This window comes from Lytechinus variegatus, chromosome 1 (assembly GCF_018143015.1).
Source record: "Lytechinus variegatus isolate NC3 chromosome 1, Lvar_3.0, whole genome shotgun sequence".
NCBI lineage: Eukaryota > Metazoa > Echinodermata > Echinoidea > Temnopleuroida > Toxopneustidae > Lytechinus > Lytechinus variegatus.
Window position 1 is genome coordinate 79,914,520 of NC_054740.1, and position 65,895 is coordinate 79,980,414.

Consider the following 65,895-nt stretch of genomic DNA (forward strand, 5'->3'; position numbering starts at 1 on the left):
AAAATGTCTCTCTTTCTGATCTAAATATCACAGATGTTCGGCTCGCGCTTTGCGCTTGCATCATGGTTAGTGAAATACGTATGGTCTTGGTCAATTCCTACATAAAAACTTAGAATGTCCCTCTTCATGTCTGAATTTCCTAAATTTTCAGCTCGCGCTCGCAATAGTTGATTAGTGAGATGCATATGATAATCATGATAACAATGACTACAAAAAGTGCTTCATGTGTTTCTTGATGTAATTCTAGCAAAATAAGCTTGCGCTTGGTACTCGCAATAGATGACTCTGGTGAGATATGTATATTCCTAATGGATTCCTTGAAAAATAGTCCTAAAAATGTCCCTGTTTGCTATCAATATATACATATATATACATATATATTTGGTTAGTGAAATACGTATGGTCTTCGTAAATTTCTACAAACAAGCCTTACAATGCTCCTCTTCAGGTCTAAATTTTCAGCTCGCGCTTCGCGCTCGAAATATTTGATTGGTGAGATTCGTATGATTACAATGACTACAAAAAGTGTTTCGTGTGTTTAGATGTAATTATAATAAAGCTTGGCAGGCTCGCATTGTTTGTTTGGCGAGACAGGTAGGTATCATGATTTTTTTTAAATGCTTATAATGCCCCTTTTAATGGTCTAAATATAAGAAACAATGAGCTCGCGCTTCGCGCTTGCCTTATTTGATCAGTGAGATGCTTACCCGTCTAATAGCACAGTCCTTAAAATGTCTCTATTTAAGGTCAGTATACCTGGTAATTGAGAGCGCTTCGTGCCCTCACTAAGTGACTCAAAATTTTGCTGGTGCCCCCTCCCCCATGTCGTGACTCACGGTACGCCACTGTTAAGCCTGTGTAACATAGGGGCGCCTTGAGCACCTAGCAAGGTGGATACGTGCGCTATACAAATCCTTTGTTATTTATTATACAGTAGTTATTTTCTTTAAATCTAAATGGAAACAATCAGATCTAAGTTTAATCTGTTTGCTATTTCTTGATTTCATTAGAAGAAAATCTTAGATCTGGCATTAATTCGAGCATGAAGGAATGTATTAAAACATAAAAGTTGGTATTCGTGTTTGGGCGTTTCGAATCTCCAAAGCAGATCCAATTAAAGGCCGATTAGAACTAATCGCCTCACGTGAAGCAATCGAACAAAGAATATTTTCTCTAAGTTTTAATCAGCCGTGAATTAACATGAATATCTGAGATATCGCACAAAGGTTGTCGTAAACATGGTTTCTCGTTTGAATTGAAAAGAGTATAGGATGGAATCAAATTCTGTAAATCTATACATGCATGCTTCTTGCTTCGTTTATCATTTACTCTTATTTTTCACCAAATGACTGCATTTATTAAATTCTTGACCATTTTTTATGTTGAAAAACATGTTATTTCTTACATCGACTGTATCCGTTTGTATATTTTAATGTAAATTTATTTATTTGTTACCTAGGAATAAAAAGGAATGACATTTTTTCCTCTTGAATTTACATCAGTTATTGATTACTGGAGATGTTGTTTTATTGCATGATTTATAATCGATACATGAATCATTATATTCACTATGGTTTTACATTTATACCTGAAAATGCGCAAGTTTCATTCGTTCTACGTATTCTCATCGCAAGTTTATCGGCCTACCGTAAAATCAAGCGGGGCTGGTGATTAATAACCCTTATATTAATGAAAAGAAAATAAATGGTAGCCATCTATAGATAACTTTATTTTTGCTATAGAAGAAGTCTTGATTCTTTATTTTGGCAAATGATCATGATTGTTATGACTTCCTTCATTTTATTTTACTATTTAATGGTCAAGCGTCCGTTATTTTGTGGCTTGCACATTTTCTTGTTTTTAATTTCTGGCAAAGTAATATTAATCACAGCATACGAGGCACAACATAATAGGAGAAACTGAAGAATTAACATAACATTCAAAAGTTAAAGATTTGTCTGCTTGTTTTGTCGTCTCATTACCAGCAATTTGATTGAAAAGAAATCGATTGATATCCACATGGCTGGGATGAAGGTGCCTTTGCCGAAAATACTTATTTACTTCTATTTCTATTAATGATTTCTGCATGGCTCAGCTGCGATTTCACCAACCGTCACCTTTCTGACGTCTTTTGCATCGAACCTTAATTTAATCACAGCTTCCCGCCTTTTCTAACCATCTGAGCACGACATACTTAGTTCTCCTCTTATTACGTGGACAATCATAAATCAATCAAAGAGCACAAAGAGGGTAGTTTAAAGTGTTTACTTTGATTAAAAACTTAAAAGGTCAACTGTTCAGGATCTGCAAAGTATACGAAGGGATTGCTTTTCAACGGGTGTAATAAAAGTCCGTCTGTCGTCTTGTAATTCTTTCACACAAATTTATGTACACCATCAATGAAAGCTCTACCATACACCGATTGAAAAATAAAACTCTTGAAAGGAAATGGACAGGGTTGTCATTGTAATTCTTGAATCTTAAAATATAGGGTTACATTTCGGGGTGTGTGAAAACGCCAACAAAACTTGCTTCATATATCGCAGAGCAGAAGACCCCCCCCCCCCAAAAAAAAAAAAACCTGAAATATTGTTTTTGCTACACGGTGCCGCTTCTGGAGTATACTACTTTTTTAATGGTATAAGATTAAAAACTTCTTTCAGGTTTGCCCTGAAATGTATCATGATGTCGTATTCGAATTGTGCAGGTTTTAGAAAGCTGAATGTTTGTAATTCTGAACAAAGTCACAAATGTTTGTATATTATTTCCGATATGGATGGTGGCGCCTCCGTTTTATGCTTTATAGGCGTTTCTTTCCTTTTTAAGATGGTAATTTTCAAAATTATTTTCGGCGTTTTAATTGCAAATATTCGGACTATCCACTAAATGTATTACATCAATAATTGTATAATTTGCTTTGTTTAATCAAACTTGAAATAAAAAATTTAAAAAAATGATTTCATATAAACTGACGATAACTTTAAAGTTTGTTCGTTGCTTTCTCGCTATCTGTAATTATATCCTAAATCTCTCTCCATATTATTACCCCCCCCCTCCGTATATCTTTTTCTCACTTTTCTCTCCAATAAATTATGAAAACTATTTGTGGTCTTTTTTTCCTGTTTTCTTTTTTTTCCGCCTCAAATGTATGTTATTGTTAGGTCCTACTTTCAACAATTTGCACAAATAGTTTTCAACAATGAAAATGCATTCTTTAACTTGTAGAACCCTAATAAACATTTACATCTTTTCATTTAACTTGTTTTCATCTTGTTTTGAGTAAGTTTATTTCTTTACTAATAGCCTTGTTTTCAAGGTAAAATGTTATTTTATACCACATTGTTGCCGGATGTCATGGATCGATCGGATATCAATCAGTGAGACGACCCTCAAACTGAGAGGTATAGAACTCCTTCATCCTGATTTGATGTATCTCGGATATCCGATATGAGGTGCGGGCGGGAGGGAGGGTGATTGTAACAACGGATAACAAAAAGTAAGTCACTGACACCGATCCCATTTTGACACTATATACCAGTGGCGTTTCGAGGGTCACGGCATGGGGGGGGTGCATCGATTAATACGGTAATGATGAATAAAAATGAAGGGATGTGTTCGGATGAGATTCAACTGCGGAAGCGAACAGCTATAGGAAGCTCCCTTTCTATTATTCTTGACAAAGATCTAGCTTGTAAAAAGTAATTCAACCATAATATGTAAAAAATAATAACAATAAATGAATAGATAAAAAAAATTATAAAATATAAGGAATGATGAAAAGTGAAATTTAGTCGTTTATACAAAAATTTTGTTTAAAACTCTGAAGAGAGTACTCCATTTACCGTGTAAAATTGTGAAAATCGAATTTCAGCGCGCGAAGCGCATACCTATCATGGAAGGTTGACATATTATCAAATAATGAAGAGAAAGCTGACCTCTCAAAGTACCTACACCTACAACATGTACAAAACAATAACTTTTCTAAACGGACTGAACCTTTGAAAATATTCAATTTGACAACTTTATGCAAGATATATTTTTTATAACCGGAAGTGTTAATAATTATTGATCACGATTCATTCATCATTAATTTAGAGCGGTGGCATTTTAAGCTAAATATTTGGGGGAAGTTAGTTTTTATACAACTCTTTTCAATAAATATGTCAGCAAGTGAAGCAAGCAAGTCAAACATATTCATTCTGACATAGACATGGTATGTGGTAAAAAAAATCGATTGCATATTAAATGTAATTTTGTGGAAAAAATAATCATGCTGAAAAATTGTAACAGTGCGATGATTCTGATAAAAAATAATATACATTTTTAATAGAAAAAATGCTTGATAAAGCCAGAATAGTACACGAAAGATCTGAAGTAACTACATTGATGGAAACCAAATATTAGTAGAGATCTGTATAATCTTTGAATGTAAGAATAGATTGTTTATCTCGACAGACCAAAATACTTCAATAATTTGAAGAGACAGACGTGATATCGATAGCTAATGGCGCATAATGAAGATAACAGGAAGCCATGCGTCGATTGTTATCTGTGGGACTACATGTCTTCCTTTAGATATCCGCTCATTATACTGATTAAAAGTCAACAAAACTGTCTCGATTGCATTTCTTCACTTTCTCATCGATTTCTGGACTTTCTAACAATCAAATACATGTATTAAGATTGTTTCATAATTTTGTTCAAAATTTAACCCTGATCAATGGTTTATATCTCGACATTGTTGATCTATAAACAATATAAATTTAGTTTGTGATTTTTTACTTTGACATTAAAGTCATAGCACAATATCGAGGATATCTGTGAAGATAGAAGTTGTTAATGACTCTCTTTAAATATAATAACTTCTTTGTAATCTTTTATTGCAAATTATGATAATGAGTTTGGTTTTGTGCATCTTACATGCCCTGCTAATTATGTCAAATTGCTTTAAATATAGGCAAGTGGAACCGTGTATAATAAGGTTTGATGATGCAGTCTCCCTTGTCAGATGCATGCCTCTCCTTTGAGATCTGGTTTATTTGCACATTGTCTACTCACTGAGGAGCAATTCGATCCATTCAAAACTTTATATAGACGCCTTAAACACCCATTTACGAAATTATTTAAATTAATCATAGATGTAGAAGAACCTGATATTAGAAACAACATTATAATTCATGCAACAAATATTGGTTTCAAAAAGATAATTAATTATTAAATAGGTGGTTAAAAGGAACGAACAGAACAAAGATATGGACTGGCTTCACCGTAACGTTGTCGATCAGAAGATAAAATAAATTATTTTAAATGTGTTAGCGGTTCATTAATTGGTGGTGATAGTTTCATCTGGTCAATGGTACAGGAAGGTGAACAATAAAGTGAATGCCCGGCTACCTTGGTCAGGTATGCTAAACTAATAATATGACCATCACAGGACGAATCCAGGACCACAAGCGCGGATCCAGGATTTAAAAAAAAAGGGGGGCACATTTTGCCGAGGAAAAATATGACAAGCAGAATAAAAAGATTTTTAACTCCATATCAAGGATATTTTGTCGCAGAAAAAATTGACAAGCAAAAAAAAAAGAAAAAAAGGCCTTCACTTTCAAGGGGGGGGGCTCACTTTAACGGCATGATTACGAAATTTAATTTTGCTTCTCTCATAGCCCGTGCCCCCCCCCCCCCCCGATCCACTGCAATGGTACCAAATATGTAATGTGTCTGTCGTAATCAGATAATTTCTCTCTCCAGAGGAAAAAAATGTATGTCAGATTTTTTAAAGGTCAAGTCCACCCCAGAAAAAATGTTGATTTGAATCAATAGAGAAAAATCCAACAAGCGTAACGCTTAAATTACGTCAAAATCGGATGTAAAGTAAGAAAGTTATGACATTTCAAAGTTTCGCTTATTTTTCACAAAACAGCTATATGCACAACTCAGTGACATGTAAATGAAAGACTCGATGATGCCCCTCACTTACTATTTCTTTTGTGTTTTTTATTGTTTAATCATTTCACTTTATTTCACTTTTTACAGATTTGACAATAAGGACCAACTTGATTGAACCATAAAATGATAAAACTATGGTAATTTATAATGTTCAAATAAACTTTTTGATAAGGTGGATCTCTGAGATACATTACTATAGTAGGTCATTTCTGGATGTGAGAATAACTCCCTTGTTTCGCTTGTTGTGATATCTGCAAAGAGATTCAAACTTTCTGTGCCCCTTATTAATGAAAATTGAACCGCTCCTGGACTACCATTGCCATCAAATTCAGTTTCAGTCTATAGTAACCGTATATCTAGTTTAATCATTCCTCGGTGTTCGTTTATGAATTCATAACATTTTGAAAATTCATACCAAAATCATATCTCTCTTCATTTGTAATATATTGTATTTTTTAATGTCTTGCTTGTAGAATTATAAACTTAAGTGTCACTTGATTATTTTAATCCTAATTTACTTCTTCATGATTACTTATTAATTCAATTGTAAAATTTTACGGAGATGATTTATTTTTTGTTAATTTATTCGTTCATTAATAGTTAGTTTCATCTCCTCTTTATTCCTTTGCTCGTTTGATATCTGTATAATATTACAGCTACAATGTCTCCCATCAGTCTCACAAAATATATATTCTTTAATCTACCTAGACTTCCTTCCAATTAATCCTGAACACCCATGATACCCAGTCTAATTGTTTTAGAGCTTAATTGGGTTTTAATTCTGAGCAACAAGCGAAAAATTGCTTAACGCATCGTTGACAGACTCACTAGGATAATAGATTAAACATAGCAACCCACGCTGAAATTATGTTACATTCATGAATGTGACTGAGTCGGCTTGTAAATTGACATGCATGGAATTGAAGTGATTGTCTTGCGAAGTATTTATATATATATATATATATATATATGCAAATAAAGTATAAAATTTGTTGCAATTTACATACATTTAAAAACGTTGTTTTTACATCCAGCAATGAAACGTGTTCTTTGCAGGGGAGGGTGCCACAATATTTTAGGCGGGGGGGGGGGGCAAAAAAAGTCATATTATTTCTCAAATGAAGCATTTGTATTAAGGGGTATTACACGGCTAAGATCCTCATTCTTACGTTCTTCTTCCTGTTTTTTTCTCTTCCTCTTCCCCCTCTTCTCCTGTACGGTGGGGTGGTCGCCCCAGTCCTGCCCTACTGCCGCTCCTGATTACCGGGGAAGAATTCGACAAAAGTTTCCATTTAGTCTGCCATTAGAAATAATAATGTCAGTTTTGACTGCGAGGATAGTGCCTGTGCCGTTTGGGCATTAATGTGATGATAAAAACTTTTATACAGTTTCTTTCTTCTTAAAACTATGCTTGCGTGGTGTCCCTTGAACCAATCACATTCAATTAAACCAAGAATACCGTACATGAACTTTTTTGTTAACAAAATATCTACAATTGTGTTCCAACATCGTTATACAATTTAATTAAACTTGATTGATTATACTAGTACCCTGCATTTCCCCTATATATTTGTTATCTTCCTAAGTTATACCCGTGTTTGTTTCGTTTTACATATTTACGTACATAATGTTTGTTTATGTGTATATTTATGTTTAATATATATGAATGTATGATCACAGCAAAATAGTTAATATAACTTAATTACCATGAGATGGGCATAATACATCCAAACCCCAATCATGGCTTTTGTCTTGCTCACTTTTTTTCTTTCAATTTATCATGCTGTGTAGTCTACATGGTCTAAATTATTTTCTTTCTTCTTATGATCTAGATCCTCATGCTACTGCTTTATAGATGTACTGTTTATTATGTTTGTAATTGGAAATAAAGATTGAAAATGAAATTGATATTTCACTGTAAAAAAATATTGAGTTAAATTTTAACCAGCAAGAGGGTATTTATGTATCCAACCAATTTGGGGCAGTATGGAAGCGTATTGTCCAGTAAGGTTAAGCAAAAAGCAGCAATTACTTAAGAATGGACAAAATTTTCATTACACTGGATAAATTAAAATGCCCGAAATAAATGCCCATTGTTGGTTGGACACACAATTACCCTTACGGAGCATTTTTACCCAATATTTTTTTAGAGTGTTGTCTATTATTAATAAGTGTGTCCCTGCATGGTCAAAAATATTTCACGACATGGTTAGCAATAAATAATAATGACAATAAACATGTTTCAACTGGATGTACGTTCACTCGACCCTTTTAACAAGATTATTGCATTCTACTATTAGCATGATCAGGGGGGCGTTTCATCAATATTTTCGTCCGACAAGTTGTCAGTTCTGACAACTTTCCTGGATTCTGATTGGTTGAGAAGCACTGTTACTATAGTAAATGTCGGATAACATAGGACTTGTCGGATAAAACGTCTGACAAGTCGTTTCATGAAACGCTCCCCAGATACCCCACCTCTCTGTTTACGTGATTTACTTTGGCTTTTGTCTGTTTTGGTGGGCCATGCGGACTGCCCCCCCCCCCGTTTTTTCTTGCTTGATATTCGTAAATTGGTAATGCAATGAGAAATAAAGTAATGCTCATGTACTTTCTCAGTATTACTTCCATGCAGTCCGCATGGCCCACCAAAACAGTCAAAAGCCAAAGTAAATCACGTAAACATCCGACAAGTATTACTTCTCTTTTTATACCAACAAAATCAGGATATTCAAGTGGCTAAGTGGGGCTCTTAATTCGTGGCCAAGTTGTTGTCATAATTGTTTTAGGGCTTAAAATCGCTAATTACTATACAATGAGCACGATGAGTATGTTGGTGATTGCCTGTTGAATCTATCAAAAGATATGGCTTTAGTGTAAAACTGTATAACAAATAATCAAACATGTAAAAGCCCCTACATCCCCGCGTAGATAATAGAAGCAACGTGTGAGCGTATCGATTTTAGTGTTTAAGTATGCAAGCTTTTATTATTCTGTTAACACGCCCCAGTCTTAATGTGAGGAAAGTAAAAGCATGAAAGGATTACCGATCGATATCAGACACTTAAGGGGGTATATACTTAGAACATAGGGGCTCTCTCTGTGTTAGTTTTCCTCCGGCTTTTTAGCACGTTTAGATCCAGGATTAGAATTTATTATGGTCTAGACAAAGATCAGAGTAAGAAAGGTGAACCCGAGGCCCTCCTTGAAAAACAAAGTTTCTTTATAAAGAAACGACAGCGTAAAAAAATAGTGTCCGTATATTTACGTGGAGACGGATTTCAGTCTCTTGGATCAAACGAGTCAAATCAGTGCTTAGTAATGTATCTTAGAATTTAACTTAACAAGGGTACTCCAAATTTAAAAGTAAGGGTCTGTAATCTGAATTGTTTTAGAGTAAAGTTAAACAAATTAAAAACAAATAGAAAAATTATCAAAATGGGATGAAAAAGGCGAACTTATGGCATTTATATTTCTAGCATTGGTTATGATGTTAACTCTCCACCATTTTATTTGCATTTTGTTATCGAAATCATAGACATTAAAATAAGCTTTTTCACGAATTGAACATGTTTAATGGGACTTTGTGATATTTGCAGTGAAATGGATAATAAGAGTATTTGCTCAATTTCGTTTATTAAGATCATATACTGATAATCCATTTCCGATCTTGTAAAAATACAATTCAATATGTAATTTCTAATCAACACGAAAATGCTACACCCGCTCAAATCTCGAATTCCTTCGAACAAAAAAATATGTTATATTAACTAATACTAGTAATCAGCTTCCAACGAACATAATCTATGATGATTATATCATGTATACAAGATAGTATGAAAGATTGCTCTTGAAAAAAGGAGGTAAACATTACAAACCCGGGGACGTTAATATGCAACTCAAAACTGTATGCTCGTACGTTCGATATTTTTTAAGGCATAAGGGCACGTTTCTCTACGGGACATTTCTAGGTTACAGTAGAAATAGGAAAACTTAAAACGGGCATAAAATATTCAAGGCCAAGGAGAGGGACGTTTAGGCAAATGAAAAGGGCACACAGGGCTATGGCCTTGGTGGCCTTGAATTAATTTTAGCCAAGATAGAGGTGCAACCAAAACTTATAGGCAGATGGTAGTAGAGGGCGCAATAGGAATTGAGCTGAAATAATAGATTTCACAGTTATGCATGCATACAGGAGAGCCCATTCATTCGGTGATCGCACAGCGACGTGAGAAGACGCACCGACTATTATCCCATGAAGCCTGTATCGGGAAATTATCTATTTCATTTCTATCTTTGGAATAATAATAATTATACCAGCTGTTCTGCATATAAGGTAAGTTTAATTTTCTTCTTGATTTTGTCATCTGTCCTTTTATATGATTATCGAGAAGGTTTTCATTAATTTTCATCATACCTTTTGATGGAGTTGGCGTCGATGCATGTCTCTTTATACGGATAGTAATCACTCTTCGATTTTAGATTATAACCTTTATCAATATATCAGCAGAAAGCATTCGAAATGGCCATTAAGTTATATCCCATGAATAATTGACAAAATGGCAGTGTGTTCAGTTTAATCAATATTGATTCTATTAATCTTGTATCTTGCATTTTTATTATAAAGAACAAAGTTGTTTTCAGATCCACTTTTAACTGACTATTGATTTTATGACGTGCTGTGTGAGAGACTTATATAGATTGCAGTTCGACGCCTGTTTTTTTTTTCATTTATAGTGGTTAAAGAAATAAGTCACTAAGTATGCATCCTAAACATTTTTATACTGTGCTGCAAAATGTTTTGCAGTAAACCAGACTCTCATGAAGCACGAAATGCTTCTTTTGTTAGTTCAGTACTTTATGGTCGCTACTTATTATCGCTGATATTAACCAAAATGATTCTCACTTTCTCAAGCTTCAAAGGTTAGGTCGGTTGTCTAAATGATTGATCAGAGTTTTCAAACTCTCTTTGCCTCGGATCTGTGTCTTCCCTACTTTAGATCCATGCTCTAATCATATTTATCCAGTCAAATAAAACACAACGTCAAGTGGAAAAATAAAAAAAAAATATAAAATCTTATTTCTCATTATAGTGCTTGATTCTATGGGGGCGTCATATGGTCCTTCTGTTAAAATCGTTTTCATAACGACAAAAATGCATTTTAACTGTATCGTTCTGTGGACCACAGCTGCAAAGCTATAATTCACAAAACATATATTTATTTCCATTATCTTAAACAAAGTTTGAAGGGACAAGCCAATACTGATATAAATCAAAACAGTACATCTTGAATCGGATCCATGAGCATTGTTTTGTGGGGGGGTGCGTTCTTTAAAGAATTGGCCCAGTCAACTTGGGGCATGGATTCGATTGATGAGATTAAGCATCCATTTAACAAAAAGAATCGGAAATTTCTCTTGAGAAATTCAGAAAGTGAGCCCAGGGCTCCGAGTCTCTGTTTTCAACGTATCTTGAGGTGGTGAGGTCGGAGAGTGACAGGTACACAATTGTTCGAATTGGAATCCATACGATTGAAGATAGACTCAATTTAAGATCTGGTTCATCTTACTACCGTAGGGGGTGTGTAGGGATAGAAGTCCCAAAGCTCCGAGGCCTCGATGTCCCTCACCTTTCTAACTTTTCAGTGACGTTTAAGATTTTTTTTTGGGGGGGGGTGTTCTCCGCATAGAACATTTTATTCTTAATTGAAATGAAGTTATTTTGCTAATTACCATGCGCTTTTATTTAACTCTCATCACATTGAAATGGAGTAGGGAGTTAAATATAACTATAGGCCTATCATTATTGCATTCTCTCACCTTATTGTGCCATGCCCGGGAATTATGCCAGCAATGAGCACGCACAGTCGCTATAGGTGATAGGATAGCTAAGTTAGGAACTCTTAAATTCTATTTTCATTAATGAGCGAAAATATGGGTGGAGAACGATCATGAAATTTATTTTCCATTCTCTCTTTACCATTTTGTGACGTACATGAAATACCATAAATCAGGGAGCATAAATGGAATAGTGCATGAACATGGTGAATATTAATTGAACCATGTCAGGACTTGGTGGTATCCCTTTTTTCTTTCTTGGGGGTAGATATTGTTCGTCAAGTTCACGTCATCTTTCAAAATTTGTAAATAACGCACTCACGCAAGGGTCCCATTATAATTCACCGATCAATCTCTGTCACATCCGTGAGGGAATGGTCTTTGAATGAAATTAATACGGACTTCTACCAGCATTTTTTTTTTACAGTATACTGTCTTCAACTGATTTTTTTTTATGGAGTTAACTTTCGATCAAATATTCATATTCGCGCATTCTGATTGTTCAATCATTTTGAATAGTAGTACATTTTGTATACAGTAAACCCCCCCTTGGTTCGCCATAACATTTGTCTTCTTCATTTCGCCCTTAAAATGTATTTATTCAAATACATTTGACTGGCTGATGTTAATAGTTAAAGAGAGAAGAAATGTACAGTGCATGTATATAGGTTTAAGGCATGGGAGCTCAATGGGAGTAGGAGGATCTTGGGTAGCTTTCGCGAATAGGTGTGTGTAAGGGGGGGGGGGGCTAACTTCGTATGATTGTTGATGAACACCCCGTCCATGATTAGGTCTTGAATGCAGTGTTTCCACAATGATATTGAAGCATACGGTTCCTTTACATCTCTCACACAGTTCCTTGTTTTCGGAAAAAAATATTTTAATTATAAGTTACATTTCTGTTGTGTTTTTGTACGGGACATTCAAAATGTGTCGTACGGGACATGTCTAAATTGAAGCCAAACTTCCTTACTTTATGTCACTTTGACTTCTTCAATCATCACATTATTTGGCTGATGATAATGATAATCCTATCAAACTAAGACATTCATTAAGTTAGAAACCGCTATTATGTGAATATTTCTGTCAATATATCATAAACAAAATAATGTGTCGTACGGGACAATCGTGTGTCGTACAGGACCCTTGTGTGTCGTACGGGACACTTGTGTGTTGTACAGGCACTTGCGTGTTGTACTGGGCAGCCTGAATAAATAAACATGAATTTTTTATCAATCAGAAGGAGCATTGCCCCTAAATTCTTGCAATTTGCAAATTGCTATTTAACTCTATCTAAGCAAATTGATTTGTTCATGATTACTGTACAGTGATTTACAGAGTCCTTTTTCATTTTTTGCGATGCACTAGCATTCTAGGTACATGTAAGATGGTAATCAAGAAGAGGAAAATTAAAAATAGGCATATTATTGGTGATTATGTACGGATAAATAAGGAAAATATTTGGCCCCATCACCTGAAGCACATCTTTTAAAAAAATAATAACCATGTAAATTCCCTAATTTTGTAGAAGAAATGGAAGTAGATTGTCTGTGGATGCTTTGTGAGTTGTATGTTTTCCCTCTCTTCGAGATCTAGTATGTACAAATCCTCTTAACCAGACTAAAAAAATAGGGTAGGAACATTGGCAAGCGAAGATAAATCCTAGGATAAGTATGTGTAGGAAACATTAACAACCGGGGAAACCTTCAAAATGGCAGCAACAAAAAAGGGGGACAATGCACGATCCTTACATGTAAATACATTTTAAGGTGATATTTATCTGAAGAAAACTGAAAAAAAAAATGTCAATGAAGACAGAGGTGGAAGCGGAGCTAAGATATGTTGAAGTTGGCGTCATGACACGTTTGAATAAAAAAAAAGTTGGAGGTAAAATCTTCCGTGTCGGTAAAATTGCTAAGCACGCTATCCGGTTCACAAATAATCTAGTTCTCTATAAACAATGTATTTAATCTTAAGTGTCTTGTCTATTTTATGCCAGAAAGTCCAGAAGCTTGATTTACAGCCTAAAAATACGATACGTTATTGTAAATAGATCTACATGATCTAACAATGCCAATATTGAAAATCAATTCGAATTCAGATTTACAAGTCGATATAAATCATCGAATTGTACGCTGACTGTTATTTTATAGCAATGGGATGCAGAAAAGAAAATAGTTTTTTTTTTATGCCAACCAATTCGAGAAACAAACTACACCTAAAGTGAATAAGAAAGACCAATTGTCAGTTTATTGTTATTGACCATGAAACTTCATTTTCAAATTTGTGACAAATGTGTGAAGTAGTGGTAGTGTATCGTGAGAATAGAACACCCATCAAATGGAATATGACGTCGGAATTCATTGTCCATTGTTATTCTACGCCCTTATTTTTCATGGATAATACTTTATTTTGTTTTGAGCGTCGTTTTGATGACGATGCAATATGGAAGAAAAAAGTTTTTCTAGTTTAGATTGCTATTTTGTTTTGATCGTGGTATTATAGAGGTGAGTAAAAGTCTTGTCCAGGGAATGATATAAACAAAAATTGACAGAGTGGCCGTCGTAGTTCAGCAAAGCAACTGATAGTACAGATACAGAATCCTTCATTTGGTCCGCCTCATTATCAGCTCGCTAGTTTCGCTCGCTCTCTTATGTTCTCAATAATGTTTGTGTTCGGCGATGGCCTTGGGGATGATGTTCTCCTTCAGTGCCGTGTTGTTGTTGATTCCAATAGTAGTTCGTTCACATTTATTTATTAACCAGTAAGGACATTTATAGATATATGATAATGCTGTCATTAATGTACACAAGGTCAGATATCTTTTTACACAATGTTTACAAACAGTTGGAACCTCGAAGTATAGACGCACTACTATAAGCACATCGCTAACGGGAAACCAGTGTTTTTTTTTCAACAATTTAACGTTTTCTTGATATTTTTCTCCCCATTTAAAATGTCTGTACCACACCAAACGCTTCCTTGTGTATTTTGATTGAATCATAAACAGGATGAATACATTTTTTCCAGGGTAGTTCCTTGTGGTCTAGTTTACTCTAGTCTTTTTTTCTAAACTTCGTTTCCTCTTACCCTAAATTGACAAATGAATGATTTATGTGATTTGAAAACAAAACAATTTTCATGGTGGTTTGATTTTATTACACTAAAATTTAAAAAAAGCGTATTTAACAAAAATCCCCTTTCTGAATTTTTTGAATTATAATTCATACTTCATGTTTGATTGGTTTTAAGTAAACTATTCTCTGGTTTGTTTTGTTTGTACCGATTCAGAATCATTCATTTAAATCTTTGTTAGTTTGTTTAGTGCTTACTACTTTGTATGCTTTCTGTACACCACCACACCCGCGCTTCCGAAACACGCGTATCAATTGGAAGAACATTCAACAAACTGCATACACAGTACAAAAAAAAAATTGCACATTGTTTAAGCCTGTCACTCTAACAACAAGTTGTTAAAACTTTCTAGTAATTGTTTAAACTTTTTGAAAAAAAACTTGTTTAAAAGCTTTAACAATAGTTGTCAGGGTGATGGGCTTAAACACCGTGCTTAAAATTTTAAACAGCGTTTTTACAGTGTATCCACCACAAAAACGAAGAGAGATCTGGCGTCTCTTCACTTTAAAAACTGTGTTGTTAAAACTAACACCAATTGGTGTTAATAGAGGACCACACCCTGATGTGTTAAAATTACACCCTATAGATTGAACGTAACACCAAAGAGTGTAAATGTATCAACCAAAGGTGTTGTAATAACACCTATATGTGTAAAACTAACACCACCAATTTAACACTGGTGTAAAATAACTGGTGTGGTCCTCTATATACACCGGTTAACACCACAGTTTTTGCTGTGTTGGTGACATCAGAAGACGTCAAGTCACGTTGGTTAGTCTTATGATTTAAAATTTTTTTTATTATAGGCTATATTATCCATTATTCTCCATAATTTAAAATTTTCACTCTTATACATTTCATTTTTCAGGAGTGAAGATACGACGCATACTGTTTAAACAAAAGTAACCGGATGAAGTAATCTTTGATCAAAGATAAAAAAAAGAAGATGGGATACTTAAACCGGATATTAATCTAGGAATCGGGATATATCGCAACCAAATGAGAAGACAGATAAAAAAAATCTATATGTAATTGTGTAATACGATTTGTAGAACTGTTTTTTTTTTAATTGGTCTTATTACTGAGGTTATCATTTCCCCTGTAATCGATGCGCTGACCAAATATGATTTCAAACACTTCTGTCACCTTATAGTAACATTTACTGAAAAGTTGCTTTTCTTTTCAGTTACTTTTAAATGACAGAAGTGTTTGGAGTACAAATTTACTAGTCCTTTATTCAGTTATTACTTTTCAAACGGGATGAAAAAAAAACGGTACAGTGTCCCAGTTTATGAACCTCGCAAAAAAAAACACGTGGCTATCAAATGACGAAATTTAAACGGTCTGTCCTTGATTGGAGAGAAAGTCGACTCGACGATTCATTAACCGGGATTGAACTTTGACCTCGAACGTTGAACTTTGAACTTCCATTTAAGATTTGCAATGATATTGAGAGCTTTCATTGGATCTTACATAAGGGGTATATAACCGACTTTTGTTTTATTGTTATTTACTATTCTGCCCTTTGAAATGAACTGGCCCTACATTAATTTTTGGGGGAAAATCCACTATTTCTTCTTTCTAAATGGTTTGATTGCAGGGCTATATTAATTGACTAAATTTATTTCACTTTTTGATCTTCCCTCAAAATAGATATAATTGATAAATTAACCAAACGGGAACATGGGTGTCTCTTAATGCTATCGTGCAATGCTTCTTGGGGTAATGTGAAAATCTGACATAAATTAAAACTTAAAAAACGCGATATTCCCTTTGCTGCAGTATTTATTTCACATATTTAAAAAGGGTGGCCCAATCAGTACAAACACTGGTTTTCGTTGGGGCCCTTTAATTACAAAGTAGATACACATAATATATACAGATATAGCAAAATTATAAATACAAACTTATGTTTAAAATGTTACACGATTAAAGAAGTATAGGAAGTGCATGGTTCATTCATAGATTTTTTTTACAGAAATGTATCCCCCGCCCTACAATGGATTTGGAACTGGTCCTCAAACCATGTAAAACTATGACTTCAGGTATAACGAATCGTACCTTCTCATTCACTCTCATTATCTGATATAATGAACCTTCAACATTGTTCAGACGATGAAAATAACGATATCCTCGTATTTTCCGTCAATTTATCGTCAGACGATCAACAACTTTCATTAAATTGAAATGACTCCACACAACTTTTTTGTATACCTCAAAGGTTAAATTATAAAGCATTCACAAAGAGCTACTGTCCATTGTAACGGTGACCTAGTTATGTATTATCATTGTATACTATTCTCTCGAGGCACTGAAAAGTGGAGCGCGCGCTTATACTATAGCTAATAGACTGAAAATTGAGCCCAATTATGTATTTTCTTTGAGTCTCTAGGATATCTATAGTGGATCCCATCCTTTCCACATATATTGATAATGTTTGATAGTTTGCTCTTATCATTTGTTATGTAAACTCTTGGAAAATGTTGAAATTTATGTTGGAAATTAAACAAGCGCTAATTTTAATTTCAATATTAGCAGTAGATTACAACTTTTGTTTCGGGCGAAGGGGTGTTGCCGAAATCTCCAGATTCTTAACCATTCTGAATGGTTGGGTATAAAGTGATGGTCACATTTTTAGATTCCCATTCAAATATTAATTTTGGACATGCTGTATGTGAAATTCAGCAACAATATTGACAGGTTGCTGGAATATCACTTTTGTTTCTACAAAAGAATTACAAAATGGTAGTTTGTGAAGTTTTCGCGTAATATCAAGAGGCAATCTTTTTTATGACATACAAAAATAGGAATAGCAGCAAAGTTGTACGTTGTTGTGTTGGAAATGAATTTTTGATATATGACCGCGCACTAACTTTGACAAGATATCTCACTACTCTTGGGTAAAAAGAGAGATATAAATTGATGAAAGTCGTTAGCCCGAAGATAAAGGGACATTCTTTCTGCAGGTGAACTCTCGAATTACAATCCAACAAAAGAAATGAATACTACCCGAAAAATCGTGTGAGCTGAAGGGGTTGGAGGGAAAACAGAAAACTCGACTCTTTTGTCTGGTGTCGATCTAAAGTGGGCTTTCAACAGGGTGTATACAGAAAGGGTCAGATCAGTGATTCGTGTTTTAAGATATAAAGAACAATCAAAGACTGAAACCTTTTATTTCCGAAGAGCTCTCCAGTGTGAAGGATGGTTTTGTGTTTAGTTGGTACCAGTTTACATCCCTATCATTCATGTATACCTTGTATACGCAAAGCGCCTTGCCAAACAACGGGATTATAAAATACACCTCACATCATAAAGTACTCATTCATGTGATCACGACTGTTTGCGTAAGTACTAAAGGTGCGTACAAATTACTACATTATTTTATCCAGCGGAATTACAATACTAGTAATATTCACGCAGAACTGTTGTTTTCTGTCAAAAGATTTTTGTGTGTATACACGATTACAAGAACTAGCACTACAGGTACGTTTTCTATTAGCGGTTTTAAAACCAAATTATGTTTGTAATGTTTTATCCAAAACAGTAGCGTGAGCGATATACTCATTTATTATTGGGGGAGGGGTGCTATGGGCAACCCAAACAAAACGGAGGTTTCTACCAAGAAGAGGCGAAATATATATCTAACCAGTCTTTTCTTAAATGTCGCAATCTACAGATATCCAAAGATATTAGATCAAATACAATGCGAACAATTACGAATAGGCCCTAAATTATTTTTATGGAGCCCCATGCCTCATCCCTCAATAACGGTTATCTGTTGACCAAATGGAAGAAATGTTAATCTAAATTTACGAGGTGAAATTATTTGTTATATAAAATGACATCGTATGTCATTTCATGCATCGTGCAATTGATCTATTTGTGTCTATATTAAGCTGCCCACTTTATTCATTTATTTGTGGTTAAACACAAATCTAACTAATTGAGAATGGTGATTAATGTCTGTGGTTGATAGATTGCAGAGCATGTCAGCGCAATTTATCATTCTATTTGCAGTAATGTCACCCTTCGCTCATGAAATTCACATTTATTTGTTCAGGGCCTTTTTCATTTCCAAGGAGTTGTCATATTACCGCGTGTGAGCCATTTGGGGGTTTATTTGATGATTTCAATTCAACAACTGGAAGGTTTGGCGGAGGCGGCCCCTATACCCCTTATCCCCATGCACAAGGAAAGAACATCGTCAGTCTCTCCTCAACATGAGCTACAATTAAAATGGATTTATCGAACAATAATCATGATAATGCAGAGGAGAGAGAAAATTAAATCCTTCCATTTCAGCAACAGATAACCAGTGATTGAAATATGCAGGGTAGTGAAAAGGGTAGGCCCTTGTCTATAATTAGTTCAATAACCAACTCGTCTACTATCATTTGTTCTACCATCACTTCGTCCACTATCCACGTGGTCTAATTGCCATTTCGTCCACTCATCATTTCGTCTAATAACCAGATGGTCCAATAGTCATTTAGTCCACATGGCCTACCATTTGGTCTAATTGGACTAAGTGTTAATTGGGCGGAATGAATGAAAATAAAATTGATATTAGACCAACTGGTTATGAGACGTAACGGTCCTAGACGAAGCGATGATTGGACGAGATAGAAATAGATACCCAACAGACACTAAACATTCTGATTCGTTGCAGAGACTCGCTGGAGAGCAGAATACGCGCTTAAAAAATATATAATGCAGCCCAATACCAGTATTGTATTATAAATTCAGCAATTCGTTTACTATGATAAAGCAAGATCGAGTCGAATGTGGTGAGATTTCTTGAGTATAGATAGCTAAAGGATCATTATACTTTAACAAAGAATTGCCAGTGTACCGCACTCGTGTTTGCATTTGTAATAAGTCTTTGATAAAACCGTATTTTGTGAACACATTAATCCTCACTAATTCCCCCGCCTTTTGAACATTTCACATTGATCCATGCTGTTCTTATTGATTTGTTTCTGTTTTTTTTTCGAGACAGTCATTGATCTGTCGTGTCATTACTAAATGGCCCCATTTCATCCAAGTTGACTGGAATCATAATTTTCCGCTCCAAGTGACGTTAAAGGAGAAATATATTGATTATGAATGTGGTCTTATTATATATCAATGGAAAGGTAATGATGTGGGGATCATCAGTGGGTTATTCAAAAATACCGAAAATAATACAAAAAGGTGAAAATCGCCGATTAAAAAACGCTAAAATGCCCCTCCGAAATATGCCTCGCATCGGTCTCTGAATTGACTGGAATTTGATGACGTCACTGTCTGTACGAGAGGCGTGATTGGCTCTCCCACGTGAAGCTCCACTTGCATGCAAAACCTGTTGCGTGGGTACGTTTTCTCCACACTGTCACTGAATACTTCTATCACGAAATGAAAGAAAACCCAGAATTTTATCTAGATTTGGATTTTCAAATTGATGATTTTAAAGATGAAGAGAATGATGATGAAGTGAACAACACAGTGAGGTAGTTGGAGGTAAATAATGGGGGAACAATGCCGATGATTATGATGAAAATTCAACTTGCCTGACGATCACAAGTAAAGTCATGTACATGCCGATTCGCTACCAACTCATGCAGCTGCTGCTACAAGTGGTAGCTATACGTACACCGCGCGGGCCCAATTTAATCCATGAAAATGAATAACCACATCCAGAGAGAGTCTATCATAAGAAGGAAAATAATGATATAACTGTACTTACAAACAAGTGAATAATCCGAATTAACCTGAAAGCAAATCAACTCAACGAATAGCAGCAGACGATATGCACCGACGATAAACTTCATGTGGCTGGGATAGATTGTCACTCGTTCTGTTAGATGTAATTTGTTACTCATTAATTTGACAAAATTACGAAACTCGGGGAATTATTTATATATATAAAAATATAGTAACATCTCTTATTATTTTTTGTATTACGATAAAACCTCTTTTGAAGGAAAACGTTGAGATAAACTAAAATTACTTTTAAATCCCCCCCCCCCCAACATGCGTAGCTTGTATGTCATTGCAAGCAAACCATCGCAAACATGCACGTATTCCTTCCTTGCTGATTGAGAGCTGTGCAACACGTGCATAGATCTCAGTCTCAGCCAAGGCGAGCAAACAATACGGCATGTGTTGTTGTGATGGTTTGTTTACGATTACATAATGCTACGCATGATGGGATGATCTTTTACATCTAATTTTAATTTACCTCAAGGTTTTCCTTCAAAACAGGTTTTATCGTAATTCAAAAAATGATAAGAGATGTTAATATATTTTTATATAGAATAATAATTCCCGAGTTTCGTAATTTTGTCAAATTAATGAGATAAAAGTTACATCTAACAGAACGAGTGACAATCTATCCAGCCACATGAAGTTTATCGTCAGTGCATATGCCATATCGTCTGGTACTATTCGTTGAGTTGATTTGCCTTCAGGTTCGGATTATTCACTTGTTTGTAAGTACAGTTATATCATTTTCCTTCTTATGATAGACTGTCTGGATGTGGTTATTCATGTTCAGCATGAATTCAATTTGGCCCGCGCGGTGTAGCTAGCACTTCCAGCAGCATGAATGGGTAGCGAATCGGTATGTACATGACTTTACTTGTGATTGTGTTGCAAGTTGAATTTTCATCATCATCATCATCGGCGTAATTCCCCCTATTTACCTCCAACTACGTCACTGTGTTGTTTCACTTCATCATCATTCTCTTCATCTCAAAATCATTAATTTGAAAATCCAAATCTAGATAAAATTCTGGTTTTTCTTTCGATCATTTCGGGATCGAAGTATTCAGTGACAATGTGGAGAAAATGTACCCTTGCAACAGGTTTTGCATGCAAGTGGAGCTTCACGTGGGAGAGCCAATCACGCCTCTCGTACAGACAGTGACGTCATAAAAATATCCCCAATTTCGCGGACGTAATTCTGCGTGTTTGAAGCATTCAGAGAGAGAACTTTAAACTATCAATTAACTGAGTTTCATCAGTCTCCATGATAAATGATGTACACCATCGTGTTCTCCTTATTTTCTCCTTTATTGTGATATATGATTCTCCAGTTTTACGATTTTCAATATATTTCTACTTTAAGAACCACTTGTCACCATCACGGATCATTATGGCGCTTCTTGATAGCGATAATGGCCCAGTTTCCGAGCCGGTCCAAGGTAATAAACTTGCTAAACTGAGAATAAAATAGCTTTGAAATGGGGAAATTAGTGGCCCATGAAAAAAGTAGAAGTTGTTACCTTTCTCTTGTCTGGGTGTGATTTATTTTACTAAACTGAGCATGACATTGGTGGACAAACACTTTTTGTGAACGAAAGGACACAATCCACAGGGGGTGTATTTCTTGAAGGTTAATACACGCCATTATGGTTAAGATTACCAAATTTATGATGACCTTAACTATTTATTTCACTGTTAATTCTGGATGATCCTTCGTGGTTGATTTTTACGTGGGTGTTGGTTACATTTCAGAAGTGATTCAAATTATAATGTTTGCATAACAAATTCTAAAGTCATCCATCAACATGAATAGGCCTACTCGCCGTTTTAACCCTAAAAAGACTGGGGGGGGGCTGATTCAGCCCCCCCCTCGACATTTTTCGTGATAAATCCGCCGCGCAAAATTTTTTGACCGCGTCGCTCGCTGACTTTTTACTTTCAAGTCTCGCGCAACTTTTGAGACCAAAATTGTGACCCCCGGGTACGCGGTTCCAAAATTACGCAACATTTCGTAAGTGCATGCAGACCCCAAATTACTAAAAAACGTGAATTTGTGTACAAATCCAATGCAAATAGTGTTCTTAACCAAAATTCATAAATGTATCATTATTTTTCCTTTTACTGCTTAAAATCAATTAATTTTATCTTTTTTATGGTCAAAATAAAGTCCCCGACAATTTCCATTGAAAAAACAATAAAAAACAAAAAGTCGAAAAACAAAGAAATACATAAGAAATTTAGAAAACAATAGAATACATAAGAAAATAAAAGTGATTTTGAATTTTTTTTTAAATCAATTTGATCAGATGCCTATCTAGAGTGTGTGAAACCAAAATTAGCATTTCAGGGGCATTATTTTATTAATTAGAGCAAACTTATGATTTTACGCATAAATTAGCATGATTAATGAGACATGAGATTTTTTGCAGAATTTGATGTTATAGTTTTGTAGATAATGCCATGGGTAACGCGTGTGTCAATTTTCGTCACGATCGCGCGATCGACGGCCGAGATCATAGGGGGGGGCTGAATCAGCCCCCCCCCCAGTCTTCTTAGGCGTTGAAATAGCCCAGTCTATTTAGGGTTAACCCTATAAGTAATTCAATTTTTACGACCATATTTTAATCAATATTTTGATTAATATTGGCATTAAAGGAAACATCGCCAACTATAAAGACAGTGATAGAATCGCTGTCAAGCCCGCAATGTTATGAAGTATTACCATCGTTATTTGAAGTTATTCGTTCTCGGAGACGGTTATTGCATGGGTTGAAAGATGTGCGTTTTGCCTTTGCCATTTTTACACTCCCGCCATTTTTGCCTCTGCCATTTTTACCCAGAGCTGTCATTTTTACCTCCGCCATTCCCACCCCCCCCCCCTCCGCCATTTTCACTCTGCCAATTTTTGCCTCCGCTGTATGCCCTTTCCACATGCACCGAAACAATCGCGACGTGTTTCTAGTCGTTATTTTGAGAGATGGTGTATGTGTATTTGTGAACTCAGCATAATTTATCAAATACATTCCATGTTCTATTAAGTTCAAGGGTCAAGCTGTATCTTGAGAGATCCTTATGTAGAAAACATTTTTTTTTTCGTTCAAAATATAATCAATGCCAGACAAAAAAACCCAATCAATCGTAAAGCAACATCGCTAATAACAGCCAAAAAAGACAATATTTCCAAACGTTCATTCTCAACTTTGTCATTTCATGCAGATTTTGATAAAACTGGTTTTTAAGTCTCTCCCTTTATCATACTCATCCTTTCTTCTCATTTAAACTGATATTTCATCACCCCCCCCCTCCCCATCTTCTGAAACGAATGCAATATTGAGAGTAATATAGACGAGTAATATCCGATTTTTTTTATGTCGGTATCAGTTGTAATGGGGCATCATGAAAACCCTCTATATATTTACGTTCATATTTACGACAATTTTAAGATATGACCTTTGACTGTCCCGCAATGGTGTCATCGGGAATATTGATATTATATATATTCGCTTCCTAATAACGTGGAATTGCGAGATAAAGATGCAATCAACTTGTATGTGGTCGAATTTATTTGTTCGCAGAAACTTTAAAGGAATGGTGCGGGCTGAAAATATTTATTTCTTAATACATGGAGTAGAATTCACTGAACAAAATGCCAAAAATTTCATCAAAATCGGATAACAAATAATAAAGTTATTGAAGTTTAAAATTTAGTAATATTTTGTGAAAACAATCGTCATGAATATTCATTAGGTTGGCTAATGATGTCACATCTCCACCTCCTGTTTTCTTATGTTATTTCATAAAATCATAATTTTTCATTATTTCATACGTGTGTGAATAATATGTCTCCCTTATAATGAAATAAGTTGCAGCAATATCTAACGCACTAAATCAGTTGTCAATCCAATTTTTGTGGTTCTTGGAGGAAAAAAAATGAATAATCCTATTTTTATATAATAAAATACAAAAGAACAAGTGGAGATGTGACATAATCAGCCAACCTAATGAATATTCATGACGACTGTTTTCACAAAATATTGCTAAACTTTAAAATTCAATAACTTTGCTATTTGTTATCCGATTTTGATGAAATTTTCGGCATTTTGCTCAGTGAATTCTATTCTATTCTATTTATTAAGCTATACATACTTTCAGCCTGGATCAAGCCTTTATAGGAGCCAATAAAACTAATTCGGGTTGGTTTCAGTTCCCCAGTTGAAACCTATAGTCATGATAGTGGATGGGTGGCTCTTTCTGATTTTATGTTTATTCAACGCGATGGAGATTATTTAAAATGTCGATGAAAAACTGCGAATATGAGATAGGGTCCAAGGAGGATTTTGTAAAACTTTATTACAATATTTGTGAATAAAAAAGAATAGATGACTGGGGTCAGGGACGTCCAAATAACACCCTTAAGAATAAAATTTTCCAATAATATTATTAAGTGGCTTGATGGTTTGAAGGGACTTGATATCTTGCCTTCCACCATTCCTAAAATGACCACCATGTCCGCAAATATTGCAAGGTGTTTCTTCACAAATAATTTCTGACACCAATATTTTTGCAATTCCCTTATTGCGCCAAAGGGCATATTGACGTGTGGGAATATGCAATCCCAACCAGACATCCCTTCTTTCACATTGCTATTTGCTGCAGATAAGAGTTCTTGACCTCTCATTAAGTTTGAACGTCGCTGTACAATATGTTGGTCATCAACACGCTTGAAAGTAAGCCGATGTGAACGCGCCCTGGACGCTTTTTAAATCACGGTCTTGAACTTTGTAAACTCCACATCTGCTCTTTAAGACCTTGCCCGACATCTAATGGTCGGTATTGACCTAGGATGTGGGATAAAGTTGAGGGACGAAGTAGGTTGTTTAAAGGTCAACCACTTTGAGTGCAAACTATCATTCTCTAGAGGCTTTGTTTAAGAAAGAAATGTTTTTGAGATACATATGGTTTTGGTTATTTGAAATTTACGAAATGGAAGGTAAATAATGATTGATTTCATTCACTATTTATATCAAATTTACTTCCGGTGTTGAGTACATGAGAGATTGTCCTTTCCCTTTGCCATTTATTTTAATCCAACTTTCACCCGAACCTCCACCCACATTCCTCACCCTCATCCGAATAAAAAAAAAATATATATATATATGTAAAAATGTTAACAAAAGTGTTTGGGGGAAGGTTAATAGATTAACAAATTTCAATTAGGTAAGTTGATGTCTAAATGCATTTTCAAAGAGTTTTGGACCTCCCCCACCAAAAAGAAATGTATATGAATAAAGTAAAAATAAAATAAATCAATAAATTGATAAATGAACAAAAATAACAAAGTAACATTGAATAGAATAAAGTAAAGTAAAGTAAAAATAAATAAATAAACAAATAAATAACAATTCAATAATCCACCCTCCAGCCTAGTGAGTGTTTTATTTACACAGTGACCGTATTAATCATGATAAAGTTAACTCATACTTTTAATCCCTGGTCCATCTTACTAATATTTGGTTTAAATCACTTCCGCTGTGACATATCAGCAAAGGGAATTATTCCATCGACCAGAGAGGCCATAGTTTACTTGAAAAATAAACTCTTGCACATGGTTATTAAATCATTAAAATTATATCATGGTGTCTTTAAACAGAATATACTTAGTTAGAAAACGCTAAATATATATACTAGATGGAAAAGCTGTTTATGTCCTGTTATTTTTGCAATTTTCTAGCTGGAATAGGATTTATCTCAATAGTAATAATGATAAGCAAATAGTAAACAAAATCAAAAGAATACTAGTATACATCTGACCACTTTATTCGGTCAATTTGAATGGATGAACGTTGTAAAATGTTCAGTGTATTTTCTGTAAATATCAACTCGATAAAAGGTGAAACTGCAAATCGATAGTTTCATTAACACATCTCGAAAATGACACCGATAATTTACGAAAACGCTTTCATTTACCAATGCACTGAGTAAGGATTCAGAAATGTAAATATATACCCAGTCGATCAAACTGACTGAACTTAGAAGGATGTCGAGTTGTACATTCCATTCTAACCAAGATTGATTTTTCCCTTACAGTGCAAGTATACTTTTTATAACGAAACAAAAAATGGCGTCTCAGTTTAGACCAGGAATTAAGAAAAAACTGAAGGGTCTCAAATCGATATTGCCAAAAGTTAAGCCGAAAATTGGTTGTTAGGTTGTGCTGCTATAAAGGAGGGAAATTTGTTAGACTTGTGCTTATTGCAAGCATTTTTAAATCTGTTTATTGTCATCTTTTCCAAAGCCTTTGATACACCGCCCAAAATGGTTTAGTCAAAATCAATGAATAGTGAAATGAATTGGTATGATAATACTGAAGTACATGTACGTACCATAGATTTTTGTCAGGTTTTTGTGACTTCACGACAATTTCCAAAATGAAATGTATCATATTTTTTTACCAGGAAGGGTATTAATACGAGAAGACATGGAAGAGTAAAGCGTGAAAAATGTTGTTTCAATCTAACAGAAAATGAAATAAGTTTATCACTGTAGATTTCATCAAAATCGGATGTAAAATAAGCAGTTTCTGGCATATTTTGAATTGTGTTTTGGGGCTCAAAATTTTGATATGCACTTCTTGTGCGATGTGCAAAAGAAGAAACCGATGGCGTCACATATTCACTATTCTTTTTTATTGATTAAATAAATTATCGAATATTTCGTTTCTTTCCCCAGTAGTGTAAACCTTTGTCTGATTTTTCATGAAAATGTTAATTTGTCTTTATGATTTGTAATGACTCTACATGGATTTCCTCTCTACTGTTAAAAATCTGTATAAAAAAAATGAAGTATTTGATATTTCATATCATAAAATACCAACTACCGTGGGTGTATGGCATCTGCGGCTCCCATAGTGGCATTTTACCAGGCAGGATGTGCACATAAACTGCAAAATGGAAATACTTGAAAACGCTTTAAATTTGTTATTCAATACCCGAATTTTGTGAAGTTTTAAGGGCTATACATGCTAATTTTAGTTATTTGATTGATTTCCCCTTGTTAGAATGAACGTGGTGTTGTGGCGGATTAATCCTTCAGACAAGAACCCTGCAATGAGATGCATTCAACTGAAAAATACGACTTATTGGTTATATTCATTATACAGATATTAATAATTATATATAAATATATATATCTTATATTATTCATATTTGTATATATATATATATATATAAATATATATATCTTATATTATTCATATTTGTATATATATATATATATATATATATATATATATATATATATATATATATATATATATATATATATATTGAGAGAGAGGAGAAAGAGATAACCTTTGATGCTTGCCTTGCTTTCTTAATGTACCGACAGACATTCTTAATGGAGACTAAAGGATTTTTATCTTGGTTTATTTCGTGTTATGGAAATTTCCGAGTGTCCAAATAGGGTCTTTAGGAGTTAATCAGCATATTTGGAGTCACTAATACTTATAAAGGGTTGGATTATGAATTGGGATTGAATGGTGATGGATCCATAGGGAGTTTAAATCTCGTTACTGTGAATTAAAAGGCCACCGAAGAGTATGCCTTCCTGAAATAGTCTAAGTACATTTTATTTTCTAAATGTAGGCCTATAGGCTGAGACATTTAATTGAATATTCCAATTTTAGTAGGGTCATTGGCCCACAGTTGTAAAACCAACCTGATAATATCGAAATTACATGTATGTTGTACCTGTCTGCTTGTGGGCAAACGTATTATTGAGGACACATTTTCTGGCGCTATCTATATAGCAAATGTTCAAATATACAGTATGAAAGACGTTCGTCATGCTATATAAGTTTATAATGTATCTGGGCAACACTTGGAAAAGTTTTAATTGTGAAATTATAAACTTTATTATCATTCATGGATTTTTTTGCTCGGTTCCTGGTGCGTTATTGAAAGGTTCATTTTTCGCTCGTATTTACACAATAACGTTGGTATAATATGGGGGTGTGCAGCTAAAGACTTTTACGGGTTACTCATTTTATTTTGATCATGAATAGTTGAATTACTTCCTTTTAATCCCATAGTAAGTTAATAAGCTTTATTTTTCCCCTGAATGTATCTTCTATCTTGTTAACATTCAGTCTATATCCACTACGTTGTCGTACCTTTTGCATTCCAAAGTCTGTACTTTATCGCAATTTCTGCAAACACTAATTAAGATTTTGCAGAATTAAAGGTAATTACCTAAATATATATACGTTTACAAAAAGATTCATTCGCATACAAAATTGGAATGTGTGGGTTTTAAAGTACTTTATGAAAAAAATATCCACTGCTGGTTAGGCTAGTCCCCTAGTCCTATGTACCCACTTCTGTATTTTTTGCAGTTGTTTATAACACGCGTCACTCAATTACCATGGGGCTATAACTTGGAGCTCCATGCCTTTACATTGCTACTTTCTACGAAGTAGATTATCGCCGTTACGCATAATTACACTTTGGTTTTATTGTGATGTTTTATTGGATCGATGAAGTCCTTTGTATTACATTGTAAGATGTGACACACACCAGTCATTATTGTTTAAATCCCTTCATGTAAGTACAGTATGGGGAATCTTAAGGTCTCACATAGTCGGTCACTGTTATGTAACTTGTGTATCGCCCCATATATAGGCCATTACAGGTATGTTACGTTTATGACGCATACAAACGAAACCAGCTTCACGCACTATGTATGTAAGTAGAGATAACATTGTTGTTTTGTTTTGTGATTCCATTCTCATGCCAAGTTAGCTACAATATCCAACATGATAGACCTACATATTAGTTTTTGTATCGTGGCAAATTCATGAGAGGTTTTATTTCGATGAATAAAATTTACAAGTATAACGGAAGTAAAGTAACGTAAGGGCGGTATAATATTTGAAATTCCTCACCGTCACAGTCCGATTGTTTATCTGGCGCGCTACTGAGTAAATTTCCGGCGCCTTGTGCTATTGGAAAATGATATAAGCTAATTTTTAGGCATGAATTTTTAGCCACAGAAAAAAAATGTTAGGAAATAGTCCTCGATATATATTTTTTATGCTTCACGAATTGTCCATGGCAGAGCATAAGATACAACATTTTTGTCACAAAATCAAACATTGAAGGGAAGGGACAAACACACCTTCACGTTTACGATATCATTTATCCCCTCGCTTTATTATTCTTACTTTACCTTTATCTACAGTTTTACCAGAGTTATGATCTCTAACCAAAACACGATTATAGTTGACAGTCTTCGTCACCAGACATTGCCGAAAAATATTCTTGTTTTATTGTATAATACCTTGATTTTACCATACTTGAATTATTGCAATATGGCATGGGGTAATGCCTTCCAATCACATATTAACAGAATATTTCGTTTGCAGAAAAAAGCCATGAGAATTATAACTCACTCTTCTTATCTCTCCCATTCTGGACCATTGTTTACATCTTTGAAAATTTTGAATATAATGGATTTTAATAGAATGAATATTGCACTTTTCATGTTTTCTATAGAAAGGATCTCTTGCCCAATTCCCTTAAGAATTATACATTTGTACATACTTATTCAACAAGAAATGCCCAGAATATCCATATTTCACAGTGCAGTACTTCCATCTTCAAAAACAGTATATTTTATCAAGGACCAGTTATTTGGAACTCAATCCCTTCTGACATTCAATCAAGCCCTTCGGTATCTGTTTTTAAAAGGAAATACAAAACATTTTTATTGTCAAAGTCTTAGATTTAATTTTGGTTCTCCCCCCCCCCCCATTCTCATTCGGTTAAGGTTTAGTTTGTTATGTTTTTGTTTTTTTTTCTCATTGAATTGGTGATTATATGATGTTTTGAATATTTCTTTAAGTACAATTTCGGTTATGGGTTGGCCTCAAACAAGGTTTCTTCCTTTTTGGCCATTGCCTTCCTCACTTTCTTTAAATTTGATATTCATTGTATTCACATTGTCTATTTTTAATGTATTTTTATCTTGATCTCTTGAGGAGAAATAAATGAAACTTGAAACTTTGTCACCACGTCTTCAATACCATCCCGCTCATACTTGTTACAATTATAAGACATACCTACAATGGATATTCTGGACATATTCTGTCAATAAGGCGCGTAATGTGAAATTGGAAGGAAATTCCCCTTTTTAAATTGAGGAATCACCTTAGGTCAATCATGTCATAATAAGTAATTGTTACTCAAGATCTGACACCGTGACTTCGAAAAAGGTGTTAAAAAAATAAGACAGTATGACCGAGGTTGCATAATTATCTTTGATATCAGCGCCGTCACTCTTATCTTGCCTACGCAAATGAATCTGTATTTTTTTATTTATGAATTATGGAACTTCCTTCTAAACTTGTTTCCGAATAGGAAAAAAATGGATCATAATATTTCAAGGATTTCTAAAAGCAGGCTATTGTCATTGGAAATATGACTCTGATATTGACATTATGCACTTCCCGCCATGCATTATAACAAGACATCATGGATTTCAACCCACTGTTTTCATGAGAATGTGACAACTTGGCACACTAAGTTGTTGTTAGTACAAACATATCCCAGGTCGTATTTAATTAAGCATAATCGTTCAGAACTTGAACTTCTGAAAAGTAGAAATCTTTAATAACTCCTTTGTTGCAGACGTGCAAAATTTCTAGAGAGAAATTCTAAGGGACGTTCACTTCAGCGTTGTTATACGTGATGCATAAATAAATATGTGTATGAAATTTATCACGATAATAAATTGGATTTTCATTGTGATATTCAGTGATATTTAATATTACAAAGGTCAATAATGACTTGGCACTCATTGCCCAATCATTTGATAAGGAAGCATTGAAGTCAACGCCAAGTAAGCAAACTATCATGACCAATGGCGGATCAGAGGGGGGGGGGCACAGCTGACCCGTCCCCCCCTTTGAGAAGCAAAATTGAATTTTGAAATGTAAAAATGCCGTTTAAAACAGGAGTGTGCCCTCACCCTTTGAAAGTAAAGACTTTTTTTTGCTTGTTGATTTTTTTTTTTTGGGGGGGGGACGAAATGCCCTTAATTTTTGGTTAAAACCCTTTTTTTGCTTGTCAATTTTTTTTCGAGGACGAAATATTTTCATTAATACTTGGTTAAGAACCTTCTTTTTGCTTGTCAAATTTTCCGGGGGGATGTCCCCCCCCCTTGAAAAAGCCTGGATCCGCCCCTGATCATGACCATATTGGACTCACTTCGTCATCAGCAATATTTTTGTTGCTCTAGTGTGGTACAGGGGTAGATTTGGTAGTGAGAAACAAGCGTCTTGATATCTTTGTCAGCCCATTGAGTTAACCATTTAATTCTAACAATATTTATGGAAATATTACTTTACAGAGTAGGATAAAAAAATAATCTAAACTCATCTTCCTTTTAATAAAAAAAATCTTAAAATAATCCACCAAAGATTTTTTTTTATCAGGAAAGAAAGTGCCTATTACATGGTCTAACTTAATTCATGAAGAAAAACAATATCACACGATTATAACAGTATATGAGCATGATAAAAAAGTATTAGACTTTAGGCAGTTAGGCCTGTAATTCTTGGCGAAGGTCAATTTCCCTGTACAGCACTAGAAAAGGGTATTTGTATGTTACTCGAAAATTTTCTCAAATCTCAAGTCAGCTTTCGATTTTTTTTTCTTCTCGACTCTTAAGTCTTGTCCATGAAATAAATTTTCCCGTCCACCAAACCTTCAAAATTTTCTCTCAATATTTTCTCACCGGGAGTTCGATGACTTCCCATTGATAAGATTGATTTTAACGCCTGGCTATCCTACCATGAAAAATATCGTTAACTTTTGCAAACATAATCAGCCTATACATCGTTCTACGGATACAAGGTTTGCTCACCCATGATGTAGTACAATAGCTTCAAACATGTGGAAATAAAGCAAGAAAAGTCGACGGTAATGTTGTTGGAAAAATAAAGGTTTTATTGACAGACATCTTTAATTTCCAATATAAAAGTACAAAGGTTTAATCCCTGAATAAAGTTAAAAGTCATGCTCGTCGTTATTCACAATGTCTATTTGATTATTGATTGGATGATCCCCTCTGTGTATAACAAAATGTCATGCAAATTTGTTTCACTCCAAATAGTTTTTCACTATCCCTCTGAATGAATCTCTCTATGAAAATAAAAATCTGTTCTTCTCCTCATACCTCTCCCTCCTTATGTCTTTCTTTATTTCTCCCGCTTCGGCCTATCCCTCCTGTCAGTCTCTCACCCACCTCTCTCAATCTCGTTCCATATCTTTCTTTATCTATCTATTTTTATCAACTAAACAATCACATTACCTTGTTATACTTCTCTTATTTAGCAATTTGACAACCACAGAGTGTATAGGTACATTATCATGTTGCCTGAATAGGCCTTCTCCAAGCAGTATAGGCAACATCCCGCCGGGATTCTATTCATAAGGAAATCCTCGAAATCCACAATTATTTAGGGATTAGTTTGATTCTATTGGGTCTCCAAAATAATGAATCTTGATAATATGAAGAAAAAACCTCTAGGAAAACATTCCTTAGAACTCGTTGATCAGTTACATAGCGACAAAAAGGAGAATATTAATGGCTTATCTCTATGAATTGTCCAAGATGGCGTGAGGTTTTGATCGGGTCTTCTAAAATCATCGATCTGTTCCTTGTGCGAGCAAAGATTCTACCCCTCGGGTAAAATATGATACTTAAATATACCGATTTGGTGTTGTATGTCCTTGTTAAGCACTTGGAGCAAACCAGACGGGTTTACTTTATATTTTCACATGTAGTTCAAGTTTAACCGTAATCCCAAGAGCCAGTTATTTTGTTGATTTTTTTGCAACATGACTCGACGACGGTATTTCTTTGAAATAACCCGACATATTTGTCACTTTCCCAGTTTAGCCAGCGGCTCTCTCGTGTGTGCTTGCTTCTCTCTATTTCATTTGGCTCGCTGACTATCTCTCCTTTTGCATAAACAAATCCCCACGCACCACCCATCCCCACTGATCTCCCACCCACACAAACTCTCATCGTACTTCCAATCCATGGAACTTTTTTTACATTGATTTTTTTTTAATTCTTTATTTGTGTATTGTGTGGCAAAATGAATACTTTCGTAAGATTCAACTCGTATTAACATGTTCATATCAGTCGTAGATATTAAATTGATGTTTTCGTTTGGTGATTATATACTGCTTCAAAATAGAGAGCTATAAGGCTACCAAGATTCTGAATGAGTTAAGCATGTGAGCCTATTGACTTGTTGGTGACAGGAAAGGGATCAAGGATTAATGTTGATTAATCCGCGTAGACCATGCACTTTCCTTTTAAACTCCGAATCATCGTCATCAAGAAACGCATCTTGGATGCATTTGAAGATGCTTCTCAGCCCCCTTGGAATATAATCTCATGTTTACTTTCATGTAATCCATTCCTAACATTCGATTAAGCTAGACCTGTGCCGTCGGACCCACTCAGACAGTGACATCTGGTTCCCTGGGGGTTGTCTATTTGCTCAACCTAGATCCTTGACTTGGTATTTTGTAGATGAATTAATGTGCAGTGGAAAAGATGTTACCACTCTCAAAGATTGGTACATGCATGTAGGTGGTCACGAAATTCAGAAATTGAAAAACATTTACAACCGATTTTTCAAGAAACATTCTTTAAAGGGCTTTCAGTTTCCTGTATCTGCTCTTGCATATGTCATAAGGTGCAAGCTTACTGATCTTGACTTCGTAGCCTTGTTTATACTCGCTAATTTGGAGGATTGAAAATGAACTACATGTATTAAGTCAGTCGATCTCACCACTCCTCTACCACTTAACTCTTGCAACCCTTACAAAAATATCCACACTACACCACATATAGTCCGGCAGCCCAGGAGGTTTATTCAACCGAAAGCCGGACAAGCAAATGACCCCATAGCTGGATGGCATGGACCTTGAAGTTTACAAAAATGCATTGCTGCCGGGTTCTATGCGTGGTCTTCCCTCCGAAATGACGTAATATATGACGTCACTACAAAATGGCCCTATTTCACCATTTATCAGACATTGTACACATAGCATGAAGTCAAGGGAGAATATCTCAGCCAAATCATGCTTTTTTTTGTATGAAATTTTCAAAATATATTGTTCAAGTAGTGCACAAGAGATATGCAAAATTTCACGAACAGAAATTATTGTTTACATATGCAAATTACGTAATGAAATTTGCATATCATTAGTTTTGGAGATTTCTTGCATTAAAAAATGTCAAAAATCGATTCAGAAATTTATTTTCTTTTTTAGTGTACTTTATTTGATATATTTCCTCTCAAGCATAATATCATTCTCTTTATCTATATCTCTACTTTAAGAAAATATATGTCAGTAATTGGAAATGACATTATAGACTGTGATTTCAGCCCCCTTTTCAATATGGTGCGCACATAGAAATCGTGCGTTTTTTGGCCTATTTTCACCATATAGCTGAGGTGTGCGAACGATATGCCTACTTTATTGATGTTTCCTGCATTTTGCATGATATTAAATCTTCCAAACAACATATTTTCATCTTCATTTTGACTCTGGTGATAAATCAATGATTTCAGCAAAGATTGATTGCCCATTGGGCAGTCTATAGGCTACGTTTTCAGCCTAGTTTTCAACAACGAACCTATACCATGTATGACTGCATCGTTGTAGTCGAGTCGGATAAGGGGTTCCTGTGTACCATCAAAATATTTTTCACTCAACGTTTTGGTATTACTGTCTAGTTAATGAATCTTGATGTTCCCTTCCCAAAATCGTGTCCAACGGGGTTCAAAATTGATATCTTTGGCGGCCCTCTTGGACTTTTTTCAAATGAAAATCAATTACTTTCATATTTAATTGCACAGAGTCTGACAATGGGACAATCTTTTAATCAATACGCATTTCACTATGATTAGGATAGAAGAAATCGATTGAATTCGTTTTCTTATAATATATTTTGAAATAAAAATTATCCCGAAATGGGCATTATTTTGGTCAAAAATTTGCATGTGCATTGATATCTATCTGTTCAATCATTAGCATCAACAACTATTTGAAAATACCAGCATTCGACACGAAAGAGGATATAATATACCGATAATACTAAAACGCTTCATGACAGTATGTCTTAATTTGTTAAGTTAAAGGGCAAATACCATTATTGCCCATTTATTGGAAAATATGCCACTTTGGAGCCCCAATTGAGGCAAAAAACGGTTCTGATATGGAATAAAGCCACTTTCATTCTTTTTAAACTACATGGAGATAAAAAGGGTAGAGTTTCCTCTATCTGCTACTAGCATACTGAAGTATATCCCCTTCAGGGAGCGTCGAAATCACCCACCCTTTTTTTCATATTTTACCTATTTGTGGGAAAATATGCTTTTTCAAGCCCCCATTGAGGCAAAAAGTGTTGCTGCTATGTAGTAAGGCACTTTTATTGTTTTTAAACTATATGGAGACGAAAGAGTAGAGTTTCCTCTATCTGCCACACAAAAGGGGTGCTGGTACAGCAAACCCTTCCCCCTCTGAGGACTGCTGAAGTTACCCGATAATTATACGTATTTTGCCCGTTAATGGGAAAATATGCTATTTTCGAGCCCCCATTTGGGGCACAAAGTGCTTCTGCTATGTAGTAAGACCACTCTTATTGCTTTTATTTTTTAAACTATATGGAGACGAAAGAGTAGAGTTTCCTCTATCTGCTACATATAAAGAGGTGTTGGCATGTTGGAATATACCCCCCTTAGTGGGTCGCCGAAATTACCTACCCTATTTCATTATACCTATTTATGGGAAAATATGCTATTTTCGAGCCCCCATTGAGGCAAAAGTGTTTCTGCTATGTAATAAGGCCACCTTTGTTATTTTCAAACTATATGGAGACGAAAGATTAGACTTTCCTCCTATCTGCTGCATATAAAGAAGTACTGATACAGTAAAGCCTACCCCCTCTCGGAACTGCCGAAGTTACCCGCCCCTTTTACGTAATTTGCAAATTCATGGGAAAATGTGCTATTTTCGAGCCCCCATTGAGGCAAAAGGTGTTTCTGCTATGTATTAAAACCACTCTTATTGCTTTTTAACTATATGGTGACAAAAGAGTAGATTTTCCTCTATCTGCTACATATAAAGAGCTGTTGGCATATTGGAACATACTCCCCTTGGGTGTCGCCAAAATCACCTACCCAATTTCATATTTTAACTATTTATGGGGAAAATATGCTATTTTCGGGCCCCCATTGAGGCAATAGGTGTTTCTGCTATGTAGTAAAACCACTCTTATTGCTTTTAAACTATATGGAGACAAAAGAGTAGATTTTCCTCTATCTGCTACATATAAAGAGCTGTTGGCATATTGGAACATACTCCCCTTAGGGGGTCGCCGAAATCACCTACCCCTTTCCATACTGTACCTGTTTATGAAAAAATGTGCTATTTTCGAGCCCCCATTGAGGCAAAAAGTGTTTCTGCTATGTAGTGAAGCCAGTTTCATTCTTTTGAAACTACGTGGAATTAAAGGAGTAGACTTTCTTCAATCTGCTGCTAATAAGTGGTTGCACAGCAAAGTCTATCCCCTCCGGGGGTTCCGAAAGTCACCCACCCTTTTTCCATATTTTTTTCCAATATGGGGAAAATCTGCCAATCTTGGAGCCTCTGAAGAAGGTAGCAGTCGATGTGCCAGCACTTTTTTTACATGAAGCTGATAGAAAAAATGCCTCTTCTTTTATTTCCAAGTGGTTTCCAAAATCAAAGCTAGCTTTACTATATAGCAAAAATGCCCTTTTGTCTCAATGGGGGCTCAAACATTGCATTTTTTTACAATAAAGAATGAAAATAGACATAAAAGTTGGAAGAGTTCGGCAGCCCATGAAGGGGAGGGTTTCAGTGTGCTACCACATCTTTATATGTAACTGATAAAGAAGATCCTATTTTATCATCTTTATGTGGTTACAAAACAAAAACAAGGGCTTTACCGCAAGGCAGCAACACTGTTTGCCTCAATGGTTCTCCAAAACGACGAACTTGCCGAGAAATTGGCAAGATACGAAAAAAAGATTGGGTGACTTTGGCAGCCCCCTGAGGGGTAGGCTTTGCTATGCCCCAACTATGTAGCTGATAGAGAAAAGCCTACTCTTTTGTCCCTAAGTGATTTAAAGGAAAAATTAAATACTCAAAACAAAATTTTACCACATTGGGGGCTCCGAAAAGCACGATATCATAATAGTCAAGCTATGGATAATGGTGTGGTACGTAACATTTTACTGGTTCTTGTGGGACTATGCTTTAAGGTGCCCGAGAGTAATTGCATGCAAAATGAAAATGCAGAGCACTGCCTCGAACTTCTATCTTTTTCAAGAGATTTAATTATCATAAAAATTGTTCTGTGTAGAAAACGCCTTTTACCCTCATACACGTGATACAAGTAATACATACCTTTCTATCGATCGCTAAGCACGTTACATGCATTTCTGCATGTTAGGCACATGTTAGGCGATCGGATGCAAGACAAAACAGATAGATGTCAATTCAATGCACATGAACATTTTGGTTCAAAATTTTTGATGAATTCTTTTTTTTCCAAAATATATTAACCGGACTATTCAGAAAACAATTTCAACCGATTTCTACTATCCACATCATAGTGAAATGCGTATTGATTTAAGATTTCCCATTGTCAGACTTTGTGCAATAAAATATGAAAATAATTGATTTTCATTAAAACAAGTCCCGGAGGGCCGCCAAAGATATCAATTTTGAACTCCGTTGGACACGATTTTGGGAAGGGAACATCAAGATTCATTAACTAGACACTTTAGGCAAATACCAAAACGTTGAGTGAAAAATATTTTGGTGGTACACAGGAACCCCTTATCCGACTCGACTACAACGATGCAGTCATACATGGTATAGGTTCGTTGTTGAAAACGAGGCTGAAAACGTAGCCTATAGACTGCCCAGTTGGCAATCAATCTTTGCTGAAATCATTGATTTATCACCAGAGTCAAAATGAAGAGGAAAATATGTTGTTTGGAAGATTTAATATTATGCAAAATGCAGGAAACATCAATAAAGTAGGCATATCGTTCGCACACCTCAGCTATATGGTGAAAATAGGCCAAAAACGCACGATTTCTATGTGCGCACCATATTGAAAAGGGGGCTGAAATCACAGTCTATAATGTCATTTTCAATTACTGTTATATATTTTCTTAAAGTAGAGATATAGATGAAAAGAATGATATCATGCTTGAGAGGATATATATCAAATAAAGTACACTAAAAAAGAAAATAAATTTCTGAATCGATTTTTGACAATTTTTTATGCGAGAAATCTCCAAAGCTAATGATATGCAAATTTCATTACGTAATTTGCATATGTAAACAATAATTTTGTGTTCACGAAATTTTGCATATCGCTTGTGCACTACTTGAAAATGTATTTTGAAAATTTCATTCAAAACAAGATGATTTGGCTGAGATATTCTCCCTTGACTTCATGCTATGTGTACAATGTCTGAAAAATTGTAAAATAGGGCCATTTTTAGTGACGTCATATATTACGTCATTTCGGAGGGAAGACCACGCATAGAACCCGGCAGCAATGCATTTTTGTAAACTTCAGGGTCCATACCATCCAGCTTAGGGTCATTTGCTTGTCCGGCTTTCGGTTGAATAAACCTCCTGGGCTGCCGGACTAATACCTCCGTCATCTCCTCTCAACACGCTCACCACTTTATTTCACTATTTATGTTTGACTCGCTCACTCTCCACACTATACAATGCGCCTTTCTAACTCAATAGCATCAATTTGTCATTACCAAAATAGTTAAAACAGACATTATAGATTTTCCCGTGATATTTTAAAGCTTCGTCATTTATAATGTAGCAATAATTCGTCAAGCATTCAGCATTAACTCCGGTAATCATTGGTAATGATAACCGACATGTCCCTCTCCACCCCGCCTGTCGCCCTACGTTACAGCACCAACACGTTCTTAGTTACCATGGAGACGTATCACTTCTATTACCATCATTTATTCATTGAATCTCAATCGGATACTTGGAGGAACAGTGCAGGCACGTGTGACATATAGGATGATGAATATCCCTCAGTTCATTCTCCTTTTATCAAATCAAAATGAAAATATGAAAATGGAAATGAAACTCAAAATTCAATTCGATGGTGGATGGCGACGTTGGTCGTACATGTATGTTCCGGGTAAATTTTACCTACTTGTTTCCACGGTAAAATTCAAACCATTTATTGCCTTTTGAAACCTGTATTTTGATGTTCGAAGTGTGTACATTCAAATCAGTTTGTGTTAACTTTTGTAAAAAGTATAAATCAGACAACATTTAAGTAGTAGTGAATATCTTCTGACTGAAGACTTCTCGAACTCAATCTTATATTTAGTTGCGAATTTCGACAAAATAAAGTATATCCATATCATATTTTACACGTAAGTATAATTTATATCACAGGGGAAACTGTATTCTGTGCACATTTAGTATAGATATGGCGTTGGATACCCTGGAATTTCGTTATCGCAGTTGTGGCTGGTCTGAGGTTGAATCGGCTACTGTCTTGATTATTCTGTCCTTTCATTAGGTTCGAAACGTTTGTTGACTTTTTACTTGTAATTACTTTCAAGAAGGGGAGGATCCTTTTGTATATGATGTTTACAGAGTTCATTGTAAATACGGACGTAGGCCTACGTTTTTACTGCTTGGGAGATTTATGATACATTCAAGGAAGAATGATAGAAGTTTTGTTCTTTTTATGTTTTATTTTGACAGATTGCAACAAGTTCGTCTCAGGAGTTGGGTCACATTCACAAAACTGAAAAGAACGGAACTGTTTGAGACTCGTTGAGACAGAACGAAAATTCTAGGTGAGAATAATCAAATAATATTTTCTTAATAATATGACTAATCATTGGGGTTTTCTTTTTTTTCGGATGGTTGGTGGGTACATGTCATTTATGAAGAATCAGGACATTGTTGAATTTCCATAGTTGATACTGATTTGATAAATCAAAAACTTTGTAAGACGGGCCCAGATTTATAGTCCTACTTGCGATTCATTTTCATCCCCACTGTGTTATTCTGTAACTGTTATAGGCCTTCCATTTTCTTTACTGCATACCTCCATAATTGTGGCAAATTGTGGCAATTTTCTTGATCGGAGTGAATTTCTAAAGATTTATTCATACTCTACACTTTCGTGATTGCAAAATGCCTATAGAATGCTTCTTTTTAGATTATACCATTATGTGATAATCCTATAATTTTGTCATTTTAGTAACCCATGCCCCTTCATGTTGTTGAGTGCTGTAATCGTATTGGTAGGCTAATCCTTACGCCTTTTCGAATGACCTCATAGTAAAGATACGTCTCACTATACTCTTTTAAATTGAGGCAATCCAAATTTCTAATTTTTGTAAAATTTACAACCATGGGGATTTTTTAAGGCCTTTTTTTTTGGGGGGGGTGTTGGATACAGATTACCCCTAACACCTTGACTTGGTGTTTACATAAAGCCGATTTATACTGACTTTGTAGGGAATCCCTTGCTTATAAATCGAGTACCCGAACCTTCTCTTGTCATGACTGTGAATTCAAGTGTCAGATATGCTAATTTTTCAAAGAATTCCAACATAAATGTAAACCATTACGGGTTTAAAATGCCGATCTCCGTGGTGTACTTATTACGACCATGGAAGTGATGACGAAGCACGTCGAGTGAAATCTATTCGTTTGATCACGCGACTCGTCACCACACGTGACCGAGGACGAAAGAGTAATTGGAAGTTAAAAGGTTTTAAACGCTTTCATAAAATGCACTTTTAACAATTATTTAGTTTGTTTAATTTATATATTTTTTCAGGGGCGGATCCAGGATTTTTGGAAAGGGGGGGGACACATTTTCCCGAGGATAAATTAGACACACTTATGTTTTAACGGCATTTTTACATTACAAATTTTAATTGTGCCTCTCAAAAGGGGGCACGGACTGGCTGTGACCCCCCCCCCCCGGACCTGCCAGTGTTTTTTTTTTTAATTCACTTTCAATTCTCACCTGCTTCCCATCTTGATTTTCTATTCTTTCTCTTGTTTCCCTTGCCTTCTTTATATTTGCTCTTGCTTGAGTTTTATGAGTCTTTTGTTTCTTTTTCATTTACTGTCTGTGTGATTTTAACCCCCCCCCCCCAGAAAAAAAAATAAAACGAGCCGGGAAAACTGATGGTTATGGATTTTATGTTTTCACTTGCTCATTCGCATAATTATTACAGAAATTATTTGAATAATTTGGAATACGACTAGCAAAATATTTGCTTATTATTGATTACTGTTTTAGTCAGGAAATTTGTGGATTTTACCACTGGACGATAACCAAATTAACGTCGTGGAATGACTCCAGGCTCAATTTCTTATTTAATTAATACTGATTTTTCTCCCTTTCTCACCCATACCCAATTCTACATAGGTTTAAAAAATCAGACCAGTATGAAACCAACCGATGAACTGGTCATGAACCGTTAATTCATTTTGCAGTTGACGACAATTTAGATTTTCACCGGGTTCTCGATACACCGTTCTACCGTAATTACAATATCGTCCAATTCTTTAGTGTCATGTCCAGGCCATCGGGTGCTAATTGAAACGAATTCTGAATGTCAACTGCAGTTTGTAAATGAGTACTCTAGCCCTATTAGGAAATCAAACATAATTAGTGTGCTGGGTTGCTGTGTTTCGAATTAGTTGATGGGGGTGATATATATCACGTGGGCAGAACTATGATGATGATGATGACGACGACGACGAAGATAGATAGATAGATAGATAGATAGATAGAAGGAATGAAAGATAATTAAATAATTATTGTTGATGGGAAGATAGGTGGCTCAGGATGGATGACGGAATAGAGACAATGGTGTTGCTGACGTATACAGTTTGGTTCTTAAAAAGCAGGATTAAATAGACATCATATATCTCTGATCTTTTTGCTAAAGTATTAAAGATATAGGTCTACCTGCATGCAGACCTAAGTATAACTCAACGATTTTCGAGTTCAGAACATTCTTCTCCCATCGTAACCACCATAAACGAAATCTCAAGTTTGTCGACACACCGTAACATCATCATCAACAACGACAACATATCGATTCTATGCTCTGGTATGTGTCAATCATCATTGTACATACCATCACAGCTATACAGTGATATGATATAAAAGTACATTTAACCAGTGGTGAAGGAGAGGACACCTGCTTTTGACATAATGTAGTTTAAGGTCCTTTTTCTACCAAGAAGGGATGTCTCACTTGGTCTTTTACTACCTTTTCCAAGTAATTGTCATCCCTCCATTTGGTTTTAAAACAATTTTCATATCGCGCCACCCCAGCCCTTCTTTAAAATTTGATTTGGGGTCGCCACACGACTATGCGAGGTATCTGCACGTAGCATTCATTTGGGGCAAGCAACAGGACATACATTGTGTCACTGCACTGGTTGGATTCTCTTAAAACCACATTCATTCATGGAGGCCGGATAGGATATACGCTTACTTGGTTTGATACGATCTCTATTCAATACAATACATGATACATTTAAAAAAATACTGCACCATTTAGAATATTTACGTGTATTCTATTCGTTTCAATGTGGCGAGTTTGTTTGCACTAAATAGGGTACACAAAAGAAGGACAAGGTATTTCATTAAACCCTCTGAGTAATGGAATGCATGAACATATGGGAGTGATACCCCACGCCACCCCCCCCCCAAAAAAAAAAACAGCAATGGATTATTTTAATATTTAGGTCAGAAATTACTTAGTACTTGAATTGTAAAAAAACAATTGTCAAAATTGGATCTGTAGGGAGTTAACAATCACGTTTCCTAAGTGCTTTATTATGTCGGATTTAACCTTGGAGCTCATCTTGAATATTTTAAAAGTTGTAGGATTACCTTTTTTGTCGAAGTTAAACACTGTTACTTTAGAGATACTTTTTTCATAGACAAATCCACATTGTTTCTTTTTTAGACATAATGTATATAGCATTTTCATTTATTTGATACACGATAAAACATCAGAGTGGATATAATGCATTGCTCAAGGGCATAAGTGCCTAGTCGGGAATCGAACCCCCGATCCTCGGATCTCCAATCAAATGCCTTAGACCACTCAGCCACGACACCTCCATGCAGGGGCAGGGCACCACCATCTTTAGTTACATTTATGGTGCTGACCGTGCGCAGAGTCACCCTATATTATTTTCCTTAATTGAGAATACGTTTAGTTACATTTCGTAGACTTAGAATGAGGCCAAAAATACATTTGGAGCATTTCATATTAGCATTTTATATTGTCTTCTTTTTTTCATGACGATTTGATAGGTTTTGATACTGACTTCGTCGTGACAAATATTGTATACAAAATATTCATGTTAAAAGAAACTAACAAATCCAAGATATTTTTCAGTTGACATCGTTGCCCATTAACCGGACATAAACCATTTAGCACCCACGCTCAGTATGCGCTCTGGTGAAGACATGGGAAAATTACGAAATTATCGAATTTATTGTAAAATGTTTTGAAAAGCCATACTTATAACAATCATGGTCTAAAACATTTACAAAGACTCGATTTCGAAGACCACAAATACAAAAGTTCAAAGGGGTCACCCAATGAGTTGGATGAGAGATTTCAAATGCGAAGCATCGCACGCTCTTTAGGTTTATTGTTATTTTGTTTATAATTAAAAGAATGCAAAACTTCAGGTGAAAATAAGTAGTGTGCCTCGTACCTCTGCAAAATTTGTTTACAGTTATCATGGTTATGTGGAATGAAAACAATTAAAAAGGGCAACTCCCCTATGAACTCTTGCACTTGTATTTGAACCAAGAATCCACCTGTTACATTGTTTTCACCAATGTGACCCGTCCCCCTTGTAGTCGACTCGGGGATGATGATTGAACTAGGATAGTTCTATAATAATCATATAAGTGGATTATACCATTGTTTACAATAAAATATTGGTAATATTGGGTTATTTCTGCATTTTTGTAAGAGATTTTGTGATTCGTTGAATACTTCTACCCAGCTTGTTATTAGAGGTCTGTACTGCATCGGATGCACATTTGGACACTGAAATTAAACCACATTAATCATAATTCAGTGACTACATTCCCTCTTAATATAAAAGATAAATAAAGAAAATTCTGTAAAAGAATAACAGATTTTTCATTTTTTGTGACGTCACATGCAAACAGCTCTCCATGTCGCTAATTTAAACAACTCTCATTGAGATGTTACTGAATATTAATATCTGTCTTATTATGATCGTTCATGAAAATGATTAAAAGTGATTATGTTGCTTATAATATCTTTATGCAAGGGTAAAATTATTTTCCGAGAAAATTGATTTTATGACATAGATGGTCGCGTTGATTTAAAACAGTATAAATATCCATAACTATATTATTACGTGATGGATTTTCGTGTAAGTTTCTCCATTGACTAATTATTTATCTATATTTTTTTAATAAAAAGACTTTCGTTATAAGACCAACTCGGTGGACTTCACCTTTAGATATTTAATCGGTACATCGTCACCTGGATGGATGTACGCAGTTCCGACCCTCTTTCATCACCTCACATAATTTCGGAAAGGATCCAAATTAGGTGATAGCCAGAGAGGTATAGGGAGCGCTTATGCGACTTGCTTTTCGCGGGGGCGCAACCTATATACCGTCCGACAATCGTCTTCATAAACTATTTTAGTATTTAACACCACAGTCACACTGGCGAAACGAACTCCAGATCGAGACGATCTTTTACGTTATGGCCAATGACAGAAAGCTATCGGATTGGAATGGTGTTGATGGTGTGACTGTGCATAAAGAACAACCATCGACCGATCAATTAAAGCTACTTCGGATAGCATCCTATCGTCCGGTTTGGAGCCGGTTCCGTTGACTGTGATATTATTTTGTACCGGTCTTGCATCACTCTAAAATATATTGAGTAAAAATAGACCCCATATTGTGTAAAAAGGGAACATGCATGTTTGTTGAGTAAGATTTTGCCCAATGTTGTGCCAAATGAATGTTTTATGGGTAAGTTTCAACGAAACATTGGGTAAATCTTACACAATATTTGGTTTCATTTTCATCACTCTAAAAAAATATTGAGTAAAAATAGACCCTATATTGTGTAAAAAGTGAACATGCATGTTTGTTGAGTAAGATTTTGCCCAATGTTGTGCCAAATGAACATTTTATGGATAAGTTTCAACGAAACATTGGGTAAATCTTACACAATATTTGGTTTCATTTTGCCCAACAAACATACATGTTAATGGTTTACTCAATATTGTTTTTAGAGTGCATGGTACTTGCCTTGATGCTTGATATGTTGCACTCTTAAAATATTGGGAAACATACTGTCCACACTCTGGGTAGTTTTCACCCAAAGCACACATTATTGGTTTAAAACTACTCAGAATTGGATAAATCGTCAATGAATTGTGTGACAGTTTGATGCCCAACATTTTAAAGAGAGTCCTGGCATTCATGAAACTGCAACATTCTCTTTTAGTAAGATATAGCAAGTTAGTGACAAATATTCCGTTGGACATAAGCATAAAAATCATCTACCAAGCAATAATATTCGGAGCTATATTAATCTTGAAGGGGTAATACAGTACATTGAAAAATGTAAGACTAAGTAGAAATATGAAATTTTGATAGTTCATAATATTTTTTTGTTATGGTTACAATGAGAACTGATGCAATAACCAGAACTCTAGTAAAATATTCACCATTTTACGTCATGAGAAGACATAAGATAATTTTGATTTATGATGTTTGGCCACACAGTATAACCCGGTACGCGGTGCGCGTTTTGGTTTTACATAACTTTGATACTATAGGCACCTCCCCGCATTGAAACAATAGTCCAAACATGTCAAATTTTCGGTCGTATTCTAATTCATTTAAATGCCATTACTTTACATTCATTACTTGGCCTTCATGTTATCTATGACGGTACGAAAGCATTCAATAAATCGATGAATATATTGTTACTAAAATATAATTTATTACAACTTCATTCAGTGATTGATATCATTTAAGCTTGAAAGAGGTTGTCTTAACAACCCTATACCAAGATCATCTTTCAAATCCAGATTAAAAAGTTTTCGTTATTTTGTCATAAAAGCTCGTTTATTAACAATGTCATGTACCCAGCATTGAACGTCCCGGGATGGTGATTGATGTCGGTGGTGATACTTAACATACCCCACCTGGAGGCTGAATCCACATGAGAATCAAAGCCTTAAAAAATGATTTAGAAGTTAGAAGCTTATTTCATACGCTGCAGGGTGAAAATATGATCTTGTCTTCATTGTGAAATGAATGGTTTGAAATGATTTGTATGGAAGGAGAAATTATGTAGGGTTCGATTCCCTCCACATAACTATAGCATTGTTGCAAGACCTTACCTAAGCCGCTCTCCGCGTTAGTTGACAAGACGTCAACGTTGTGAGCGCCGTGACATCGACAAGAGTAGAAAATATGCGTTCCTTGCAAATGGGGAAGTATAAATCCGATGGCAGGATTAATTACAGCTCTGGCGAACCTTTTTTTCGTTAATGTTTTCGATGTTTTTAAGTGTTTTCTCTATTTTTAAGCAAGTGTACGAGCTGCGTTAACTGAAGTGTGCAGGTTCCGTAATAATTATTTGCAAATACGTGTATTCCTATCACTTATACAATCAAACGCACAATACAGGCAGCTGTCATTTTTTGTTATCACTATGATATTACCGTAAAAAAAAGGTTTCAGACATGACTCATTCATCTTGATCATTGCCAATCACATGATGAATGATGAGTAGAATATGACCCTCACGTGACCTTCATGTCACATGACATCGTCTTCAAATCCATGCACGTTCTATAGAGCATAGATTCAACTCCTTTGACAATCGGTAGTGTTCCGGTGGTGAGAAATATTTAAAAAGACGTCACTTCACTATTTTTGATTGATATATGCAGTAATTGTTGCACATGCAGAACTCTGTGTACATTGGTTATCGATTTACTTCACCCAAGCATCCTATAATAATTGAAGTTTGCTTTGGATTTAAAATGAAATTTTCATTATTATATAAAAATCGTATAAAGTAATATTGTGATCATTGTAAGTTGTATCCAAACTTGTCTTTGACATTTTTCTGCTATCGCGACCGCTCACGGAGAAAACGTATATTTTTCTCTATGGGATGACGAATGTTCCTCTTCAATATATAAGTATTCCCCTTTTCGGTATATCTTCCTTTAACTACATTATTCGTTATTTGTGTATATTCATCAAACGTGCTCCTGTATAAGGTTTGGACGATCAAACATCCCGTAGTGTTTACAAGAATCAAACATTTTCCTGTAATATATTTGCACTCTCAAACATTTACCTATTGCTGGGTAAACTATACGTATCTCATGTTTAGGGACATAATACTATATTTTGCAAAGTCCATATATTATATTTGTACTCTAATTGAAGATGTGAACAGCGACAGATCCAGGATTTCATGAACGAGAGTAGGGGAGGGGGGGGGGGGCTTCGAGGAGACGTAGCAAAACTTAATCGGTATATAGATTGATTATTTAAGTTGTGTATATCTATCCAGTTAACCTGGATACCTCCAATAATACTAACCAAGAAAACAAAGTTTAGAACTCCATGGCCCGTATTCTGAAGTCGGATATAACTTAAACTCCTTGTGGTTTAAGTATGGGTAGCCAATAATTTTAAAAGAGATCACTAACAGTAAAGATATCATATTTCAGCTCATTTGACTGTCAAATCATTCAAAATTGTATAGGAAGCATAAATAGATGATTGTCTTCACCGGGTCTTCATCATCGATAAATCAGGAACGAGCACAGCAAACATAAGAAACTTACAACTTAATACAAATTTGGCACTTTTGGCTTCCCATAATTTTAGCGCAGAGTTAGACCGTGGTCTAAGTTAAACCTGACTTCAGAATACAGGCCCAAGGGTCTAAACGCCACCCACCCCCATCGATACTCACAGCCCCTTGAGCGGGAGCTCTGCTCTAATTCTCGACGTCTCACCCAATCGCGGTAATGAAATGTTCGATTTCGACGTTGATGAGAGGAAAAGCTTTCGTTTTAAAATGCTGTGGCAGCCAATTCACTTTGTCAATATGCTTTTATATCAAAATGGTGCGAAAGTTTGACGGTTGAATTGCCTGAATAGACAATCGGCTGCATGTTATAACGTTATAATTGAAAGTTTCCAGTGACATGTCACGTAGCGATTGGTAGAAAATTCAACAAATTGGAGAGGGTTAATTTGCAACAAATTTCGAATACATAGCCTGCGATATTGCCCAATACTTAAGTTAAAGGAACATCTCCTTATTTTTTAATGCCCAATACTTAAGTTAAAGGAACATCTCATTTTTTATTGCCATTTGCTATTGACATTTGGTATTAAAATGGCAATTCTCAGCTAGAAATTAAGATGTCGATAGATAATTTCTCATTGTGATCTTCTTCTTACCCTTCTTCTCCTTAATCAGGGCGGCGATGTAAAATATGAGAATGAATTAACAATAAGAGTCCATTTTCCCAAGGATATGGGGTAGAATCGTTAACAATATTCTTTCTTCTCTTAAAGTGTTTTCTTCGTTTAAATTGCTAGGGGTGGACCCGCATCTCTGCGGGATTCGGGTTTGAAAGGGTGACTCTCAACATAAGATGTCTCCAAAACACCTCTCATTGCGATACATTTCCAAGCCTCCTCTCTTTAAGAAAGGTTAGGAAAAAGATGACGATAAACTGGACAATATTGTTTTGGAAGAATGTAGCTGTACTCTGACACGTGTGAATAAAGGAAATGTTTGTGCCAAACCCAACCATTCTTGATGAAGTGTTTGGAATGTTTCTTTATTTGAATCTTACGTTAGACCCAATGGAACAGTCAACATTGTCGAGTGTCTCACGTTCTCGTCATGTTTAGGCAACGGTTTAAATTGTTGCTTTAGCGAGTCTTTAATCCATGTAAGAGTGGGTAATCCTGTTGATTCATGTCAAGAAAGGATTGGGGCAGGTTTTTCATATGTTTATATAATAAACATGGATCGAATCATGGTGCCCGTCGAAAGTTTACTTTCTGTTGCCTTTCTAAATTTTAATCAGACCTGTATGTTGATTCTTTTCGACGTTTCAAGTTCTAATGTAAAAAATATAATAATTTCCATCACCAGAACAATGACCCCCTTAAACACCGTTTGTAGCTCTCAAATTATTGAGTTCTGTTTAAAAAGATTGGCATTCGTGTATACATTAGAGGCAGACAAATAACATATATTTGAGAGCTCTCCGAGTGTAAGAATGCAATCAAAACACATTTTGATGACACTTGTTATTTTGATCTCATTTCAGATATGGTGTTCTCAAGGGTGTTGTCGATGACCACTTTTGGAAGAGACTGATCTATTTTTCAAAGGCATCATTGTTAACCTTCTTTTCGAGCTGAGGAACACACAACAAATGTTGGTTGAAATTAATGAGATGAATGAAATTAATTTCCATCGGAATGCTGATAACATCCGGAGCTGCATCTCGACGTCTCGCAATTCAGAGTCCCTGAACAACTTGAAAGGTCTCACGGCAAATACGCGGAAATCTATCTAGCCTCGCAGCGGACTTTACACGGATCATTCCTTCATGGTTCGCATGCATAGTGGTAACATGTCTTTGATTGTTCCGGATGATCATTAATCAAACTGATTCACCTGAGAGCAACAACTATAACCTTGAAATATCTCAAAGAGTCTAGCAGATACATGTAGTTTCGAGGATGTGGTATTAGGAGATAGGACGACTTAACATGACGAGTTCATCTGAGCCTCCTCCTATTAAGTGCAGCGACTGTAGTGAGGTGTGATTATCTTGTAGGGATTTCCAGAGAAATTTGTCGCCGACTGCCTTCTGGGGAATTACATATTTGTTAGGATTATGTTATTTGGTTTTAATACCTGTATTAACAGGAGCTCTGAGTCATTGGAAATTATGTTTTTACATCAAAACAACCGAAGTGTGACAAGCTGCGTTTGGGACACACATCTGCAAGGAACCAATACAATTTGGATGTCATAAATTTTTCAATTAACTCAGCATTTCTATCACCTCAAGAGTGGTACTCAGGTAATCATAAACTGGAACCTTCTTCTCGTTAATCTTTTGTTGGAATCTTAAAAGGAAATACGGATCCCAACTATGCCGACTGTCACTTTCATGAAAGGTGCCGAAAACAGCGAATAGCACAACTACAGCCGTCTTATTTTTCGAAATACAGAATAATTTCGCCATCGTCTTGAAAGCGCTCTGCGACTTCATCCTATCCTTTGGATTTATAAGTGGTATCCCATCAAACCTTTACCGATGATTGTTTAAAAGAACGCACAAGAACGTTATTCTTGACTTGAAATCGTCTTCCATTGGGGCCAGCAAATTTTCCACCATGAGTGCTCCACAGATCCTAATCAACGGGTCCCTAGCCCAGCCCGAGACCATGCACCCGAAACTCTTAATAACCCGGGACCTCGGCACGATCGAAGAGGACGAGGAGGTCGCTGGCCTGAGCGAACTCAAGAAGATGACGACGCGATTACGCCTGTCGACCAGGAGACCGTCGATCATGCAATGGAGGGAGAATCTATCGAACTTTCAACAGAACATGGCCTTGGTAAGGCACTCTGGACTTGATAGCGATGAAAGCGATGAGGGATGCGATGACGACGTCGATGGGAAATCGGACGACAGTGAGATTCTGACAGACGATCAAGAGAGGAGAAAAAAAGTCGATGATGCCATTGCCTGGATAAGGCAGGAATTGGTGAGTATATTTTCTTACCTTGTTAATGAGCTTCTATCACAGACATACAAACGAAATCACCACCAAACCGGCCGATGATATGTCAATAAAAAAGTAACGTAATAGCATTGATCGGTCTGGAGTCGGTTTCGTTGATGTGACGGCGACGTGATGGTGGTGGAAGTAGGATAACATTATATTGCCTAAATAGAAACAACATATTCAATATTGTTATATTCAGAGATTGAGAAGTGGAATATGCAAGTATATTTTGCTGCTCGAAGCTAAGTACATTATGAAAGATTATCAAGGTTCCAAAATCTCAATAAAAACCGCATTCTTCAGCATGTTTTTTTTTCGTCACCCCAAACTTTTGAATGGTTGCATTTTCGGATGGTCCGATGGGAAGGTATAACTATTGGGAAGACAATGTTGTATTTAAGACGTTCAAAGTATCTCTCCATCAATAAAGGAAGATGTAGAACAATATTTTTTCGATTGACTATTGGTTTATTCATGACTCATAAATATGTTAGGCTGTAAAATATTTAGAAAAATGGCACTAAGATTTGTCACAACTCACAATGCATATCTTCACCACCCAACGTAATATTAAATGCACGGAACACGGAATCCTGTATGATTGTTACTTCCATATCTTCGTTTTTTTAATCAAATAAAGATTCTCTAAAACTACAACAAATATTGTCGTCTTTCCTCTTTGAAGAGAAAAAGAAATGCATTTCTACATTCAGATGTTTAATTGATTTCCATCTTGAGACCCCCCCCCAAAAAAAAAAACGAAACTTAAAAATGGCGATTAAAACCACATCATACCTTTGCTGCAACTCACTCTCCATCTAACAATCCTCGGAGCAGATTTCACGACGCGACTCCTAAATAATAAAAAGTCATCAGTGCGATGCCGAGATATTTTCGTGCTGATGAGCAAAATTGAGAAAACACCCGCCTCATTTTCTCTTCAAAGACACCATACATCATCACGGTGTCTGCATCATTATGTTGACACGTTACGGCTAATTGATTCCTGGCGAAATAAAAATCACTCACCGCTCGCCTGTCTCCCTCGTGCATGGTCGTTTAATGTCAGGAGGAAAATGGAAGATGAGCCGGAAGATAGGGGATGTGAAGGAGTTTGTGTACATGCTGTAGGCATGGTAGGGGATGGTGTCTTCGAATATTATTTTCCCCTTTGAACGATATATCTTTGTAAATTCGTAGAAAATCAATTCACTTTAATCGATTCATGATTAATCAATCAATATCAGTTTCTCGATCTAGTGTTTAATCGCATGCGATGTTTGTTTTGCTCACATAATGACTCACATAATTGTACATTTAAATAATCATAGATAGGCTATAAAAGCGCATTTTTTAGAAAACTATATAATTAAACGTAAAATAATTATGCACTTTATTATTGCCGCATGGCTATATTGCTTATATCCTCTTTTACATCACAATGCATCGAATTTGATGTAACTCACCTTTCCCTGGCTGAGCGGGCTGGTTGGACACCCTGCTCTTTCTACTTTGTATTATCTACTTGATTTATTGCCAATCAACTTCTTAAGTGCTTTTTTATTATCAGATCGTTATATATTAATTTCTTTAGTCTTTTTTCCTATGGCTATTTTACTCCATTTAAATAAAACGAAACTATCATGACCATGCAAGTTATCATTCATTCTTCATTGCAAATGGCATCGACTCTTTTTGAACTTGTAAACCACCTTAAGGAGTTTTAGGGGAACGACTGACAGACAGGGCACGAGATGTTTGTCACCATAGCAACCACTAAGAGGAGGGTATCCCGTCACTTACATGAGCTCTAGCCTGAGGAGCTATACGGGAGAGGAACGGGGAGGCTTCTGATGGGTATACCAACAAATGAAGAGAGATTAGAAGAATCATTCTTAGATCATTTGAATTATATCTCTAAATTCAATTAAACTCGTTCTTAAACTTAAATTGTAAATGATATAAACATGACAAATTATAATTCAACATCTGGAAGCCTCACATCCATGGGATGTGCTGTTAATTAGACAAACTCTTTAGCTGCAAAAGAAGTCATTGTATAATTAACTTTCATTTTTATATCCATGGTAACGGCCGTTTTCATTTTCTCGACAGAATGAAAACGATAGCAATTTTATTCTATTTCCAAAAAAGCAGTATTAACATAATAATCTATATAGTTTGAAAAGACCAACTTCAGCAGCTGACTTTGTGAAATATCCATTCGAGGTATAGTTTTAATTAATGAATCTGTATACGATGATTGATAACAATTTTTGTTAAAATTTGTTAAAAGCTATAGGCCTAATGGACAAGAAGATTTGGTAAATTTCCGGGGGTGGGCAAGAGCCTCCTCCCCCTCCCTGTCTATACGGCCATTGGGGAGGGGGTAGGCATCTGGCGCTAAGTTCTCTGATGAACCACCATTAAATCTCAACATGTTTATGGAAGCATGCTGGCATTTTCAGGTAGCCATGCTTGAACATGATTTATAGTCAGTGATGTATGGCAAGATATCTGGGACGAATGTGGATCGATGTGCATAGTAGCAAATGGATGCCACGAAGAGATGTTCATTATCAAAACTGATTGAAATCATCTGACTTGCACCATGCGTTTATTTTAACCCCCTCCCCCTGGAATTTTTATGAGTTGGTGGAACAAGATAGGTGAGAGAATAAAAGATAACTAGATTTGTGTACTCCGACTTATCACTTTAAAAAATAAAGATTTTTTTTAATTTGGTCAAGAAGAGTTTAAAATTCCCACAATGTGCATCGAGTAAAGCTCATCCTTATATAACAAGTTAAAACTTCTTTTACTCTCTGTACCACTATTATTATTGTTATCCATTTTTATGACCAACACCAATATCAATACACGTCACATTATTTTTGCTGATATAGTGTTTAGGCAGATATTGCATTTTGGGGCATCAAGCCAGCGCAATCGTCCATGTACGTCACGTGCGTACCATATATGAATAATTTTATTATGTAGTATTTGAATTATAGTATTTAGATTTTAATAATATACCCCCACCCTGCATACACACACCATTAAGTTTTAGGGACCCCCCCCCCTTCAGCTTCCGGTGCCTATTCTTGAACCTGTAACCTTCGAAGGTTATGCAAAGAAGAAGACGTTCATTTAGTTCTCCTTCATGGCCATCCAGACCCCGAATCCTTATTATATTCCTCAACCTAGCTTTCTTCCAGGCAAACCCGAGGATATAAGTACGACCACCCACTCCTAAACGAACTTGAACATCATCATGGGGAGAGTCAGTCAGTCACGTCTTCGTCGCTTCATTACTCTCCTCATGCACTCGGTGTTCTTAACGTGGACCCATGCATGAAAGTGATTGCAAAAACAAGTCATTCTCCATCGCTTTCTGCTCGTTTTCACACGATGATTAATATCGATCGAGCGATGAGAATTATCGATCAAGCGATGATATCCGAGCGTGGAAGAAAATTTGAAGATTCGGGACATGATAATTAAAATGGGATGTAAAATGATGATACCGTCTGAGCCTGCGGATTGTAGAGCAGTCTTTGTTCAGTCTTTTTTTTAATATGACAATGAAAAAAACATTCGTAATTGGGAAAATTGATAATGATTGTGGGGCCGCATACACGTGCAGCGCCATAAAGGGGGCAGGGGGCAACCACCCCTATAATTTCAACCATATGGAGGAAATAGGCAAATGAACATGAGGGGAAGGAGTGGAAATACAAAAAAAGGAGGATGAAAAACGATAATTGAGATAAAAATGTTATATGGATGGATAGGGATGGATCGGCTCAAAATATAATTCGAGATACCTTTCCTTTCCCACCCACTTAATTGGTGAATATCGTTCATTTCATGGTGGCTCACTTGTAACGCTCTGATAATGCATTACATTAATAACTAAATGCATTACATTAATAAGTCATGCTTTTGGAAGCATTCACATAAAAAAATTATGTCAAATATCATGCTCTGTTTCTCCGAGGCTCAACCGCCCATTATTCCTGACCCATTATACGGATCACAATCGTAATAATTAGATGATGATAAAGGATTATAGTGCTTAGTTTGTTTATATTTATTTCGAATTTGTTTTTAACAGTAGGGGAGACCGGGGTTAGTTGGAACATGGGGTAAGTTGAAACATTGTACTTTTCTTTAACGCCTGTAAAATAAATTTATGCAATACTGCCCTCAATTTATTGCAATAATGATTCAACACTGTTGTATTATAAGCAGTATTGCATGAATTTATTTTACAGGCTTTAAAGAAAATTACAATGTTTCAACTTACCCCATGTTCCAACTAACCCCGGTCTCCCCTATTATGAGTGGCCCGTCACTCCTTCTCCTCGTCCTTCTCCTCTTCCTTCTTTTCTTCTTCTTCTTCTTCTTCTTTTTCTTCTTCTTTTTCTTTTTCTTCTTCTTTTTCACTTCTTCTTTTTCTTCTAACTTCTTCTTTTTAATTCTTCTTCTTAATTCTTCCTTTAAGTATTAGTTATAGCGCTTTGCAGTGGCGTACCTAGGATTTAAAAAAAAGTCTTCAAGCTCGTCAGGGGGCAGGGGTACGTCCCTTGCATGGCTGTGAGTTGTCAGGGGGAGGGGGACAGCCTGCCCCCCCCCCTCCCGTAGGTCCGCTAGTGGCGCTTTGTAATGAATCACTCATTTTTTTATATTGATAAAGTTAAAAGCTCGCATGTGCACTGTTAAATTTCCTTCCCATCATAATCGAAGACATTTGTCCCAAATTATGTTTCACAAAGCCCATACATTAATGTTTCTTTATTCATTCTATACTCCAAACTGAATTTGAAAGTCCCACGCCAGTTACGCGTTGATCTCAACGAAAAGTGAAAGAGGAGCTACGATTCTACTACGCTAAACACTCCAATGTGCGTTCTACCCACTGGGAAACGGAATATGAACCCCCCGTATAGGGGGGCAAGGCGGGTCAAATGGGAGGGGTCCCGGGGGTCAAATACATTTTGGGTGCATTTTCTATATTTTCACCATCTACCGTTGGGCTGTTGTTTTTTAGCATGAATGTGAGACGTGGTGAATGACACGTATTGCGGAACTTATTGTACAGTTTTAAAGGGCTCCTACCAGATGCAGTTTTGTTTTCTAGCTGTACAGATCAGAGCTGTGTGTAATTTGTGATTTATTGAACTGGGGTTCCTTTGGGGTTGGCGCATGTCGACCCCTTAAAAATTCATCTTGTACATAAATGACTAGGCCTTTTTGTCTTATTTTTTAACATCATAACTGCCATGCATGGGAAATCTGGTCAATTTGACTGATTCGGGCCTGTATGCAGAGGACACAGTGTCAATATTTTTTTCTCTCTTGCTCTGCTCGCTCACAAATTATCAGAAATACTATCCCAACTCGATCCCGCTCTTCAAAAACTTTGCTTCATTACATCAATCATCTACATAATAATATACTTGTTTAAGATTTTATTTGGGTTTCTTCTTCTTTTTTTTTTTTTTTTTGCTGTAATATTTTATTTGCATGCATCTTTTTTACCCGAAGGCATGCTCTTTGAATTCAACGCGAGATTTTGTGCACAAATGCCATCAAAGGTGTATTTTTTAAAGAATGCATGTGGTCTTTATACTGCAAGTGCATTATTGAAGCAAAATAGAATAATCCTTCTGAATATTTTGATTAGGTCTGCTCACACGCCCACATCCATGCTTGTATGATCATTATTTCGCTTTGATCAAGAATATTTCCATTTTATTCTTTGTCTCTCCGATTGTTAGTGCTATGCAGCTCTGACGTGTTCTTTCTTCTTGAATATATTTCTTGCTGAACAATATTTTCTGCCGTTTTGGGTGACGATGATTTACTTCATTTGATTTTAAAAGGGGGCTGTCAACCAATGAAAGTGGTATCCTGCTATCATGGCCTGGCTATGCATCCGCTTGTTTCATAGTCTTGATACACGCACCCTTTCAAAATAATAACAAATCAATCGTGATCATTTTCTGGTTTAAATAAAAAATATGGTTATTAAATTTTTATCGAAAGCGACGAAAAAAATTATGAGTTAGGAAGCAAATTATTTCGTTCCTTAAAGAATGGTGGGAAGAATAGAAAATCCTTTGTTATCATTATCGTGGAACTAGATTATAAAAATATTGCATTGTATGTAACCTGAGTTATAGGATTTTAGCTGGTGATTCGGTACTTGAACTTTATGGTTCTTTTATACAGTGTATTGCATTTTCAACGATATTGTATAGTATTCTTTTCACAAACCCTGACTCCCAAAATCATCTCAGTATTCGTCTACATGATTTCAAATATTGATTAGGAGTTTTTAAAATGGATTAATCAAATACATTTTACAGTGTAGCCTGAGAACTAAAATTGACTCAACGTTTTTGTCTTTTAGTCCATTTGGTACTCACGTCATAACGAATTACGTATGTGCAACCTACATTATTTAGAAGAGACACACCCGTCCTTGCACGATGCTAAGAAATCCAGGTTTTACAACAAAATAAACAATATCTGACAAGCTTGATCTGAAAAGTAATTTTATATCAGTCACGGATTATTATTCTCATTTCTTTGCCAAACAAACGCAGTTCATAGGGTTAAACCGCTTAGGGGCCTAGACTAACAATGCTCAAAAATACATTCATCATTTTGGTAGCGTTAAGTCAACATACATACCAGACTTCTAGGGATTGCCAACATTTATGTTTTGAAAGAAATCATGATTACTATGAATGCCCTAAGAATGTTTAAGAAGTCACTTTAGAATTATTATTTTTTTCCAAAAGTAGGCCGGATAAAATGGGTGAACTGTATAGTAATGTTAATACCCCCCCCCCCCAACAAGAAGACGAAGCCATACAGAATATAGGATTTTTCCGGGGTTCAACAGTTTGAAAAAAAGTTGACCTTGTCCTTTTTTGAGAGAGCGAAGCGCCTAACTATTCTCTCTCACCAAAAAAAATAGAATGAATAATTCACTCATCGGATAAATGAATGGAATCCGCTAAATTGATAAGAGTGACTTTCACTTGTTGCCAATATTAGAGTTGTGTGAACTGTATAATGTTCGTTGTAATTATGTTCACTCTAAATTTACTCAAATTTGAGTGACGTCACTGCCCACGGTATAGCCTAAAGCTGCACGCAGAAATTATCCACATAATTATCGTATAATTGCTGTTGTCGATGTTTTGTTTTTTTAATCTCAGATCGCAATGAAGTCCCAAGATCACCAACTCGCCATGCAACTCATGAAGCTCCGCGGAGAGATCCAGGCGCTCAAACTCGAGAAAACCAATGACGAGCACCGAGAATTAATAGAGGGCGCCCGCTACAGCATAGTGGAGGAGAGTGCCGAGCTGAAGAGCGCGCTCTTTGATTTGCCAATGAACAATAACTTCTATCCAATCGCGGCTGGGGAGGATCCGTTGAAAGGCATGGGGGTGACGAGGATGAATTTAAACAGTCGGAGATTCTCGTTACGATAGCCGAGTTTGTGATTGGCTAATCCGGAGGTGTGCTTGGTCATGTGACTTTAAACAATTGCAATAATATTGACCAAGCTGCACCGACTGCTTGCCTGCCGTGAATGATATTCAGATTTCAGAAGCTTGTGAAAATGGAACAATGACGAAACATGATGGTTGAATAAAGTCTTCTTCTCAATGCGATTGATAGTAAAGTAGGCCTACTTGCTTTCCCTTGAATTAGTTATTTTCAAATAAGAAGGAACGAGGAAATGATCGTTAATTTTATGTCATGTTTGTGAACTTTTTTGAAATTCAATCTTTTACCAAAGGAAGAGATTTTTCTAAAGATGTTAACGGTTAAAAGAACAGTAATATTCATCTATGGGGAAAATTCCATTTGTCTAATTTTGTTTCTCGAAAGCTACCTTTCCAGCATATCTTTCACAATAAATATTTTGTTAATGTAAACCTTACTTTATCTTTCTTAGTTTTTAGATAAAGTAATAATACAATAATGGGGCTCTACTTGCTACTACCATCCACTAACAGGGTGTAAATTTATTTTTTTTAATGATAGACTTGTCTTGTTCATGACCTAAAACACATTGAAGCGAGAGAGTAAAGTGATCAAGATGGATTTTTATTATATTTAAAACAAATTAAAATGAAATGATCAGGTGTATCAATTTTGGAGGGTTATTTGTCAATATTTACGAAGAGAGGGAGGGGTGAAAATAATTATGTGGGAGCAATTTCTACCAACACTTCCCCCCCCCCCCTCTCTCTCCCTGCGTAGGGTCGTGACTTGTTTATTATTAGATAAACCTAATTCCATCGAGCATAATAATGAATGTAATTGCGAATACAAGATGATCTTTAATATAAGTTGCATAATTATTGTTGAATTAGCATCTGTATGAAATTTCAGGTTTTATATTTGTGATTGAGCTTCCGAATACAATGAAAAAAATGAATCCAGTTCTTATTTAAACAAATTTTTATGAATGTTTAGATTGGGTTATCGCATATCTAATAATTAACATAGTTTATAAATAAATAAACCTATATTGTAATATGATTGCAATAGGCAAATATTTCGATTATTTGGGATCTACCTCTTTGTAATATTTGATCGACTGTAGGGGTTTTTCCCCCAGATAATATGTGTATGGAGTGGTGTAAAACCAATTCGGTTTCAAAGTATTTATCACGGTCTTCATGGACATAAAATGTATAGACGTTAATCCATTTATGTCAAAGTGGATTACTGAGTTTAACTCACAAGACATTACGACGATTTATATTTTCTTTGTATGTAAATAAAAATAACAAGAAGATTTCGTTTTATGTCTGGTTCATAAAATAAGTTATTTTTGCATTTTATCATACTAATATCACGGTAACTTTCAATTTCCCTTCTTCAAAACTACAGTGCGTATAAAAAAAAGTGACAGATTTTTTTTTTCAAATTATGATGTCTATATTTTGGTGTTAATAGGTGCTGTGAAGTCTTATCTTTCAAATGCCATTAAAAAATTAGTTTTGTTCATGCTTGAGCGAAGACGGAATGTTTTTGTCTGGGGGTTAAAAAGGAGGCTTGCGCCAACATGGCATAAAATGATAAATATGATGATCGGGCTTCTTGCTAATCAGCAGAATTCCTCTGAACCTTTTCATTATTTTTGCCATGATTTTCAAATTATGCGGTCAAAATTCATGTTTAAAATCTATTATTAATTTTGCTTGAATTGTTCTGTTTTTAATACATTAAATATGTTTTCTTTTAGCTTTGAATATTCCCTCTTTAAGCAAAATCATTGTTTTTTTCAACCGAATTATGGGAGAGCGTGTATTTTTTAAAAATCCTTTTATTGTGTGCTACAAAGGTTATGGTGCCTTTGAACAGTCCATACAGATGGGCAGAGGCTCGGGGATGCCCCCCCCAAAAAAAAAAAAAATGACCGTCAAGAAAAAAGTGGAAACGAAATGAAAGGAAAGATAAAATATGATATTCTTTTTTAATATTATGTCAAAATCTATCACAAAATTGGATTTTGTAATAAAAAGTGGACATTTTTCCTTGCCCGCTTCGCTCGCTCACAACTTTTTAATACATTTCACCCGAGCTGCCATATCTAGCTCCTTCAAAATTGACTCAATACACGATTGCCATTGGAAGACATGAATCCTTTTCTGTCAAGAACATAATCAAACTTGGTCAAGGAATCAATAACCCCTTGAAAAATGGATTCATGTCTTTTTAAAGGTACCATATACATAATTTGTTTCACATAATAAAAGGATTTGAATAATTACGAGTTCTCTCAATAATGGAAATCTTGTTTTGGTTGACAAAAAGTATTCTTTTCTTACTTATGAAAGAAAATTCAAAGGTAAAAGAAGTTTAAATGAAAATAAAACAAAATAATTCAAGTAAGTAAATAAATTTGTAAATAAAATTTAACAACATAATTCGAAAATATTTTGGCAAAGATAATGAAAAGGTGAAGAGGAAATCTACTGATTAGCAAGAAGTCTGATCATCATATTACTCATATTTTGCCATTTTGGCGCAAGCCTCTTTTTTAACCCCCAACAAAAACGTCCCATGTTCGCTTAAGCATGAACAATTTTTTTTAATGGCATTTAAAAGATGAGATTTCAGAGCATCTATTCGCATCAAAATATAGATATCATAGTTTGAAACAAATTTTTTAAATACTTTTCAAAACTGTCCCGTTTTTTTTTTATACGCACTATGAAAAAGTGACCGTATAAATTGTATATCAATTTCATCAACTCTGCCAATGGTGCATCTCTTTCTCAAACATTTTTGCTTTACTATTTACGTTCCTATTATTGCATTTACATGACCCAAGCTATAATAACGTCACAACTTTAAGTTGGCAGTTTTTGGAAATGTTTGTCTGCAATCCCTTTCTAACCCCTTAACGTACCAACAAGTGAGACATCGGCATGATGAATTATGACATACAGGCATAATTTTATTTTATTTTTTGGTCTGGGGAAAATAATATTTACAGCATAATAAATAAAAAAAATACCTTAAGAACATATTTCTATTCTTACAAAAAGTATATATTTGTATTGAATATGATTTATTTTTCATTATTTCTTTCTTATTTGTCTTGATGAGGATTATGACATTTTATGGTTTACAAACTTGATTCTCTATATGGAATAAAACATGACATTACAAAAGTAATATGAATCGTGTCTGTTCGTTATATTATTTTATCATTGAATCTCATGCTTGTAGATTAGTTCCTCTTCTGTCTATTTCACATCGTGGTTTGTCGTTTGTTGACGTTGTTGCTAAGAGAACCAACGATAACATAAGCCAATCAGAATGATTAATATATTTGTGGATCATTTATTCTCCTCAAATAATCACATTTCAGGGTTTTAAAGAAATCAACAGTTGTTGATTACTGATCTCTAGGTCAACGTGTAAAGAGTTAGTACACCATTTATCATCCTCTACACTATCCTCTTCATCTCCACTCCTTTTGTAAAAAGCGCTTAGAGACATGCAACTTTGCTTATGTATTTTGCGCTATACAAAAACGTTTCATTATTATTATTATTATCATTTATACATTAGATAATTAGTTTGATTAGAGATTTAAGATTAATGACAAAGTCTTTAAATTTCTCCACGTCAAAAGAGCAGGCATTTTTTTGTATGTGCCAAATCATCTATCTGAAGTCATTTACGCTTGAATTGGTGAGGGAAATGAAAGTATCTATTCCATTGCGTTACGAGGGATACATTATAACTGCACATTGCTAATCAAGTTTTTTAACTCATTTGTGGCTCATTCATTCAATATGTTATGTTACTTATTCATTTAACTTTATAGACAGCATTGAGAGTAGACTCAATGTCCCCCAACAGGAGATCCATATTGGCTCATGTGCTTGAAGTAAGTCTTGATACAATGTCATCTTCACTTTTCATACTGAAGGGCCTATAGGCTAAAGAAATTGAATGAATATTGTAGTATTATCGCGATAAAATACCCCTTTTTCTATCGGAAATCAAGATTATTTCGCAGCGTATGATACTCTCACCACTTCATTCATTCATTGACAACCTATCTATGACTTTGATTCGGTGAAGAATACTAGTCACAGTTCTAGTATAGGATTACACTTTACCACTATATACATGCGGTCAAAATGATGAATTATGGTCGGGATCTGGGAGAATTTAAGCAGTTGAGGACTGAAGCTGACCCCTTTTGTGACATATTGCCTTTAAATGTGTCCTTAATTTTCTCTTGCTGGATCCTATAAATGATGACTCCATAATGACTCTAAATGTAAGTATTATGAAATTTAAAATGCTTTCTGTACTTTACTACAATTGATTTTTCTCATTTTGTATCAAAACCTTAAATTAAACCTTAAACCTTAAACTTTTTTATTAATCAAGAATTACTCAGTCTGAAGTAGTCGATAATACCTTATTGTAATAAAGATATAGGTTTTTCCGAGCGATGAAAGAATAATTGGTTACATGATTTTTCACCTTTAAACAGACCACATTGAAAATAGTGAGTCCCTATATATCTGAATAGAGTAAACTTTAAGAGAGCAAATCGATAAATATTTCCTCAAAAATCCGATAAAGTAACGAAATTGTTGAATTTGTAAGTTTTAAAGTAAAACTTTGAGAAAACAGTTACACACCGCCATGAACATGCAATACGTTGGGCAGATTATAATCATGATGGAATGTTCCAATATTCCCTTTTCTTAATATTTTATTACAATAAATCATAAAGATTCTATATTTTTAATATTTTCTCGTTTGTAACAAAAATAAGTTACCACAATGATTATCAAACACATTAAATCAGCTGTGAAGCATTTGGAGAACGATATCTTAAAAATATAATGTCATATTATGATAGAATAACATTAAAAGAAAATTAAAAGTAAAGGGGACACGACACTATCATCTTGCTGATAATTATTGTGTATTCGTGAAGACATGCTTCGAATTCCTTCACCGAAATAATAATATAAAAAAATTGAAAAAATCATAAGTCTGTTTTTCATTTTCCAATTTTGATGAATATTTCAGTGTTTTGTTTGTCTAATTTCATTTGATCTATTCAAATCATGAGCCTAAAATACCACTTTCATCGGTAGGATATTTATCTCAAAATCAAATTTTTTGCTTGTTTTCTGTTTATCCAGATGTGGTATTTAGTATGCATCTTTATAGTCTTACAGCAAGTGAATGTTACCCTCCAACAATGTCAAAGTAAGTTATATATATATATATATATATATATGTGTGTGTGTGTGTGTGTGTGTGTGTAAGTATGTATATATATATAGGCCTATATATATATATATATATAAAGTCTGCTTCGGCATATGAAGAATAGAAGAATCAAAATTGGTAATATTAAAATGGCGTAGAGACAAAATCAAAGATAGTACTAAAAAATTAAAGGTATGTCACGCTCTTTGTCGGTGCCCATGCATGATGTGACAGAAAAGAATTCAAAATCCGTTTTTTTAAACGGATTGTGAAACTCACCTTTCAAAGAAATCAATGCGCTGAGATAGCGCGAAAAAGCATTGCGCTATCTCCATCTTCAACGCATTGATATTTGAGTTTCACAATCCGTTTGCCCATGAACAGGCGTTTTTTTTTCACGCGTCTGCCTTGGTGTGGCTGATTGGGAGCTAGGGGGAGTGAGTATAAAGCAAGGGTAACATGTTTTTGAAATATTCCGACTAATGCCATGTTTTGCCCCCCCCCAAAAAAAAAAAAAAATAAAATAAATATATATATATATATATATATAAAATAAAATAATAATAATAATAAAATAACCTCATTAGGACAGTAACTGATAGGCCACTTGGACTATCCGTAATACATATAAGTCAAACATTATGGACGACACGTAAATATGATAAAACGCGTCTTCGGTGTACCACAGGGGTGTATACTCGGTTCCCTTTTAATTGTTTTTCCTGATTTGATTGATTGATTGATTGATTGATTATTTTCAGTATGTGGAAACGAATTACTCGGAATATTGCGATTCAAATACTTAATTATTTTATTACATTTCCAGCATGTGAAAATGAATCAGAGCAACATGGGGAGTCGTGCTATTTATTTAGGCCACGTTCAAAGTTCTTTCATGATGCGGAAACAGACTGTTCCCAATATGGTTTTCATCTGGTCTACATACAGAGTGAGGACGAACAGAATTACATTGAGCGGCTAATGGTTGACCACGGTGCCCCGTACTGCTGGATCGGGCTAACCCTCGACGAAAATGGAACAGCGGTTTGGTTGGATGGGTCCAGTCTCACCTACCAAAACACAGATCAAAACAGCCACGACCAAGGACTGGAATGTCTCCGCATAAGCAAATATCACGAGTATACATGGCAGGACGCTCAATGTTCTAGAAGATATCAATATACTTGCGAAAAAGAAATTGGTAATTTTCTTTCAGTAGCTTATAATGCATTGATTTTATGAACAATTTTGTTTTTCAAGAATATTTATACATATAGATGTTCCATGTATTAGTTTGGTAAAATCATTTGGTGATTGGTCCGGTTAGTGATAACCGATACTGTTAAGCCTCAAGGGGCCTCAAGGTCAGAACCAGCAACCTACAAATAGACTCAA

At 35.3% G+C, this 65,895-nt stretch overlaps 1 protein-coding gene across 2 annotated transcripts; it reads left to right on the forward strand.

The window, feature by feature from the left end:
• Positions 1–18,084: 18,084 nt before the first annotated feature.
• LOC121424494 (protein FAM167A-like) lies at positions 18,085–60,700 on the forward strand. 2 transcript variants are annotated; one of them, XM_041620204.1, is made up of 4 exons: positions 18,085–18,279; positions 40,545–40,639; positions 50,229–51,684; positions 58,941–60,700. In XM_041620204.1, exons 3-4 carry the CDS (start codon positions 51,310–51,312, stop codon positions 59,217–59,219), a joined length of 654 nt encoding a protein of 217 aa, XP_041476138.1. In that variant the 5' UTR covers positions 18,085–18,279; positions 40,545–40,639; positions 50,229–51,309; the 3' UTR covers positions 59,220–60,700. The 2 variants fall into 2 exon arrangements, with proteins under 2 accessions (XP_041476138.1, XP_041476148.1); XM_041620214.1 differs by lacking the exon at positions 18,085–18,279 and adding an exon at positions 29,304–29,408.
• The last annotated feature ends 5,195 nt before the right edge of the window (positions 60,701–65,895 follow it).

Coding starts and splice junctions, on each gene's coding strand:
- LOC121424494 (XM_041620204.1), top strand. CDS start 51,310: ATGAGTGCTCCACAGATCCTAATCAACGGGTCCCTAGCCCAGCCCGAG. Junction 51,685..58,940: donor CCTGGATAAGGCAGGAATTG/GTGAGTATATTT, acceptor TTTTAATCTCAG/ATCGCAATGAAGTCCCAAGA.